Here is a 57,151-nt window from a genome sequence, read left to right as displayed (position 1 = left end):
CTTAAAACACCGAACTTCAGTCTGCAAATGGGAATTGCAGCAGCTTATCTTAGGACGGTTATGAGAGTCAAAAGATTTTGTTTGTACACAGCCTATGACACCGGCCAGTGTTTCTATCTCCGCTATTTGTGAGCCTTCTCTGGGTCCTCCTACACCCCAGGTCCTTAAACTCCCCTGATGGACTACCAAGCCCCGCCCCTCTCTCCTGCAAGGATGACGTCATCGACTGAGTTGTCGAGTGACGTCACCTCCGGGCTGGCTGGGCTTCATCGCTTCTCCGGAAACCTCCGACTCTCGGCACCTGGCCTCCAGCTTTCGGTTATTTTTTTTTTTCTCTCCGTAGCTTGAATTCCTTCCCTCCCATCCTCCCACCTAAAACTATCGGCTCTTCCCGCCTTCCTTCAAACTAGCAATTTTCGGTTCTTCCCTCTTGCTCTCGGGCGAATTCCTGAAAGTCGTTTATTCTCTTAATTAATCGCCGCTCCAGCCCCGCCCGTTCAGCTCATTCTCTTAATCGCATTACCCTGGCTGCTTTTCTTTCGGCTGTTTCCACCTCCTGCCACCCACCCAGACACCGCCTTCGGCTCTTTCCGGACCATCTCAATTTCTCCTCCTTCCCCGGTCCCAATCGGCTTAGGCTATTTCTGGCTCCCCTAGGTTTCTCTTGCTCTCACTAGCCCCACCCCATCACCAGCTTCGGCTCTTTTCGGCTCTCCCCCGTCGCCTCCTGTCTCCTGCTCAGCTCTTTTCGGCTATTTCCGCCTCCCCTCGGACTCACCCTTTGCCTTCGGTTCTTTCCGCCGGCCCTCAGGCAAGCGGTCTCTACCCCTCTCCCGCACGTGACGCGGCCTCCGCCTCCGCCTCTCAGTTCCCCCTCCCACCTCACCCTTCCTCCCGCCTCAGCCTCTAGGCTGGTCCGGGCCGAGCCGCCATTTTGTGTCAATTCCTGATTGCGGCGGGGGCCGGGCAGCCGGGAGACCAGTGGCGGGCAGACAAGGGAGACAGTCGGCCCGTCTCCGCGGCCCGTTCCCTCTCTCCCTTCAATCCTTTTTTTCTTTTTAACCCTTCCACCCCCTTCGCTGGCTCTCCTCTTCTCCCCTTACCCTTCGCTTGCTCCATCGCGCGCGGCCCGCGCTAATTACACCCAACCACCCACCAGTGTCCGAGTCTCCCGGGTCTCCCGCCCCCGGGCCCGCGGGGGTGCGTGTGGGGGGGGCTCTCGCCCCTATGAGGGCCCCGCGCCAGTAAGCGAGTGACCGCAGGGGTGGGCTGCGGAGAAAGCAGGCGGCGAGCGGCCCTCCGAGGCCTAGGCCGCGCGGCCTACGCGGAGGTCAGCGCAGAGGTGATTCCGAAACCGAAAAAATATATACCCCATTCCCATCAGGAGCCCTCCGAGCTTAAGTGTGCCCCTCCCGCCACGCCCAAGCAGTCCTTTTTCGTGCATTAACATCCCCTCCCCCCCAAAGGAACTATGGAGGCCGCGCCCGGGACCCCCCCGCCGCCGCCATCAGAGTCGCCGCCGTCGCCATCGCCGCCGCCGCCATCAACGCCTTCGCCTCCTCCGTGTTCCCCCGACGCCCGCCCGGCCACCCCGCACCTCCTCCACCACCGCCTCCCGCTCCCTGACGACAGGTCAGGCCCCCGGCCGGGCCGGGGCTGCGTCCCCGGGGGGAGGAAGAGGAGGAGGAGGAAGGGGGGCGGCCGCCATGTTGGGCCGGGCCGCGGAGGAGGAGGAGGAGGAGGAGGAGGAGGAGGAAGGGCGGGGTCGGTGGGTGTCTCTCGATCGCTTGCTCGCTCGCTCTTTCTCGCTTGCTTTCTCTCCTGGCCTCATGCGTTTCCCCCCCCTCGCGGCGTTCGCCCGCTCTCCCTCGCTCTCGCTCTGTCTTTTTTGGGCGCCATGCTGAGGGGAAGGTGAGGAGGCGCCCCTCGGACCCCCCGCGCCCGCCCGCCCGCCCTGGGGAGGGGGCGCCGGGGGGGGTGCTGCGGAGGCCCACGGGGGTCCTTGGCTGCCCCTACGCCCGGAGCTGGCAGCCACGGGCCCGCCTGCTCGTCGCCTGGCTTCGGGGAAGGGGATGGGGGAGGGGCTCCGGACCCTTTTTGGGGGGATCTCGAGCAACAGCCCCGCTCTTAGGGGTTTGGGGTTGGGGGTCTCCCAGCCCCCGGCAGTATCCTTTCTCCTGGGGGAGGCACACCCTACCCTACTTGGATGATAGGTACCTTAGCTTAGGAGGCAGAAAGTGGGGGTTCATTCAAGTCCCTTCTCCATCCTTGTAATGGGGGGTCATTTGGGTGGGTGCTTTACAGCACTTTTATTTTTTGGCGGGAGGTGTTTTGTAGCTATTCCCTAGAAGGCCGAATTGGGGAGTGGGGGAGATGCCTCTCCAGCCCTTTTGATGAAAACCCCTGCCTATTTATTTAGAGAAGATTCTTACCCGTGTTTTTGTTAAAGGGCAGGGGTTCTCTCGCTTTTCGTAGGTAGGTGACGTGAGGGAGGACTAGCAGCCTTGTTTTGTGGGGGTAAGGTTTGGTTTCCCTGCCTTGTAGGGAGAGGAAGTTGGTCCCGCGCTTTCTCGTGGGGTTCCCCCCTCTGTCGGGGTAAAATGGGGCACCGTCTCTTCCGGGAGAGAGAAAAGGAGATTTCCTTGTGCTTTGGCAGGGCGTTAAAGGAAGCGCCCCCTTCCCTTTATTAAGTGCGAAACGCGGCGCCCCCCCCCCACGCCCTTCTCTGGCTGGCGGGTGATAATGGGGTCAGCCCGGCGCGTTTCAGGGCGAGGTTGGGGCCCCGTTTCCTTCCCCTGCTCGAGCAGAAGGAGTTGGGGTGCAGGGTTCGCCCACTGTTTCCTGGTGGGGCAGAAGAGGCGGCTGGAGAGTAGATTTGGACACGGACGGTGGGTTTCAGCCGGCAGGAAAGCGAGTCTTGGAGTGGGGGTGGAGAGGGGAAAAGAACGCGCTGGACAGATGGCTACCCCGCCGCAGCCCTGGCTGGGGAGCCGCTGAGGACCCTCTCTTGGCCTGGGGTCTCAGCCAGGGCTTCCCCTGCTAGGGTCTACGGCCCCTTCTCCCTACTCCCACCTCCCCTTTCCCCTTTCTCCTTCACAGACCATACTTTGCCTTTTAAAAGAAATGCCACCCACATTCAGAGACACAAGTGCAGCAGTTTGGTGAGCTTTTTACAACATTTGTTTTTTTCTGTTTTGTTCTAATTAAATGTATCGTCCTGGGAATCGCAGCCCATCGCAGCCCGACTCCAAGGAAATAAACAGATTAGCAAAGGTCTGTTCGCAAAGCCCTCGTTGGGCTTCCGGGCCCCTCTCCGGGGGCAGGTGCATTACTCAAAGGTGCTTACACGCTTTATTCGACCTCTAAGGAGTTCTCTTATGTCAGAAGTGTATGTCTTACAATGGGTTGGGATGGTAAGTAGCCTCTTTTATTGAGTAATTCAATGATCTCCCTCTTTTTCTCCCTTTCCTGCCTGCCTTCCTCCTCGCCTTTAGACCAAAGTGATGCTTGAGAGAGTGAGTTGATATGTTCGAATCAGGATTCTAACCCTGTTGAGCCCTTTTAGACTTGCACATCCTTTCAATGTTTAATTTTTAAAATTTTACGTACACAGTTTTCTCCAAAAAAAAAAAAAAAAAAGAAGTGTGTTACTGTAACATGACAAAAATCGATATAAAAGGCCCGTATGTTTTCGGACTCTTGGCATCCCTCTTTCCATTTCAATCCATTGCTTTGTCTCCAGCCTTCATCTCTGAAAAGAGTGGATACTTCAAGTCCATTTGTAGGAGACAAGCTTACTGAATTTGATTTATGATACATGTATTCAAGTTAATGGTTTCCCTCCCTCCCTGCCCCCCAGAAAAGATTGGTTCAAGTAGCTCCAATTTTCTCATTTTACTCCAATGTCTCTTGTGGTGATGGACGTTAAAATTGAGCAAGTCATTTGTAAAGTACTGTTGAAGCACAAAATCTGTAAACTGTGTCAAGCCCCCATCTCTGCCCGTCTCCACTGCTCCTTTGTTCGAAAGCACATGTCTGACTGTGAAAAGTTGATGCAAACGTGTTACACGCCCAGTCATGTTGGAGGGAACACCTCCTCCAGCCCCCAGTCCCCCCGGCCTACACGTAACAAGGAAAAAACAGAAACAGAAATGACTTGCAGAACCAAACACCGTACTTCTGATGTGTTTTACAAGCATAAGTTCCGTTAAAAGACAAAACACGTTGAAGTTGCATTTTCCCTCTTTCCCACTTTTGATCCCTGACATACTTTGAGAGAGAACCCTGGCCTTCTCCAAAAGAACCGTTTCCTTTTTTTCCTTCTTAAAAGGAAAAAAGGTCACGCACATGTAGATGAGGAAACTGCAATTCAGTAGGCCACTTGTTTTCTTCCTCTTAATATGTTCACAACTGCCATGGAGTGGTGATCCTTAGTATGTAAAATCAGTTATGGGAGGAAGAAATCTCCAAACTCTACAGTATCCTGCAAAAAATGTCTGAAGCACAAACCGAACAAACACATTATCCAGGGCACTGGGTCAGCCCGAAATGAATTGCATTTATTTGAAGTTTCCCATCCTTTATAAAATTCCTTCTCCAGGAGCTGAGAACAGAAATTGGATGACTGATGACCCAAGTTCCAAAGGCTACTAAGTTGCTTATTTAAATTGACTTTTAAAAAGAAACGTTAAGGAAATGAGATTTTTTTTGTAAGTGAAATTTTTAGCAATCATTCAGTGAATTTGAAACTATTTCCCCAAGCATTTAAAAAACTCACAGGCATATCAACACAAGGGTTTATTGTTTTCTGTTCTCAAAGGAATCTCATCCCGAGAAGCCCCAGTAATTAAGTCAAAAACTATTTGGTTAATCTTTGTTTTTGAAATGTCACAGTACTGCCCTTTTTTCCCCCCAAACTGATGTACCAGTATTAGTTAAAAATCAAATTAATGGATGTTGCAAAAAAAAAAGAAAGAAAAGGGTGTCACTCAGAATCCCTGATTTAACAACCAATCTTATTATACACTTATAACCTTTTACATTTTTATTTTCTCTGGGTGAGAGATTTAACTTAAAAGCAAATCAAAGTCTCCTAGTAGAAAAAAGTCGATTTTGACCATGGAAATATGGATGTTCTGGTCATAAAGCCCCTTTATTTTTTTAATTCCTCTCAAATTTGCTCTTTAAAAGAAAAAAAATAATGTGATTCCCCAAAAGGAGTAATTCACAGCCTGTCCTCTCCCCCCGGTACAATTTTGTTGTGCTCTGAAGGTTTAAATTTTTGATTTCTTTTTAAGCCATAGTTTTCTCTAAGTAGAGCCAGCTATTTTAGCCACTACTGTGGTTTTTCCACAGCCAGGAAGGCTGATCCCAAGGGAAAATTGTTTTGTACCTGTGGACCTGGCTGTTCAACTGCCTGGCAAATTTAAGATGAACGGTTTTGACTCTTGTGTTTCTATATAGTTGAATGTAGAGCTATTGCATGTTGGACTTGCTTAGTAATTTATTTAACGGTGCTTCCACCTCTGCTTCTTGCTCTTAGATCTTTTACCTTCTTCCATGATGGGAGAGAAATGGCTGTCTGAGGATCCACTTCCTTTTGTTACATTTTTATGGCTTATGACTATCAGGCCTCTAGAAACATCTCTCCATAGAGGTCAGATCCAGTTACAGTAAATATTCTGTGGTGAAAATTGCTAATGGAACTATTTCCAAGTCTCCGTGGATAGCTATCAAGTCAAACCAGATTCTAGAGAACCTAATTTTGGTCCCCACAAATAGTAATTCTAGTGCCAGAGCAACTGGGTCCGATTCACGCCAGGAGGTTGAGTGACAGAGCGAATAGCAAGCAAAGTAGCTGAATTGAGCGAGGCGCTTAACCTGTATTTTGGCAGCACAGCTGAGAAAAAAGGATGACTCCTGAGATTTCTGGCAATTGGTATTTATTCAGCAGATCAGGGACTGTAGGAGCAGCCTCATTGGTGGAGGGACTCCTTTCCGAATACATGGTTTGAAGCCAGTTTCATAATTAAAACCTAATAGGATGGAAAAGCTGCCAGTTTGTCTGGGTTGCATGTCAAGTTCATGGGGATAAGTTAAGGTAAAAATCGTTTAGGGGGAGCCAAACTTCATGGGTTTGACTTTCCCAGTTTCTTGGCCTAGTCTTTGCTGCGTGGACACTTTTGATTTTAGGAGTTAATGCAGATGCAGTTTTGAAGACATTGTGTGTGGTTTCGCTGGTGATGTAATGAGGTGAGATGGACAGTTTTTAAATAGATTTCTGGCACATCACCCGTTGGGTTGACTCTTAGTAGTTGTTGACAAAAATGAAGATATGGTCTCTTGGTTGGTGCTAGATTTAGTTGTGTCCTGTCACTTTTTCTGTTGTTTTTCTTAACAGAACACAGGATTATTTGCTGAGAGCATAGTTTGCTGCTTCTGACCAAACTGGTCTGTATAAAGAATCTTTCTCATGTGTATTTTTTTGCCATTTCGCATCTGTGTGAATAGGTGACTCAGTGCCCTGTTTGTCAGGCAAGTGGTGACATCTTTTTGAATGTCGGAGGTGGCAACAGGATGTGGAGGAAGACTGTGGACTTTGGAGCCAGATAAAACTGTTCAGGCCTGGCTCCTCCCCGGCAGTGTGCAGTAGGCATCAAGGATAAAATGCCCACTTCTCAGGGTCTTTGTGGTCAAATGGGTGCATTTGGGGACACCCACACAATGCCAGCATTTAGTGAATCTTTCTGCTTTCCCTACTAGAGAAGAATTTGAAACAGAACTGTTACAGTCAGTGTGTAAACAGAAGTAAGGGCATCTGTTTTTGAAGGAAGTGCATTTATCTTTCACCTCTTAGGGTTCTGGTCAGCTTGTTTAATCACAGGGAGCCGATTGGGGTTGACACTAAGTGGAAGCCATCTTAAGACATTGCTTGCTTGCTCAGTGTCTTTTTATAGATGCTCAAATGGTCATACTGTCTGGAGCTTATGCTGACTGTACCTCCTGTGTTCATCTTTTTGCAATTAGAATCCGAGTTAGTGCTGCAGTCTTGGTAGGGCTTCTGAGAACTGGGAAGCCAGGGATCTAGAATCTCACACCACTGCAAACTAGTCAGTTTCCCCACGCAAGTCCTTTACTTTCTCCAGAGAGGAATGAGCAAGGTCTCATCTAGCTCCAGGATGTTTCACTCCTTTGGGATCTGGCTGAGTCAGATAAAGTTTTGTTCATTCAGTAACTAAGCTCCTCCCTGGCTTTTCTTGGAGCAGAAAAGTTTTCTGAGTGTGCAAAGAACCCTTCTATCCTGAAGACTTTATTTAAAGTCAGGCTAGGGTTGTTACTGCCTTTACCAGACCTCGTATTCCCTTCCCGTGTGTCTGGCCTACCTTCTACAGCTTCTGACCACAATAAAGGGTTGCTGCTGCTGCTGCAGCTCACTAATACCCACTTGCAAAGCAGATGCCTTAACAATTAATTTGCAGGTTAGGCTCAGTGGCTAGATCACAGGCAGGCCCATCAGGTTCCCGGTCATGCCTGTCAGTCATCCCAGAAAGGATAGAGTGAAGTCCAGAGCCAAAAGCTTTGTTTTTTCACTTTTATTGAGACAGGGTTTTGCTGTTACCCAGGCTGAAATGAAATGCAGTGGCACCTCATAGTATTAATAGCTCACTGCAGCCTGGAACTCTTAGCTTCAATGATCCTTCCACCTCAGCCACCCAGAGTGCTGGGATTACAGGTATAAGCCACCATGTCTGCCTGGGTGCTGCTGTGTTCTCTCCACATGGGATTGGCCCTCTGCTGACAGTGATGGGTGATGGACAGCTATGGTTGGGGAAGTCAGGCAAACTGGATGTGATTCTTGAGTTCATCTCCTAAGTCAGTGTCTTTGTCTTTCCAAAGGGGTGACAGTACCATTTGTGCGCAATTGACCTGAAGGTCAAAGATTACCTGCCAAGGCCCTTCTGAGGGTTTCTCATGCGTTAGCTCATTTAACCTTTACCCCTGCCCTTTGAGGAGAAACTGAAACAGAGAGGCGAAGTCAGTTGTCCCAGGTCACGAAGCAAGTGCGTGCTGCAGGCAGAGTTAGAACCCTGGGCGGCTGGTACTCAGACCCCATCTCTATACTATACATACCATTATACTGTGGTGGATCTGGTGTGGTATTTTTCAGACTGCAGGGTATAGCCACTAGTGGGGTATGAAGTCCAATTATTGATTTTTTTCTCCTGTGTTGGAAAAGCAAGGAAATGGAAGAGGAAAGGAAAAGCATAATGCATTTAAGTGTGGCTTCTGGACACTTTTGTTTGGGAGAAATGCAAAGAAGCAGATGTGGTTCAGTGTCAAAAAGTGTGAAAGCCGTTGCATCCAGGCTAGGTATGATTCTTGGGCCAAAGCAAGCCCACCCAGCCTGTTTTTGTAGGTAAAGTTTTTTTTGTTTGTTTGTTTGTTTGTGTTGTTTTGAGACAAGAGTCTTGCTTTGTCACCCAGGCTGGAGTGCGGTGGCACAATCTCAGCTCACTGCAACCTTTGCCTCCTGGTTCAAGGGATTCTCCTGCTTCAGCCTCCTGAGCCTGGGATTACAGGTGCGCACCACCATGCCTGGCTAATTTTTGTGTTTTTAGGAGAGACGGGGTTTCACCATGTTGGGCAGGCTGGTCTTGAACTCGTCACCTCAAGTGATCCACCCTCCTTGACCTCCCAAAGTTCTGGGATTACAGGTGTGAGCCACCACGCCTGGCCAGTAGGTAAAGTTTATAGGCACACAGCCATACTCATTCATTTATATCATCAGTGGCTGCTTCTACGCTACAGCAGCAGAGTTGAGTAGAAAGTTGCTGCCCACCACGTGGTATGGTATGCACTGTCTGGTATGCCAACACGGCAGGCATTGTCATTATTTTTGTGGTGGGAGGGAACGAGGAGGGAATATAGATATTCCATTAAAGTTGGCCCTCGAGAGGGTGGGGGTGTTACTCCTTCCTCAGTCTACTGTGGCTCCATCTTCCCTACGTTCCACTCCTTCCAGTGAATGTAGAGGCCCAAGCCTAGGCTTTTAAACCCTCTTAAATGGAAGGGATTTTCATTCATTAGAAGTAACTGGAGACTTCTTGAGTCCCCATGTGGAAGTGGATCACGGCCATCACATCCCTGCTATGGCCTAACTGAGGGAGCTGGGCCCAGACACTAGTGTCGCTTGGCCAAAAGTCTGTTGCAGGTGGCTTGGATTGTTGCCCTCCTCATTTTCCTAACAGACACCAGGGCTTAGGTTTCCTTGGGATTCCAGGCAGGCCCTGCCACTCCGCAGGGAACGAGAGCAATCACAGTAACTGAAGCCTGTGTGCCACACAAGGCGGGCTGCATCCAAGGCAGGCCTGTCTCCTCTGTTCTGTCTGTGCATCCATCACTTTCAAGCTTATTTGGAAACCCTTGATAAACACTCAAATGAGTTTGTGTCAAAGTTTTAAGTGATACAGGTTGCTGAAAAGGTTCCTTGGAAATTTGTTACTGTTTCTATTGATGAAATTGACCAAAAGGGTATGAAAGCTGAGATTGATACATCATGTAGAATATGCACTGAGCATGTACCCAATCTGTACCTGGCCCTATGCCGGGCCCTTGGAAACATGGGGTTACTGTGAACCTCATTCTTGTCTGCCCTTAAGGAACCCACAGGTGACTAGAAATTAACAAATAGGTTGTATGTATATAATTGTAGTTAAGAAATTATTATTTTTTTAGATAGAGTCTTACTCCGTCACCCAGGTGGAGTGCAATGGCATGATCTCAGCTCACTGCAACCTCCGCCTCTGGGTTCAAGCGATTCTCCTGCCTCAGCCTCCTGAGTAGGTGGGATAACAGGTGTGCGCCACCACCCCCAGCTAATTTTTGTATTTTTAGTAGAGATGGGATTTTACCATGTTGGCCAGGCTGGTCTTGAACTCCTGACCTCAGGTGATCCACCCGTCTCAGCCTCCCAAAGTGCTAGGATTATAGGCGTGAGCCACTGCACCAAGCCAAGAAACTCTTTTTTTTTTTCTTTTTTTTTTTTTTTTTTTTTTGAGACGGAGTCTCGCTCTGCCGCCCAGGCTGGAGTGCAGTGGCCGGATCTCAGCTCACTGCAAGCTCCGCCTCCCGGGTTTACGCCATTCTCCTGCCTCAGCCTCCCGAGTAGCTGGGACTACAGGTGCCCGCCACCTCGCCCGGCTAGTTTTTTGTATTTTTTTTTTTTTTAGTAGAGACGGGGTTTCACCATATTAGCCAGGATGGTCTCGATCTCCCGACCTCGTGATCCGCCCGTCTCGGCCTCCCAAAGTGCTGGGATTACAGGCTTGAGCCACCGTGCCCGGCCAAGAAACTCTTTAGGTGATGCATGAACAAATCTGAAGAGTCTTAGGCCCAGATCTCTTATTTGTTTGTTTATTTTTATTTTTATGTATTTTTTAAGACGAAATCTTGCTCTGATGCCCAGGCTGGAGTGCAGTGGCACAGTCTTGGCCCACTGCAGCCTCCGCCTCCTGGGTTCAAGTGATTCTCGTACCTCAGCCTCCTGAGTAGCTGGGACCACAGGCGCATGCCATCACACCGGGCTAATTTTTGTATTTTTAGTGGAGATGGTGTTTTTACCATTTTGGCCAGGATGGTCTTGAACTCCTGATCTCAAGTGATCTGCCTGCCTTGTCCTCCTGAAGTGCTGAGATTATAGGCATGAGCCACTGTGCCTGGCATGAAACCCCATCTCTACAAAAATTAGCTGGGCATGGTGGCGCATGCTTGTAGTCCCATCTACTTGGGAGGCTGAGGTGGGGAGGATTGCTTGAGCTCAGGAGGTCAAGGCTGCATTGAGCCATGATCACGCCACTGCACTCCAGCCTGAGTGACAGAGCAAGACCCTGTGTAAAAGTAAATAAATAAAAAATTATAAACAAGGAGAACTCTTAGTTCATAAGTTAAATTGTTAGACTTTCTCCTCTGGAGTAATAGAAATCGGTCCTCCGATGAAAACCATGATCTTTGTAGCTTTAAACCATCTGAAGCTTCGTTGGCATAAGAAGGTGGTTAGAAAACTCTTCATTGCTGAGAAGCAAATTCCAGAGGTTCCGCCAAGAGTAACTTGGTTCTGAGGGATAGATACCTTTGCTCAAGAATGCAAATTTTCAGAGTTTGTGGGAGTGGAAGAATAGATACTGAGGCAAAGAAAATGGCATCTTTTTCTCTACAAGTTTCCTCTAGCAGGCTGGGTTTTTTCGTGGTCAGCCTGTTTGGAGCTTTGCAGAACTGTTCTGAGAGGTTTGCCTGCTTGTACAAACCCCAGAGTGGATGCTGCACACTTGGGGGCGAAGGCATTCCTTTCATGTTAGGGGACTTTGGAATTTCACTCCCTGGGATTTATATTGTTTTCTCTTAGTGTTGGGATGAGTCCCCTTTTTTTTTTTTTTTTTTTTTTTTTTTTTGCCAGAATTCCTTCAGTCTTTCCATGAGCCCTTATTCTCTATCTAGATGTCTTTGGTTAGGTTTTTGAAATGCTACCATTTCCTTCATTTGATATTGGAAGGACTGTGTCGACCTTGTGTCTTTGCGTTTGGGTCGATTTTACTCCTGTTTATTCTGAGGGAGGTTCCTGCTAAGTGCTTGCGTTACATGGCCTCATGGGATTCTCGCATGACACCATCCTGGGGACTCCATGGTTGCCTGTGCTGCACAGTTAAGCAGACTGGGGTACAGAGTGTTTAAGGAATTTGCCCAAAGTCTTGGTGCCTCATTCTGGCATTTCTTGGAATACTGATTCATGAAGTCTGTTTTATGTATGTATATCTTATTTTTCCCCACTCGATTATACATTTCAGGATGGGCATTGTTTTGTCAGTTGACGTGTTTAGCAAAGTACTCTTTTTGACGTAATTTGTAGTTGTCAGATAATTTGTAGAAGTTAAGAGCTGGTCTTTGCATCCGATGGTACTGGACTTAGTTTCTAGTTCTGCTTCTTCCTGCTGTGACCCCACGGGCAAATTCCTTCCTGTCTCTGAGCCTCAGTTTAGGCCTTGGTGAGGAGTGTGGAGGCCCCCAAGCCTAGATTCCAGCTCTCTGCTGGGAAATTATTAAATAACTGCTTGGGGACCTTGCAGCCTCTCCTCACGTTGCTGAGTTGTCCCACTTGGAAATTCTTTTTTGTTTTCTTTTCCTTTTTTTTTTTTTTTGAGATGAAGTCTCACTCTGTCACCTAGGCTGGAGTGTAATGGTGCAGTCTCAGCTCACTGCAACCTTGACCTCCCGGGTTCAAGTGATTCTCCTGCCTCAGTCTCCCAAATAGCTGGGACTACAGGTGTGTGCCACCATGCCTGGCTAATTTTTTTTTTTTTTTTGGAGACGGAGTCTCGCTCTGTTGCCTGGGCTGGGGTGCAGTGGTGCGATCTCGGCTCATTGCAACCTCTGCCTCCCCGGGATCAAGTGATTCTCCTGCTTCAGCCTCCCTAGTAGCTGGAACTACAGGCACGTGTCACCATGCCCAGCTAATTTTTGTATTTTTAGTAAAGATGGAGTTTCACCATGTTGGTCAGGCTGGTCTCGAACTCCTGACCTCAGGTGATCCGCCCGCCTTGGCTTCCCAAAGTGCTGGGATTACATGCATGAGCCACTGCGCCTGGCTGGAACTTCTTTTTTATTTCTTAACCTTTTATTATGGAAATTTTTTTTTTTTTTTTTTTTTTTTTTTGAGACGGAGTCTCGCTCTGTCACCCAGGCTGGAGTGCAGTGGCCGGATCTCAGCTCACTGCAAGCTCCGCCTCCCGGGTTTACGCCATTCTCCTGCCTCAGCCTCCCGAGTAGCTGGGACTACAGGCGCCTGCCACTTCGCCCGGCTAAGTTTTTGTATTTTTAGTAGAGATGGGGTTTCGCTGTGTTAGCCAGGATGGTCTCGATCTCCTGACCTCGTGATCCACCCGTCTCGGCCTCCCAAAGTGCTGGGATTACAGGCTTGAGCCACCTCGCCCAGCCCTTTTTTTTTTTTTTTTTTTTGAGGCAGAGTCTTCACTCTGTCGCACAGGCTGGAGTGCAGTGGCGCGATCTCAGCTCACTGCAAGCTCCACCTCCCGGGTTCACGCCATTCTCCTGCCTCAGCCTCCCGAGTAGCTGGGACTACAGGCGCCCGCCACCACGCCTGGCTAATTTTTTGTATTTTAGTAGAGACGGGGTTTCACCGTGTTAACCAGGAAGGTCTCGATCTCCTGGCCTCGTGATCCGCCCGCCTCGGCCTCCTAAAGTGCAGGGATTACAGGCGTGAGCCACCGCGCCCGGCCAAGAAAAAAAAATTTTTAATAATTATTCATAGAGGCTAGGTGCAGTGGCTTACGCCTCTAATCCCAGAACTTTGGGAGGCCAAAGCAGGAGAAGGCCAAGGCAGGCTTTAGTCCAAGAGTTCAAAACCAGCCTGGGCAACATAGAGAGACCCTGTCTTTAAATTATTTGTAGTGACGGAGTCTCACTATGTTGCTCAGGCTGGTCTCTAACTCCTGGGCTCAAGCAGTCTGACAGGGTCTCACTCTGTTGCCCAGGCTGGAGTGCAGTGGTGCAGTCTTAGCTCCCTGCAGCCTCGACCTCCTGGCTCAGTCGATCCTCTTGCCTTAGCCTCCTGAGTAGTCGGGACTACAAGCGCATGCTGCCAGGCTAATTTTTGTATTTTTTTGTAGAGATGGGGTTTCCTCATGTTGCCCAGGCTGGTCTCAAATTCCTGGGCTCAAGTGATCTGCCTGCGTTGGCCTCCCAAAATGCTGGGATTACAGGCATGAACCACTGTGCTTGGCCTATACCTGTAGATTCTTCAGTATGAATCTCTAACTTTATGATCATTTAAAAACATAACTACAGGCTGGGCATGTTGGCTCACACTTGTAATCCTAGCACTTTGGGAGTCTGAGACAGGCAGATCACCTGAGGTCAGGAGTTCGAGACTAGCCTGGCCAACATGGCAAAACCTGGCTTCTACTAAAAATACACAAATTAGCTGGGCGCGGTGGCAGGTCCTGTAATCCCAGCTACTCGGGGGGCTGAGGAACAAGAATCACTGGAAGCCAGGAGGCCGAGGTTGCAGTGGGCCAAAATCGTGCCAGTGCAGTCCAGCCTGAGTGACAGAATAAGACTGTCTCAAAAGAAAATAAAATTAAACAAAACAAAAAACCCTACTACAAAACTCATTGCTAACAAAATTAACAATATCTCAAATACCGGAGCTGGGTTCACACGGCTCCAGTTTCTCCTACGGTCACATCCGCAAGTAGGTGTCTTCGTATCTAGATGCCAGCAGTGGATAGGTAGATTGTCTTATGTTGAAGTGAGAGTGTGGGGTGCAGGGTACAGATGCTGATGGCTGGACTTCTCTTCGCCAGTTTTGTGCCTCACTTGGGTGGTTGCTGTGGCATGGGCACATTACCATGGAAATGGAATGATGTCACAGAGCATGCTATGATGACACCTGAGAATGCTGAGGAAAAGGAGACACAGAGCACATTTGTTCTTGGTTTCTGGTTGATGAACCTAGGTAGTAAGGACACTGAAAAGCATGTGCAAGACCCAGAGGTTTATTTCAAGAATTTCCTGGCTCTGAAAATCCCTCAGTGAGGTTTCCTCTGTGGCTGCTTCATTACATCCTAACTCAAGGGAAGGTCTCTGGGGCCTTTCTTAGGCATGAGCCCTGAGCTGAATTTCTAAAGCAGAGGCCCTGCGCCTTCACTCCTAGTAAACGACTGTGCCGCAGAATTGGACTTGGGGATCCTGGACTTCTGCGTTTAGGCTGGTTGTTAAACATTTGAAGAGGCGGCACCTTGTAATTTTTGTAATTTTGTCCCTAGTTAATGGGTCATTCAGAGCCTACCCAGGCAATTTGTTGAGAGTCTGGGCAGTTAATGATCATAACCCTGACCTTCACATTAACCTAGCCGCCTCTTATCAAGGGCTTTCATGATCTTAAGGTAACAGCCGCTGTTCCATGAGTTTCCATCTTTTGTGTTGTTCTTTGCCTTTTTTTTTTTATTTTTTATTTTTTACTCTTGTAAACCAGGTTGATCCACAAACCCTGGGCCCCTTTCAGCTTTCGTCCAGCCCTCTTGTCTAGAGAGCTGCCATGTTGCCAAGCTTCATTTCTGTAAGAAGCCTTTGTTCCTTCCCGGGGCTCAGCTCTCCCTACGTCTTTTTGTCTTGATTAGACACTTGGTGGCTTCTGGTACTGCCTAGATTAGAGCTGAGGAAGGGGAGACGTTGCTTTTGTCAGTTTTGTCAGCAGGATGAGTTGGGAGAACAGTGTATGCGTGGTTATGACCAAGTAAAAAGAACTTGTTGACCAGCAGTCAGCAGTGTCCATCAGGGAGAGCTGGCTGTAGCTTTCTTTTTTTCTTTTTTTTTTGAGATGGAGTTTCGTTCTTGTCCCCCAGGCTGGAGTGCAGTGGCGTGATCTTGGCTCACTACAACCTCCGCCTCCCCAGGTTCAAGCGATTCTCCTGCCTCAGCCTCCTGAGTAGCTGGGGTTACAGGTGTCTGCTACAATGCCCAGCTAATTTTGTATTTTGAGTAGAGATGGGGTTTCTCCATGTTGGTCAGGCTGGTCTCGAACTCCCGACCTCAGGTGATCCGTCCACCACGGCCTCCCAAAGTGCTGGGATTACAGGCGTGAACCACCGTGCCCGGCCCTAGTTGTAGCTTTCTTATAGAGAACATGCTTCGCAGTCAGCATTCCAGCCAGTTAGGGCTTTCCGTGGAGAGGTGCCCTCATGCTAGCTGGTTCTTACAACCAACAGCTGCTCCTTCCTTTGTGCCTGTCCCTCATGTCAATTGCTTTATGCCTATTATCTCATTTAACCTTCACAACCCTTAAGATAGGTGCTACTGTTATTCCATTCAGTAGATCAGAAAAGCAAGGCTCAGGTTATGGACTAAGAGCATACTCTAGAGAAGAGGTGGAGCTGGTTGAGTTACTTGGTCTGCAGAAAGGAGCATGAGGCCCAAATCTGTAGGCTGCTGGATAAGGCAGTATGAAATATCTCCTTTGAAATATCATGTCTACTTTGGACATGAAATATCTTTTGTTTTGTTTCTTGAAACCGAGTCTCTAGGTCTGTCACCTAGGCTGGAGTGCAGTGGCATGATCTTGGCTCACTGCAACCTCCGCCTCCTAGGTTCAAGCGATTCTCCTGCCTCAGCCTCCTGAGTAGCTGGAACTATAGGCATCCGCCACCTCGCTGGTGGCATTCTTAGTAGAGCTGGAGTTTCACAATGTTGGCAAGGCTAGTCTTGAACTCCTGACCTCAGGTGATCCGCCTGCCTTGGCCTCCCAAAGTGCTGGGATTACAGTTTTGGTTTGTTTTTTTTTTTTTTTGGAGACACAGTTTCACTCTGTCTCCCAAGCTGGAGTGCAATGGCACGATCTCGGCTTACTGCTGTCTCCGCCTCCCATGGTCAAGTTTTTGTGCCTCAGCCTCCCGAGTAGATGGGATTACAGGCGCCCACCATCACACCCAGCTAATTTTTGTATTACTGGTAGAGACAGGGTTTTGCTGTGTTGGCCAGGCTGGTCTCGAACTCCTGACCTCAAGTGATCCGCCTGCTTTGGCCTCCCGAAGTGCTAAGATTACAGGCATGAGCCACCACACGCGGTCTGGACATGAAGTATCTTTACCAAGCACTGTTTTTGCCAAGTCCGTGGTGTGTGCTGAACCCAGCATGCTTGTGGACCCTGTGGAGTCGGCCTGTTCCTTGGAGTGGGCATCCAGATCTGTTCTTTGGCCCAGGGAGAGGAGCAGCCAGCTCTGAAAATGGAAACTGAAATGCCCGGGAGCTTTGTCCAGGAGGTATGGGGCAGGACTGGCTCAAGGCAAGGCGTTGGCCTCTTCCCATTTCCTCGTGGGGGCCAGTTCCAAGTTGGTCTCCCAGGGTGGTTGCTTTCCTGTCCCCGAGAGCTCTAGCAGCGGACTGAGTGCAGCCATGTCAGGCGTTGCCAATACAGGCTCTGGGAATAGAGTGCTCCCTGCACAGGCCACCGTGGCAGGCTTTTCTTCTGCTTGCTTGTCTCAAGAGAGTTTGGCAGGTCTAGATTGAAATGATTAGCGCGGTGGGGCTTCCCCCACTTTTCTTGGGGGATTATGTCGAGGTCTATTAAGCATGTTCCCTCGGTATTTAATCCCACTCTGACACAGATTTTGCCGGCAGTCTGTTAAGTGGCATCGCTGAAACCTGGTTGCTGTTTTGTGGAGACCGCCTTTGTGCTGTTGCGCCAGTGGCACACGGGATTCCCAGTTGGCTTGACTTCCTTTCCTTTTGCTTTCTGTTGAACAGAGTCTGAAAAATACAGTCAAGACCTCATATTCACGCAGGACATTTAGCTGAGAGGCGGGTGTTGGGAGGGGGGACCCCCTGAGGTGACTGTGGGCAGAGGTTAGCCCAGGGCTCGGAGGGGCTTTGAGGGCATGACATGGCAGGATGGCCCTGAGAATGCAGCGATCTGTTTATTGTCGCTGTCTCAGTGCCCCTTCATCAACCAGCAGCAATTTAACAAAAAATCCTGTGTATTTCTCTGCCTCTCTCAACTCTAGGGAAACAGAGTTTCAAGTAGCCACTGCCTGTTTTGTGAAAAGTTGTATGGTTGATTCTCTTTGAGCCCAGGTGTGCCGGGAGCTGTTGATATCAGTAGTGTGCAGAATCCCTCTTTGGGTCAGGTCTTTGCAGGATGGATTTGAATGCTGTGCTTCTCTACCTTGGTGTTCCTTTCTAGAATCATTCTGGACAATGGTTAAGGCTCTTGGAGTTCCTTGGATGGTCTTTTGTCCTCTGCCCTCAGGTGTTAGATGTAGAGTAGCCTGTACTTTCGTCCGAGCCAGCAGGTGGCATCGAGACAGGGAAGGAGGCCTCAGCTGACCATGGGCAAGACTGTCACCTGCTGTGTGGCAGTGTTGGACATAAGGGAGGGCGTGCTGAGGCTGCCACTCACTCTGGCTCAGCTGACCCTGCCCTGATGATGATCATGCACCTGCCTTGTGGACCAAGTATATTGTCATTTGTATCTTTTTTCCTACAAGGACAGTGCAGAAAAGGAGGTAGTCAAGCAACCTGGCACAGATTTGGCATTTAAAATATTAGTGACCTGGCCGGGCGTGGTGGCTCAAGCCTGTAATCCCAGCACTTTGGGAGGCCGAGACGGGCGGATCACGAGGTCAAGAGATCGAGACCATCCTGGCTAACCCGGTGAAACCCCGTGTCTACAAAAAAAAAAAAACCAAAAAACTAGCCAGGTGAGGTGGTGGGCGCCTGTAGTCCCAGCTACTCAGGAGGCTGAGGCAGGAGAATGGCGTGAACCTGGGAGGCAGAGCTTGCAGTGAGCTGAGATCCGGCCACTGCACTCCAGTGGGGGCGACAGAGCGAGACTCTGTCTCAAAAAAAAAAAAAAAAAATTAGTGACCTGGATGGTGATCATGTGCCTCTCAACTTTATGCCTTCTAGACTTAAGTGTCGAGAGTAATGTTGTTCTTAGCTTTTATTCGTGAAACCCCAGCATGTATACCTCCTGTCTGTCCCAGGCCTTCTCGCACTCAGTCTCTCTCTCCCCCTGAGTTTCTCTTGAGGTGTGGCCCTGGCCCGCCCCCAATATTCCCATCAGGGTGCCACTTCACAGTGTCTGCATAGCTCCCGGCGGCGGGAAGTTTGCCATGTCACTGAGTAACAGCTTCTCCCTTGGGACAAAACCAGTTTTCCCAGTCATGTGGCCCTTTCAGTGTGGGTGAGGCGTCCAGTGAGGGCTTTGCTCCACGCCTGGTTTCTGTGGGCCGCACCCCAGCGGGAAGGCACCTCCCTTGTCAGGACTGCAGCCTGCGCCCCTGCCCCGTCCCATCCCAAGTTTGCTAGTCAGGGAAGCAACACGTGGGTGACGTCACCTGTGTTGTTGCCTTTGAAGCAGCAGAAAGAGTTTTGTGTCCTGCATTCTGTTTCGAGAACTGCCCTTGACCTCTACCCGGGAGTATCTGTGGTGCTGGGCCACTTGGGTTTGAAATAGAATCCATCCCCTTTGAACTGGGAATGAGGGTTCATAGAAAAAGCCCCTCTTGAGGAGCTCCTTGATGTTTAGGTAGCAGTCCTGAGGCAGACAAAGGGAGGGACACAAGTGAAAGGACAGTGGAGGGTCCTGGGAGGAGTCTGCCGCATGTGCTGGAAACTTCAGGCAAGCACGCCTAATGCACTGGCTCCCGCCTGGGCGCGTGACGTTTCCTCCTTACATCCCTTCTCTTTGTGTCCTAGTTAATTGAGACGGAAGGAGTTGGAGGCTCTCACACAAGCCTTTTTGTGGTCATTCGTGGGGAACTTTGGGAGCTTTTTAAAATTATTCAAAAAAATTGTTTTTTTCCTTTACCAACTCCTGTACTTGTGAACACTGTGTCTGTGGGTTTGGCTCAAAAACTGGATTCTTTTTCCAGCTGCCCCTCCTGAACCCAATTTCTTCCCTTACTCCTACCCCACCCCGTAGATATTTACATATACAGAATGTCCACTGGGCAGTGTCATGTTTGGAGAGCACTTTTAAAGTCCTGGGGATTGGGATGACATGGGGGAATTGGAAGAGTATAGGATGGGGAGCCAGAAGGGGTTCCCAGTACCTGCAGGTGAGTCAGAGGAGGGAGAGAAAGCAGGGCCGGTACCATGTGAGGTCCTCAGGAGGGGCCTGGGATCCGTCCCCCTCCTGCAGCTGCTCAGTGTTTGCTTGCCTCCAGCCCAGAGATGTGGGACTGACGAGGGTGGGTCAGACCTGGTGACCTGGGACTCTGAGCCTGTTTCCAGCAGTTCTCATGGGGCTTTTGTAATAAAGTACTTTGAAGGGTTCTCAGGCCACAGCCCAGGCCTGCCTGTGAGTGGGTCCCAGGTAGCTTGGGGCCACCCCTGGTTCAGAACCAAGGCCCTCTCCACGGTGTACAGCCACCACCCTCAGCCTCAGGTGGCACTGATGCCCAGCTCCCTGGGGCCCGGGGCCCAGCAGGCGATCCTGGGCCTGGGAGGGAGGGGATGCGGGTCTGTGCTCTCTGGGAGAGGCACTTCTGTGGTCGAGCGAGGTTTAGAAGTGCCCTAAGTAAAGGCCGGGCGCGGTGGCTCAAGCCTGTAATCCCAGCACTTTGGGAGGCCGAGACGGGCGGATCACGAGGTCAGGAGATCGAGACCATCCTGGCTAACACAATGAAACCCCGTCTCCACTAAAAATACAAAAAAAATTAGCCGGGCGTGGTGGCGGCGCCTGTAGTCCCAGCTACTCGGGAGGCTGAGGCAGGAGAATGGCGGTAACCCGGGAGGCGGAGCTTGCAGTGAGCCGAGATCGCGCCACTGCACTCCAGCCTGGGCGACAGAGCGAGACTCCGCCTCAAAAAAAAAAAAAAAAAAAAAAAAAAAAGAAGTGCCCTAAGTGCTTCACAGCAGAGCTGTGTGGGTTTCTAGACTGTGGGGCTTCCTGGAAGTTCTGCAGTGTTAAGCATTGTGAATACCCAAGATGGGGCTCTTCCCACTTACGTGACCACAGCATCTTGTCGGTTTCTTCTTCTGAGGACACTAGTCCTGTTGGGAAATCTGACGTAGATGTGTCCCGGTGTTAGTGGTAATGCCCTTAAACTCCTACCCCTCCCCCAGCCAGGTTAGACTGGAGCAAGCACAGTTCTTTCAGGGGGAGGATAAGGGATAGAACAAGAGGCCATGGCCCCCGTGTCCTCCCAGGGTCTCACCTCGCTCACAGCAGTCAGGCCCTTGGTTCTTGTCAGCCTTGGCCAGCCCAGAGCCCTAGGAGGCCTCCTTTCAAACCTTGTGTTCATGGTGGCTTTGGGGTTCATTTGTAGGGAAGATGGAGAGTTGGAAGAAGGCGAATTGGAAGATGATGGGGCAGAGGAGACCCAGGATACCTCCGGAGGGCCTGAGAGAAGCCGGAAAGAAAAGGGGGAGAAGCATCACAGTGATTCGGACGAGGAGAAGTCCCACAGGAGACTGAAGCGGAAACGGAAGAAAGAGCGGGAGAAAGAGAAAAGGAGGTCGAAGAAGAGGAGGAAATCCAAGCACAAAGTAGGTCCAGGATTCACTGGGACTGCCACTGCCTGGCATCGGGCCTGGCTGAGAGCCCCAGGGGCTGAGCTTTTGCTGTCCGCCCCAGAGGGCACTCTTAATGCCTTTGCTTATCTGAAATTGGATAAAGACCTTTTTTAAGAGTTGGTAGCTTATGCTCCGTTGCCACTAAGTGCCCCAGGTGAGGTGTTTCCGGTGAAGCACAGAGCCCTGCGGCACATGCCGGCATAGCTTGTCCTGAGGCTGACTGCGCCTAAGTGGCCCGCCTGCAGCAGGGTTGCTGAATCTTCTTCCCCTGTCATTACAGCGCCACGCTTCTTCTAGCGATGACTTCTCTGACTTCTCAGATGACTCGGATTTCAGCCCCAGTGAGAAAGGGCACCGCAAGTACAGAGAGTACAGCCCCCCATATGCGCCGGTGAGTGACTGGCGTGCCCTGCTGAGCTCTGGGGCCGGGAGGAGTTCAACTGCTTGTGTTTCTTGAGCACTTGCTGTGTTCTGGGCATTTTATGTGGGTTTCAGTCCTGGGTCATCAGGTATTAGTTTAATCCCCGTTTTATGACTTAGGAAACTGAGACTTAGACAATTTCAACAGGGCAGCCTAGATAACAAAGTGAGACCCCATCTCCACAAAAAATAAAAAAATTAACCAGGCATGCCTGTAGTTGCAGCTACTCAGGAGGCAGAGGTGAGAAGATCCCTTGAGCCCAAAAGTTCAAGGTTGCAGTGAGCTGTGATCAGCCACTGCACTCTAGCCTGGGTGACAGAGCAAGACCCTGTCTCAAAAGGAAAAGAAAGTTTCAACAAAGTTGCCCAGTTCTGAAGTAGAGGAGCTGGGTTTGAACCCAGGCCCTAGCTGACCTCCGTGAGGTATGCTCTCGAGCCTCCTCTGTGCGGCCTTAGCAAGGCCCTGTGTGTCTCAGAGAAAGATGCTGACTGGTCCACGTCATGGCTGACTGGCTTCCACTCTTCACAAATGACCTTTTTGGGAAATTGGCAAGAGAATGAAATGTTCTCAAGTGGCCTGTAGGCAGGCAGTACTAGGCCACTGTCGCTTTCATTTCAAGCAGCAATTTAAATTATTTGTTCATTTTGTATACCATTTCTTCCCCAGAAAATTCCATAAGAGAAAAGCAAATCTTTTTTTTTTAATTTTTTTGAGGCGGAGTCCCGCTCTGTCACCCAGGCTGGAGTGCAGTGGCACAATCTCAGCTCACTGCAAACTCCGCCTCCTGGGTTCACGCCATTCTTCTGCCTCAGCGTTCTGAGTAGCTGGGACCACAGGCACCCGTCACCACACCCGGATAATTTTACGTATTTTTAGTAGAGACAGGGTTTCACCGCGTTAGGCAGGATGGTCTCGATCTTCAGACCTTATTATTTTATTTTTATTTTTATTTTTATTTTTTGAGACGGAGTCTCGCTCTGTTGACCAGGCTGGAGTGCAGTGGCCGGATCTCAGCTCACTGCAAGCTCCGCCTCCCGGGTTTACGCCATTCTCCTGCCTCAGCCTCCCGAGTAGCTGGGACTACAGACGCCCGCCACCTCGCCCGGCTAGTTTTTTGTATTTTTTTTAGTAGAGACGGGGTTTCACTGTGTTAGCCAGGATGGTCTCGATCTCCTGACCTCGTGATCTGCCCGTCTCGGCCTCCCAAAGTGCTGGGATTACAGGCTTGAGCCACTGTGCCCGGCCCAGACCTTATTATTTATTGAGACGGAGTCTTGCTCTGTTGCCTAGGCTGGAGTGCAGTGGGGCAATCTCGGCTCATTTCAACTTCCACCTCCCAGGTTCAAGTGATTCTCCTGTCTCAGTCTCCCGAGTAGCTGGGATTACAGACATGCGACACCATGCCTGACTGATTTTTGTATTTTTAGTAGAGACAGGGTGTCGCGATGTTGGCCAGGCTGGCCTCGAACTCCTGACCTCAGGTGATTCGCCCACCTCAGCCTCCCAAAGTGCTAGGATTACAGGCATGAGCCACTGCACCCGGCCGGTTGAGAAATGTTTTAAAGTTAGTAGGTCTTTAAAGCTGTCCCAGGTATCCCGTGACCCAGCATCATCCATCACAACAAATGATTCATTGTCCAATACCATAGTTGAGATTGATCTACTGGTGTAGGTTCGGCCTTCAGACCTGAGAGAGGCAGGAAATGGAACATTGCATGCTTTTCATGAACTAGAGCTGGAGGTATTTTAAAGATCTGCTCAAGTACTTGTATGTGTGTCTGTGTATCTAGCTGTGTTTTGCATTGTCCTGTTTTTCTGTAATATGGACTTTTAAGAATTAGTAGGCTTTTTGTTTGTTTGTTTATTTATTTATTGAGATGGGATCTCATTCTGTTGCCCAGGCTGGAGGGCAGTGGTGTGATCTCACCTCACTGCAGCCTCGAGCTGCCTGGGCTCAGGTGATCTTCCTGTGTTAGCCTCCTAAGTAGCTGGAACCATGGGCTGGCATACCAAGGCTAATTTTTGTACTTTTGGTAGAGATGGGGTTTCAAAATGTTGCCCAGGCTGTCTCAAATTCCTGGGGTCAAATGATCTGCCCACCCTGGCCTCCCAAAGTGCTGGGATTAGAGACATGAGCCACCATGCGCAGCCGACTTTTTTATTTATTCATTTATTTAGAGATGGAGTCTCGCTCTGTTTCCCAGGCTGGAGTACAATGGCACGATCTCGGCTCACTGCAACCTCTGCCTCCCAGGTTCAAGTGATTCGCCTGCCTCAGCCTCTCAAGTAGCTGGGATTACAGGCGCCCCCCACCACACCTGGCTAATTTTTTTTTTTTTTTTTTTTTTTTGTATTTTTAGTAGAGACGGGTTTCACTATGTTGCCCAGGCTAGTCTCGAACTCCTGACCTTGTGATCTTCCTGCCTTGGCCTCCCAAAGTGCTGGGATTACAAGCCTGAGCCACCATGCTTGTTGTTGTTTAATTGTTTTTTGAGACGGAGTCTCGCTCTGTCACCCAGGCTGGAGTGCAGCGGCATGATCTTGGCTCACCACATCCTCTGCCTCCTGGGTTCAAGTGATTCTCACGCCTCAGTCTCCCGAATATCTGGGATTAGAGGTGCCCTTCACCACGCCCGGCTAATTCATTTTGTATTTTTAGTAGAGACTGGGTTTCACCATGTTGACCAGGCTGGTCTCGAACTCCTGAACTCAAGAGATCTGCCCGCCTGGGCCTCCCAAAGTGCTGGGATTACAGGTGTGAGCCATCGTGCTCGGCCTTTATTTTTTTTGAGATGTCGTTTTGCAGTGTCACCCAGGCTGGAGCGCAGTGGTGCAATCTCGGCTCACTGCAACCTCTGCCTCTCCCGGGTTCAGGCAATTCTGCCTCAGCCTCTCAAGTAGCTGGGATTACAGGTGCCCACCCCATACTTGGCTTTTTTTTTTGTTTTTTTGCATTTTTGAATTTTTAGTAGAGATCTCATTTCATGATGTTGGCCAGGCTGGTCTCCATCTCCTGACCTCGTGATCTGCCCGCCTTGGCCTCCCAAAGTGCTGGGACTACAGGCGTGAGCCACTGCACCCGGGCCCCTGGTCCCCTGGCCCCCTGACTTTATTTTTTAGAGCTGTTTTAGGTTTATAGAAAATTGAGCAGGTAGTAGTAGAGTTCCCTTCTCCCCTCCGCCTGCCGCCAGTTTCCCATTACCAATGTCTTGCATTGTTGTGGTAACTTTGTTACAATTGATGAGCCAGTATTGATACATTGTTATTACTTAGTGTTGTGTAGTTCTTTGGGTTTTGCCCAGTGCACCCTTTATTGTTACATATTCACTATTATTCCATTGTCTGGATATACCAGTTTGTTTTCCATTTACCTGTTGGAGGATGTCTTGGTTACTTCTGTTTTTATGAGTATCTTTAACTTCTTCTAGTACCACTTGGCACTACCACACTTTGGAAAGCATCATTTGAGACGGCTTTCTAGCCCGGCTGCCAAGCAGGCCATTTATTGAATTCCAGGGCCCTAGCAAAATTGTGACTGAGCAGCCCCCTCCTGCTTCCCAGGCCCCTCCCTGTGTGCTTGCTCTACATCCCTGGGAAATGCTCCCTTCTCCTCCCCTTCATTCATCAGGGATTAGGGGTCTGTGGTTCTGTTTTCTTTCTAGCTCTGGTCCTTTATGAGGAACAGAAACACTTGGGCCCTCTGCTACCCCCACTTCCTGGTATGAGAACCTGTCCTCAGAGGGTCTGGGGACCAGCAGTGCAACCCTGGGACAGTAGCAGCACCCAGACAGACATGTTCATTTAGGGAACACTGGGGATCTTGGTAGTTTGCACCCGCAGCTGTGGGATCCGGCTCACCTCTTCTCCCCATCTCTGGGACACAGTCCCACCAGCAGTACCCCCCATCGCATGCCACGCCCCTGCCCAAGAAGGCTTACTCCAAGATGGACAGCAAGAGCTATGGCATGTACGAGGACTACGAGAACGAGCAGTATGGGGAATACGAGGGTGACGAGGAGGAGGACATGGGCAAGGAGGACTACGACGACTTCACCAAAGAGCTGAACCAGTACCGGCGTGCCAAGGAGGGCAGCAGCCGTGGCCGAGGTGAGCCCCGCCTTGGCAATTTCTCCTCCGGGGCATCGGAGCCACCTGGGTGGCCTGGCCTCACAGAGCCTCAAGTTTGGTCACTTAGGGTTGGGATAAGTGTACAAAGAAGGGCCGGGATCTGCACATGCGTGGCACAGGGGACCAGAGAGATCACCCGCTGGTCTGTGGTTGGGGTGGTGCCAGGCTGGTGTGAGGCAGGGAGAAGGCCAGCGTGCCTGAAGGGTCACTTCCTGGTCGGCTCTCGGGGGTGAAGGGCATAGCTTCTCTCTCACCTGGGCTAGGGTCACTGACAGCTGGCTGCCCCACCCCGCAGCAGTGCTCCCTCATTCTCCCAGCCCCATCACCTGACAAGGTGTGACTGCAGTCCTTGCCTCTGCCCCACCTCTGAACCTTGGACCTGTGTCCTTTGGGAGGAAGGTGGAGGAAGCTTGAGCACCAGAGACACAGTAGCCCTGACTGGCCTCTTAGAACCATCTCTGCCGGCACAGTGGCTCATGCCTGTAATCCCAGCAATTTGGGAGGCCGAGGCAGGCGGATCACCTATGGTCAGGAGTTCGAGACCAGCCTGTCCAACAACAGCAACAAAAAAGAACCATCGAACTGTCTCCTGCCAGAAAGACTGCCCAGCCTGAGAGTGGCTTCTGGAATCTTCCAGCACAGGGGTTCTCAGATTGTGAGCCCTGCCTGAGGCCCAGCTTGTTGAGTAGCTGTTCATTCATTCTCTCTTTTTTTTTTTTTTTTTTTTTTGAGACTGAGTCTCGCTCTGTCACCAGGCTGGAGTGCAGTGGTGCGATCTTGGCTCCCTGCAACCTCCACTTGCCGGGTTCAAGCAGTTCTCCTGCCTCAGCCTCCTGAGTAGCTGGGATTACAGGCGCATGCCACTACGCCCAGCTAATTTTTGTATTTTTAGTAGAGACGGAGTTTCACCATGTTGGTCAGGCTGTTCTCAATCTCCTGACCTTGTAATCCGCCCGCCTCGGCCTCCCAAAGTGCTGGGATTACAAGCATGAGCCACCTCACCCGGCTCATTCGTTCTTCTAGCAGTCTTTCTTGGACACCTCCCTGGGGCAGCCCCTATGCTTTTCGGAGGTCCTAGACCGGTGCTGTCCAGTAGAATTAGATTGGAAGCCACCATATCACTTACATTTTCTGGTAGCCACATTTAAAAAGTGAAAAGGACACTGGATAGTCCCAGCTACTTGAGAGGTGGAGGCGGGAGAATCACTTGAGCCCTGGAGTTGGAGGCCAGCCTGGGCAACACAATGAGACCCCATCACTCTTTTTTGTTTATTGGGAGACAGAGTCTTGCTCTGTCACCCATTCTGGAGTGCAGTGGCACGATTTAGGCTTACTGCAACCTCTACCCTCTGCCTTCCAGGTTCAAGCAATTTTTGTGCCTCACTCCTGCAAGTAGCTGGGATTACAGGCATGTACAACCACACCCATCTTATTTATTTATTTTATTTTATTTTATTTTTTTGAGATGGAGTCTTGCTCTGTCGCCCAGGCTGGAGTACAGTGGCACGATCTCGACTCACCGCAAGCTCTGCCTCCCGGGTTCATGCCATTCTCCTGCCTTAGCCTCCCAAGTAGCTAGGACTACAGGCGCCTGCCACCATGCCCAGCTAATTTTTTGTATTTTTAGTAGAGACAGGGTTTCACCATGTTAGCCAGAATGGTCTTGATCTTCTGACCTGGTGATCTGCCCACCTCTGCCTCACAAAGTGCTGGGATTACAGGCATGAGCCACTGTGCCCGGCCTATCTATTTATTTTTGAGACAGAGTCTCACTCTGTCACTCATGCTGGAGTACAGTGGCACCATGTTGGCTTGCTGCAACCTCCGCCTCCCAGGTTCAAGCAATTCTCGTGCCTCAGCCTCCCTAGTAGCTGGGATTACAGGCCCGTATCACCATGCCTGGCTTTTTTATTTTTAGTAGAGATGGGGTTTCACTATGTTGCCCAATCTGGTCTTGAACTCCTGAGCTCAGGCAATCCGCCCGCCTTGGCCTCCCAAAGTACTGGGATTACAGTTGTGAGCTACTGTGACTGGACTTAAGTTTTTATATTTTTAGTGGAGATGGGGTTTCGCTGTGTTGGTCAAGCTTGTCTTGAACTCCTGTTCTCAAGTGATCTGCCCAACTGGGCCTCCCAAAGTGCTGAGATTATAGGATTGAGCCACTGCACCTGGCCATTCTTTTCTTTTTTTCTTTTAAGTGAAGGAAAAAGTGAAACCAATTAAATTAATTTTGATATTCTATTTTCAACCTAATATGTTTAAAATCTTATTTCAACATGTAATCAAATGAGACAAATGCGATATTTTATATTCTTTCTCATTTGTGTGTGTGTGTGTGTGAGAGAGAGAGAGAGATGTGATCTCATTCTGTTGCTCAAACTGGAGTGCAGTGGCACAGTCTCAGCTCACTGCAGCCTTTGCCTCCTGGATTCAAGCAATTCTCCCACCTCAGCCTCCCGAGTAACTGGGACTACAGGTGCGCGCCGCCACACCTGGCTAATTTTTCTATTTTTAGTAGAAACAAGGTTTCACCATGCTGGCCAGGCTGGTCTCAAACTCCTGACTTCAGGTGATCTGCCCACCTCAGCCTCCCAAAGTGTTGGGATTACAGGCGTTAGCCACCACACCCAGCCTTTTTTTTTTTTTAGCTAAGTCTTTGAAGTCCAGAGTGTGTTTTGGACTCTTGTCTAAATCACAAGTTCAAACTACAGGGCTAGCTAGTCTTGTCAGACTTCAAGGCTAGCATCTTATAGTTTGGGGCAGACGTGTTAGTTGCTCATTAGCCTGTGGGCTGGTGTTTGCCATATTGGACAGTGCAGCTCTAAGTGGACAAGTCCCTGTGAGGAAGGGGAGTGAGTACTGCAGTAGCTGTGTGTCCAGTGTGCTGAGGGACCCCCACTGAGAGAACCAGAGGGTCCACTAGCCTACCTGGGGCATCTAGGAAGGCTTCTTGGAGGAGGAGGAGGAGGCTGAAGTGATTGACTTCAGGAGCAGAAAGTGGGTTGTCTTCTTTCTTGCCGGTGGCATCTGCTCCCGCTGAAGGCTCACTGTCTGAATCTCCATGCAGGCAGCCGAGGCCGGGGCCGGGGCTACAGGGGCCGAGGAGGCCGTGGAGGATCGCGAGGCCGTGGCATGGGCAGGGGCAGCCGAGGCAGGGGCAGAGGCTCTATGGGAGGAGACCACCCGGAGGATGAAGAGGATTTCTACGAGGAAGAGATGGACGTAAGGTTTCCTCTGGCCCTGGGGACGTCGGGGTGAGGCTGGTGGGCTTTCCGGGGCGTGAGCACTGCTCATAGAGGCTGTGAGGCTAAGGTAGGAAGACATATGACCCTTCTGAAGGAAAGGAAGCCTCACAGGGCAGATGTATGTGTTTAAAAATGTTCATTTATCATTTTGGAATAGATAAAACCTTCATGTGGTTTAAAGTAGAAAAGGTATCAGCCAGGCGTGGTGGCTCACGCCTGTAATCCCAGTGCTTTGGGAGGCTGAGGTGGATGGATCATGAAGTCAGGAGATGGAGACTATCCTGGCGGACACAGTGAAACCCTGTCTCTGCTGAAAATATAAAAAATTAGCCAGGTGTGTTAGCACGTGCCTGTAGTTCCAGCTATTCATTCAGGAGGCTGAGGCAGGAGAATCACTTAAACCCAGGAGGCGGGGTTGCAGTGAGCCAAGATCGCGCCACTGCACTCCATCCTGGACGACAGAGCGAGACTCTGTCTCAAAAAAAAAAAAAAGAAGAGGTATCACAGGATGTGCTGTGAAAAACATCCTGTCACTAGAGAGAAGTTTCCTGAAAGTCCTCTAGAGACATTTCCAGCCAGGCACGTGGTCCTTCATCCCTGCCCCCACCCGGGAGAAGGAGCGGCAGGCGCACTGCACCTGCTATCCTGGTCGTACCCACAGACCTTCCACGCCAGTCCACGGCCCGCTGCCCACTTGCCCTTTTGGAGCCCCACAGCGATGTGTATGTAGGGAGGCGCCATGCTGGGTTTGCCTATTGGGTTGGGTTTTCAGAGTGAAGACTGCAGTGGGAAAGATTGGGACCACCTGTCTGTCGTCAGGCTCTGTGGAGACGGGTTATGGTATGAGTCCCCTGGATGGTCACCATCCTTCAGAAAGGGGCAGTGTGTAGGTGGGGACAGTGTTCATTGTTCCCTACCTGACGTTCTCCTGCTCTCTCCTCTGCGGATTCCAGTATGGAGAGAGTGAGGAGCCAATGGGAGACGACGACTATGACGAGTACTCCAAGGAGCTGAACCAGTACCGCCGGTCCAAGGACGGCCGAGGCCGAGGTAGGCAGGGCCTGGAGGGGACACGCTGGGTGGGGCAGGGATTCCAGCAGCTGCTGGAATCTAGTCCCAGGGGTGGGGAGGGGGTGGTCGGCAGGTTTTAACACTGTCTCCCCTCCGCAGGGCTAAGTCGAGGCCGTGGCAGGGGCTCCCGAGGCCGAGGGAAAGGGATGGGCCGGGGCCGAGGCCGAGGTGGCAGCCGAGGAGGGATGAACAAGGGCGGAATGAACGATGACGAAGACTTCTATGATGAGGACATGGGCGTGAGTTGACTCCACTCTGATCTGATGTTTGGGCCAAGATCCCTTCTTAGCCTTTTTTCCCTTTAATGAGTCGTTCTGTAAGCTGATCCTGTCCCCTTTGCTGTCATCAGCCACCCCCCAGAGGGGTGGCCAGCGTTGACCAGCATAACCAGCGATATCCTGAGGAGATAGATGTACTGCTGCTGAGACCCCGTGTTTAAAACCATGTCATTAGCAGCACCTGCAGCCATACCTAACACGTCTCTGAGGTTCAGAAGGTTCTAGGTGAACTATCCAGTTAGTCTTGGAAGGTTTTGCAGGGAGGCCCATGCCACTGCCTCTAGGTGTGGTGGATGTGTTCCTCCACAGGTGTGTGGAACTTCAGGTGTAAGTGACTAACAACTCCAAGGGCTAGAGCTTTTCCTCACCAGGCACCAGCAGCACCCTGCACCATGGGGCTTAAATGTGCACGCAGTCTCAGAGTTAGGTGCAGCCTGCCCTTTGGTGCTCTTGTGAGCTCTTAAGGGAGTCCTCATCCCCTTCTCCCGTGCTGCTTATTAACCCCAATCCCATCTCCACCCTTCTCTTTCATCCCCCTTTACATCCACACCCTGTCTATTGCAGGACGGTGGTGGTGGAAGCTACCGGAGTCGTGACCACGACAAGCCCCACCAGCAGTCGGACAAGAAAGGCAAAGTCATCTGCAAGTACTTCGTGGAAGGGCGCTGCACCTGGGTAAGGAGCACTGAAAACTCCCAGGCACCTCTAGGAGGCCAGCAGCCCCCAGAGGACACACGGCTTCCAGAATGTTCTGGAGCTGTGGTCACGCTGGGTGGGAGTGACTGTGTGGTCTTTGTCCTTGTGGACACTTGCCGGTACTGAGAGCTGCCTGGGGGGCCTGAAAGACTCAGGTTGACTTTCAGAGTGAGGAGGACCCACAACAAGATGAGGATTTTGGGTTTTAGGGGAATTTTTTGGCCAAAATTTTCAACCGGTCCATAAAGCCTGAATTGTAATTATGAAGGTTGATGTGAATGCAGAGAAGCACCATATCCTGGTGAAGTTACTGAGCTTCAGGGTTGCATGGGGAATGATTAAAGCATCCAGATAGAAGAGGAGGGGAGGATGAGGTTAACCGTGGACTTCATAGCAAAGGTCAATGTCAGAAGATGGACCAATGACCACAGAGTTCTTTCCACCGAAGGAAACAAGTGTAATAACCCAGCGTTAGTTCAGCCGGCAACTTCTTACCCCAGTATCCCAGGCAGCAACAGACACTAGCAGATGTGTGCTCAGGGCATACTGCACCCCTGCATCTGTCTTGGGAAGAAACAGATGCTTTAAACAAATAATGTTATGTATAAAATAGTTTGTTTTTCCTTTGAGACCAAGTCTCACTGTCAACCAGGCTGGAGTGCAGTGGCACAATCTCGGCTCACTGCAACCTCTGCCTCCTGGGATCAAGCAATTCTCATGCCTCAGCCTCCCGAGTAGCTGGGACTATAGGCGCACGCCACCACACCTGGTTAATTTTCATATTTTTAGTAGAGATGGGGTTTCGCCATGTTGGCCAGGCTGGTCCCAAACTCCTGATTCTAGCCTCCCAAAGTGCTGGGATTACAAGTGTGAGCTACTGCGCCTCGCCAGTATTTCTTAGTTACAGCTTATATTCTGTTAAGAAACTTGAAATACATATAAGCAAAAACAAATGATACACTCTGGGCAACATAGACCCCATCTCGTAAGCAAAAAAAAAAAAAAAAAAAATTAAAACCCATTGCGATGGCGTCTGCCTATAGTCCCAGCCTCTAAGGAGGCTGAGGTGGGAGGATCACTTGAGCCTGGGAGATCAAGGCTGCAATAACCTGGGGTTGCACTGCTGCACTCTAGCCTGGGTGGCAGAGTGAGACCCTGTATCAAAAAAAAAAAAAAAGGGCAGGTGTGGTGACTCACACCTGTAATCCCTGCCCTTTGGGAAGCCAAGGCATGTGGATCACCTGAGGTCAGCAGTTTGAGACCAGCCTGACCAACGTGGTGAAACCCCATCTCTACTAAAAATGCAAAAATTCGCCGGGCATGGTGGCTCACGCCTGTAATCCCAGCACTTTGGGAGGCCAAGGCGGGCGGATCACGAGGTCATGAATTTGAGTCCATCCTGGCCAACACAGTGAAACCCCTACTCTACTAAAAATACAAAGATTAGCTGGGCTTTGTGGTGGGCGCCTATTACAGGCTATTCCCAGCTACTTGGGAGGCTGAGGCAGGAGAATCGCTTGAACCCGGGTGGTGGAGGTTGCAGTGAGCCGAGATCGTGCCACTGCATTCATTCCAGCCTGAGTGATAGAGCTAGACTCTGTCTCAAAAAGTAAAAATAGGCCGGGCGCGGTGGCTCAAGCCTGTAATCCCAGCACTTTGGGAGGCCGAGGCGGGTGGATCACGAGGTCAGGAGATCAAGACCATCCTGGCTAACATGGTGAAACCCCGTCTCCACTAAAAATACAAAAAACTAGCCGGGCGTGGTGGCGGGCGCCTGTAGTCCCAGCTACTCGGAGGCTGAGGCAGGAGAATGGCGTGAACCTGGGAGGCGGAGCTTGCAGTGAGCCGAGATCGCGCCACTGCACTCCAGCCTGGGTGACACAGCGCGAGACTCCGTCTCAAAAAAAAAAAAAAAAAAAGTAAAAATAAAAAATAAAAAGATGAGACAAATAGGCATTCCTAAGAGTTAGGGGGACAGATCAGCTTCTGTCTTCAGTTCAGTTATGGTGAGTGATTCCTGAGGACTAAATGATGCGGAATGGAGAACACAATTCTGGATTTCACCTAGATACTGTGTTGTTGAGATTGTGTTCAACTGGAAATAAAGGAAAACTAAACTCCATTGGCTTCAACACATAGACATTTGTCTCTCAGAACCAGGAGTCTGGAGCTGGGTAAGCAATACCTGGCAGCGCAGTGGTCGGGGTCACCCTGGGGGACCTATGCTCATTCCTGCTTACTATTCTGCCATCTTTAAACATGTGGCTTTTTTGGCCGGGTGTGGTGGCTCACGCCTGTAATCCCAGCACTTTGGGAGGCCAAGGCAGGCAGATCATGAGGTCAGGAGATTGAGACCATCCAGGCTAACACGGTGAAACACCGTCTCTACTAAAAATCCAAAAAATTAGCCAGGCATAGTGGCGGGCGCCTATAGTCCCAGCTACTCGGGAAGCTGAGGCAGGAGAATGGCGTGAACCCGGGAGGTGGGGAGCTTACAGTGAGCCAAGATCGTACCACTGCACACCAGCATGGGCGACAGAGCGAGACTCCGTCTCACAAAAAAAAACAAAAAACATGGCTTTTGTCCTCATGGTTACACAATACCTGAGGCAATGCCTGCTGTGCCTCCTGGCATCACATCCAAGGGCTGGGAGGAAAAAAAACGGAAAACGGACAAAAGGCTTTACTTCTGTTTTTTTGTTTTTGAGACGGAAGGAGTTTCACTCTGTCACCCAGACTGGAGTGCAGTGGCACAATCTCGGCTCACGGCAAGCTCTGCCTCTTGGGTTCATGCCATTCTCCTGCCTCAGCCTCTCGAGTAGCTGGGACTACAGGCGCCCACCACCAACCCCAGCTAATTTTTTGTATTTTTTTTTTTTTTTTGGACTAATTTTTTGTTTGGACTAATTTTTTTTTTTGGACTAATTTTTTGGGCTAATTTTTTGTTAAATTTTTTGGACTAATTTTTTGTATTTTTAGTAGAGACGGGGTCTCACCGTGTTATCCAGGATGGTCTCGATCTCCTGACCTCGTGATCTGCCCGCCTCGGCCTCCCAAAGTGCTGGGATTACAGGCGTGAGCCACTGCGCCTGGCCGGCTTTTCTTTAAATTCAGGAAGTACCCAGGCTTGGTGGCTGATGGCTATATATCCCAGCACTTTGGGAGGCCAAAGTGGGAGGATCACTTGAACCCAGGAGTGTGAGACTAGCCTGGGCAACATAGTGAGACCCTGTCTCTACAAAAAAATACAAAAAAATTAGCCGAGCTTGGTGGTGTGGGCCTGTAGTCCTGGCTGTGAGAGAATCACCTGAGCCCACATGTCGAGGCTGCAGTGAGCCATGATTGTGCCACTGAATTCCAGCCTGGGCAACAGAGTGTGACCCTGTCTCCAAGTAAGAAAGGTTGGGCAACAGTCTTTGGGATCTGCCCTTCCTAGACCTGTCATCCTTTCCTAAGGGGGATTCGTTTCTGTCATTGGCCCCTCCATGCACCAGCAGTGACAGAGTATTTCTTCCCTTTGCAGAGAGAAGTAAGCAAGAGCTTCCCACACAATTACCTTACGTTTTCATTGCTTCTCTTCTAGGGAGACCACTGTAATTTTAGCCATGACATCGAACTCCCAAAGAAGCGAGAATTGTGCAAGTTTTACATCACTGGATTTTGCGCCAGAGCCGAGAACTGCCCCTATATGCATGATATCCTTTAGTGCCAGCATCTTGTCTGAATGAGGGTGCAGAACTTCTCTGCTCCTTGACATTAGTAACAGCTGACCTTCCTTCACTGTGCTTTCTCTTTCTGTGCCAAGAGCTTTCTGTGAATCTCTGTCTCATTTAACCCTCAGTCCACACTCAGAGGGGTCTGCCTTTCCCATCCTTCCAGGGAGTAAACTTTGAGATGCACATGGTGTATGTTCTGTTTATATAGGCTCTCAAGACTGGCCCATACCATTGGCTGAGATTCTTCCAGGTCGTTTTATACCTTGGACGAGTCGTTTAACTTCCCTAGTCTGGTTGATCATCTGAGGAAGCAGCCCCCAGCCAGTGTGGTGGGGCGGGAAGTGCCCTGCAGTCTGGAGTGCCGGGGTCTCTCCATGGATCTCCTGCCAACCCACGGAGCAGCCCTGAGCACGTCGCCTCACCTCTCTGGGCAGATTTCTCATCTCCAAAGCAAAGGGAGTTGGATTCTGCCTTGGGTCTGGGTGGGGGTGTGTTCTGTGAGATGAAGCATTTACCTTAATTTGCCATGAACGTGATTTCCCGTGTAAGCTGTACCACACCACTGGGAACTGCATCAATGGTGACGACTGCATGTTTTCCCACGACCCTCTGACGGAAGAGACGAGGGAGCTTTTGGATAAGGTAATGTCCAGGGGCTGACGGGGTGCACGGCTCACAGGAACTGGGACATGTGCAGTCCATTGTCTCAGTGCTATAGCCTGCCTGTCCAGCCTCTGCAGTGCCCAGTTGGGTTGATTTGGAGTTGGGCCATTCTAAGGAGGACATGGGCACTGTGTCCTCTTCTGCAGGGAGTTGAGGTGGTCACAAGTATCTTGTCTTAAGCCAGGACAGGTTTTTGCTGTTTCCTGGGGGCATGGCCAAATGAAGGGAATACTGCCTGATGTGCCTCCAAGCATGAATCCTAATCTCTAGGTGTCAATTAGAGACAGCCCACGATACACAGGGATACACGAATTACCTGTAACCCCAGCACTTTGGGAGGCTGAGGTGGGAGGATTACTTGAGCTCAGGAGTTTGAGACCAGCCTAGGCATGTAGTGAGATGTTGTTTCTACTTAAAAAAAGAAAAAAAAAATTGGTTGGGCTGGGTGCAGTGGCTCGTGCCTGTAACCCCAGCACTTTGGGAGGCCAAGGCAGGCAGATAGATCACTTGAGCTAAGGGCAACATGGCAAAACCCCGTCTCTAAAAAAAAAAAAAAAAAAAAAAAAGGATGAAAAACTTAACTGGGTGTGGTGGCTCACGCTTGTTATCCCAGCACTTTGGGAGGCTGAGGCGGGCAGATCACCTGAGGCCAGGTTCTCAAGACCAACCTGGCCAACATGGCAAACCCCATCACTACTAAAAATATAGAAATTAGCCAGGTGTAGTGGCACATGCTTGTAGTCCTAGGTACTCAGGAGGCAGAGGTTGCAGTGAGCCGAGATCACACCCCTGCATTCCATCCAGCCTGTGCAACAGAGTGAGACTGTGTCTCCAAAAAAAAAATAAAAAAAATTAGCCAGGTGTTGTGGCACATGCCTGTGGTCCCAGCTACTCGAGAGGCTGAGGCAGGAAGATCTGTTGAATCCAGGAGATTGAGGCTGCAGTGAGCCACTGCACTCCAGAGCAAGACTCCACCTCAAAGAAAACCCACAAAAAACCAAAGATATACAGAGAAGAGACAAAGATTGTATTTTGGTGGAAAAGTTAAACGTTTTCTTGCAACTCTCAGGGTCCCCATTATGCATTAGAGAAAGTAGAGGGAATTTGGGGGTCTCTAAAGGGGAAGACTCCCTTGGGGGAGGTGTCATGGCTTCTCCACTTAGCCAGGTGACATTTGAAACTCATCCTGGCATCAGTTGTCCTCTCTGAGGAGCTAGGCTGAGGATTTTGGGTTAGGGTTAAATGCCCAAATATCAGTCCTGAGTTTCATCTGGGGAGTGAGTGGCTACGGGAACGGGTATCCTTTCAAGTGAAGCTTTCCTGCCCTCTAGTTCACAGGAGGTTCTAGGAGATTAGGTATTTTTTTGAGAATGGAAAGGATCAAGGCATCAGCACATCTGCCAGCTTCCAGAGTCCGTGTGTCAGTGACTGTCTTGTTAACTGGTGGCAGGGGTACCCATGTGAGGGGTGCAGGGGAAGCCCCATGCAAGCAGACGTAGGAGAACATCCATTCCTCATTGGCAGGGCACCTGTAGGAAAAGGTCAGTCCCTCTGGGGAGCCTGCTGCCCTAGGGTTTTTTTGTTTTGTTTTGAGACGGAGTCTCTGTCGCCCAGGCTGGAGTGCAGTGGCACAATCTCAGCTCACTGCAAGCTCCGCCTCCCGAGTAGCTGGGACTACAGGCGCACGCCACTGCACCAAGCTATTTTCAGTAGAGACAGCGTTTCACCATGTTGGCCAGGCTGGTCTCGAACTACTGACCTTGTGATATGCCCGCTTTGGCTTCCCAAAGCGATGGCATTGCAAGTGTGGGCCACGGCGCCCAGCCTGCCCCAGGGTTTTGTAATCTGTACATTCCTGGAGTCTGAGCTGTTTGATGACGGGAAACTGGCCATTCAGGGAGGCCTCATGTCTCCTTGGGAGGACTTACCCTTCTCTGACTGAGGACTGCCCCCTGCTGGAGGCTCCAAGTTTGTGCTCTAGGCCAGTGCTACCCATAGGAGCACCACAGAACCACTTCGTTCATTTAAAATTTTCCAGTAAAAGTAAAAGTAAAAAGAAACAGGTGAAATTAATTTTTTTTTTTGAACTGGAGTCTCGGCCAGGTGCTGTGGCTCACTCCTGTAACCCTGCCCCCGCCGGGAGGCCGAGACGGGCGGATCACCTGAGGTTGGGAATTCAAGACCAGCCTGACCAACATGGAGAAACCTTGTCTCTACTAAAAATACAAAATTAGCCAGGCAAAGTGGTGCATGCCTGTAATCCCAGCTACTAGAGAAGCTGAGGCAAGATAATCACTTGAACCTGGGAGGCGGAGGTTACGGTGAGCCAAGATTGCGCCATTGCACTCCAGCCTGGGCAACAAGAGCGAGACTCCGTCTCAGAAAAAAAAAAAAAAGAAGAAATGAAATGGCGTCTCGCTCTGTTGCCCAGGGTAGATTGCAGTGGCGCGATCTTGGCTCACCGCAACCTCCACCTCCCGGGTTCAAGCGATTCTCCTGCCTCAGCTTCCGCAGTAGCTGAGATTACAGGCACCCGCCACCACGCCCGGCTAATTTTTGTTTGTTTATTTTTGAGACGGAGTTTCACTCTTTTGCCCAGGCTGAAGTGCAGTGGCACCATCTCGGCTCACTGCAACCTCTGCCTCCCAGGTTCAAGTGATTTCTTGTCTTAGCCTCCTGAGTAGCTGGGATTACAGGCACCTGCCACCATGCCCAGCTGAATTTTGTATTTTTAGTAGAGACAGGGTTTTACCATGTTGGCCAGGCTGGTCTTGAACTCCTGATCCACCTGCCTTGACAAGTGATCCACCTGCCTTGGCCTCCCAAAGTGCTGGGATTACAGATGTGCCCCACAACACCTGGCTAATTTTTGTATTTTTAGTAGAGATGGGGTTTCACCATGTTGGCCAGGATGGTTTCAAACTCCTGACCTCAAATAATCCACCCACCTCACAAAATTATTTAACACTGTGTCTCATTTAGCTCCAAACATACTTTTAGGAAATAATAATAAATAATGGAAAAAATAGAGATACTTTATAGGAGCTTTTTGTGTGTAGTTTCAATGGCTGGAAAAAAATATTTTTTAATTGGCATTGGGATTATATTTGATCTCCCTTGGTTTCATGGAAGGCACCTATGAAGCCAGCAGAGAGAAAATATAATGGTACTTGAATCTGTTAAAAGTAAATTCTGTAGAGAGCCATGTTTTCTGAAAGCAAAACTTGATGTTTGCAAAGCTTAGAGGGTTGTAGGTTTCTGCTTGGGAGTATGCACACAGACCCCTTCCTGAAAATCCATGCCTTCTTTTTTTTTTTTTTTTTTTTTTTTAATTTATTTATTATTATTATACTTTAAGTTGTAGGGTACATGTGTATAACGTGCAGGTTTGTTACATATGTATACTTGTGCCATGTTGGTGTGCTGCACCCATCAACTCGTCATTTACATCAGGTATAACTCCCAATGTAATCCCTCCCCCCTCCCTTTTTTTTTTTTTTTTGAGATGGAGTTTTGTTCTTGTTGCCCGGGCTGGAGGAGTGGTGCGATCTTGGCTCACCACAACCTCTGCCTCCCAGGTTCAAGCTATTCTCCTGCGTCAGCCTCCCGAGTAGCTGGGATTACAGGCATGTGCCACTGCTCCTGGCTCATTTTTTGTGTTTTTAGTAGGGATGGGGTTTCTCCATGTTTGTCAGGCTGGTCTTGAACCCCCGACCTCAGGTGATCCCCCCGCCTTGGCCTCCCACAGTGCTGGGATTATAGATGTGAACCACCATGCCTAGCTGAAAATCCATACCTTCTAAATTTATCTGAGTGCTTTAACCAGCTCTTAGCATTATATGTTTTTGTATGTCATCTTTGGTACCAATTTTTTTTTTTTTTTTTGAGATGGAGTTTCACTCTTGTTGCCCAGGCTGGAGTGCAATGGTGTGATCTCGGCTCACTGCAGCCTCCGCCTACTGGGTTCAAGTGATTCTCCTGTCTCAACCTCCTGAGTAGCTGAGATTACAGGTGCCTGCCTCCACTCCCAGCTAATTTTTGTATTTTTAGTAGAGACGGGGTTTCACCATGTTAGCCATATGGTCTCAAACTCCTGACCTCAGGTGATCCACCCACCTAGGCCTCCCAAAGTGCTGGGATTACAGGCATGAACCACTGCGCCTGATACATAGTTCTGTGAGTTTTTTTTTTTTTCAAAGACGGAATCTCGCTCTGTCGTCCAGGCTGGAGTGCAGTGGTGCAATGTTGGCTCACTCCAGCCTCCGCCTCCTAGGTTCAAGCAATTCTCTGCCTCTTGAATAGCTGGGATTACAGAGGCCCGCCACCATGTCCAGCTATTTATTTATTTATTTATTTATTTATTTATTTATTTGTTTGTTTTTTGAGATGGAGTCTCACTCTGTTACCCAAGCTGGAGTGCAGTGGCGCAATCTTGGCTCACTGCAAACTCTGCCTCCCAGGTTCAAGCGATTCTCCTGCCTCGGCCTCCTGAGTAACTGGGATTACAGGCGTGTACCACCACTCCCGGCTCATTTTTGTATTTTTAGTAGAGACGGGGTTTCACCATGTTGGTCAGATTGGTCTTGAACTCCTGACCTCGTGATCCGCCCAGCTTGGCCTCCCAAAGTGCTGAGATTACAGGCTTGAACCACTGCGCCCGGCCAGCTGATTTTTTTTTTTTTTTTTTTTGTATTTTTGGTAGAGACGGGGTTTCACCATCTTGGTCAGGCTGGTCTTGAACTCCTGACCTCGTAATCCACCTATCTCAGCCGGGCGCGGTGGCTCAAGCCTGTAATCCCAGCACTTTGGGAGGCCGAGACGGGCGGATCACGAGGTCAGGAGATCGAGACCATCTTGGCTAACACGGTGAAACCCCGTCTCTACTAAAAAATACAAAAAACTAGCCGGGCGAGGTGGCGGGCGCCTGTAGTCCCAGCTACTCGGGAGGCTGAGGCAGGAGAATGGCGTAAACCTGGGAGGCAGAGCTTGCAGTGAGCTGAGATCCGGCCACTGCACTCCAGCCTGGGCGACAGAGCGAGACTCTGTCTCAAAAAAAAAAAAAAAAAAAAAAAATCCACCCATCTCTGTCTCCCAGAGTGCTGGGATTACAGGCGTAAGCCACCGCGCCCGGCCTAGTTCTATGAATTTTGACAAACACACTGAGTCATGTCACCACCCCACAAGATGGATCTAGGAAACCCATTCTGTCACCCCAGAAACTCCGCTGTGTCTTTTATAGTAAATGCCACCCCACATCTCCAGTGCCTGGCAACCGTGGGTCAGGGTCTGTCTTTGGTTTTACTTTTTCAAGCAAATCATATAAATAGAATTGTGGGGTAAACAAGCTTTAAGAGTGTGAGTGTACACAGTGCACATGCGTGCATTTGTTGAGTCTGGCTTCTTGCACTTGGCATGAAGCCTTTGAGATTCACCCGTTGTTGCAAGTAGCAGTTCATTACCGTTTGTTGCTGCGTAGTGCCCCACCAAGTGGATGATCTATGTTTGTTTATCCAGTCATCCGTTGAAAGACATTTGCGTTGTTTCCATTTCCTGGTGCTTATTCACATGGACTGATGGGCTCAGCCCACATGCCTCTGCACCTCTACAGTGTTACTTCTTGCTTGCAGAAGGTGACTGACTTTTGGAAACTCCTCTGATCACTGAGAGTCTGTCCTGGCTAGAGAGGCTTTGGCACCTAGTGGGGTGCTAGTTGTCTCAGCTGGTGTCTTTGCTGGTGGAGGGGCCAGGAACAGAGGGGCCACAGGGTCTGTGCTGGCAGGACCGATGAGCAGTTTGGGTTGACTCTGCAGTTGACTCCATGTTGGAGTCAACCAGTCAGGCAGGGCCTGAGCTCCTTTCTTCTCTGCGCTGGACCCAGCCTCTGGATTCCAGGGAATGAATGGCAGAGTGCATTGGTTTGTGTTCCTTGCTTAGTCGTTCACTCGATAAATCTCTGTGCCTTGTTTGTGGCAGGCAGTGGGGGTGGTGAGGAGGCAGGGTTAGGTCCTTGGGCAGATGCTGATGACACATGGGGAGTGTGAGTGTGTGTGCGTATGTGTGTGCGTGCGCGCACACACACACACAGGGATCAGGCCGTGAAGAACAAGTGTGGGAGCCCAGGACTCCAGCTGGGCTCTATTCACGAGGCAGACGTTCAGGAGGCTCTGTGAGGAGGTGCCAGTGGTGGCCCCAGGATGTGCGGCAGTTAGGACTGAAGAGGAGGAGGGAAATGCAGGGTGGCAGATGCAGCGCAACCCATGGCCGCACACACAATTGAGGAAGGGCCCTTGGGCCAGGAGGAAGTGAGCCCATAGCAGTGCTGAAAGCAGCAGTACTGGGAGCTGACGCAAGGCTCTGGGCCCTCCCAGCAAGGCTCATCTCAGGTGGCGCTGCCCACACTCCAAGGGCAGAATGTGAATTCTGCCTCCACAGGTACCCCTGCTCTGCTGGTTCACACGCTGACCACACCTGGAGTAGCAGGGCTCAGAAGGACAGAGGGGTTCCACCATGTCGTTTTCCACCCCTCCTCCATGAAGCCACATTCTTGTTGGATCTTGGGGTTCCAGGGTTCAGGTACCACTGCTAATGGCTAGGAGAAGGGAAAACTGCGAACGCACAACCCCCACCAGGGGGTCCTATTTCTGTCATCCCTGCTGTTCCTGGGCAGAGGGGCAGGACTAGTTCATCCTGACCCCGTGTTAGGACCCACTAAGGGATCTGTGCTGGGGTCCCCAAGATGACCCAGAGCAACTTGCTGGGGAACTCACAGCCAAGATGTTACTGCAGTGAAGCGACACAGGCAAACTCAGCCCCGGGAACGAGTACATGAGGGCACCTGGAGGAAGCAGGCACATCCTCTCCCCGTGGACTCGCAGGGGCCATGCTGCCCTCCTCCAGTTGTGACAGCACGAGGGGCATTCTGTTTGTGAGAAGACTTGCTCAACGCCCAGGGTTTTCACTAGGGCCGTTCACCTAGGCAGCTTCTGCCTGGCATGGACCAAAATTCCAGATCTGGGGGGCAAAGCAGGCATTCAGCACAAACTGCATTGGTTGTAGAAACAGTTTATTCGGCTGGGCGCGGTGGCTCACGCCTGTAATCCCAGCACTTTGGGAGGCCGAGACGGGCGGATCACGAGGTCAGGAGATCGAGACCATCCTGGCTAACACGGTGAAACCCCGTCTCTACTAAAAAATACAAAAAACTAGCCGGGCGAGGTGGCGGGCGCCTGTAGTCCCAGCTACTCGGGAGGCTGAGGCAGGAGAATGGCGTGAACCCGGGAGGCGGAGCTTGCAGTGAGCTGAGATCCGGCCACCGCACTCCAGCCTGGGTGACAGAGCGAGACTCCGTCTCAAAAAAAAAAAAAAAAAAAAAAAAAAAGAGTTTAGATGCAGTGAGCCCCTCTTACTAGACAGTGAATGCTGGGAGCCCTCCCAAAATCCAGCTTGCCAGACACCAGCCAAGGCCTAGCCTTGCAAGCAGGGCTTCCAAGGAGAGCAGCCAGGCCTCCTGTGTTCACTTTTCTGCATGCGATTCTAACTGAAGAAACATTCTAGTCCAATTGAGATTTTGACATTTCTCATTCACTCATTGGGCATCTGCCCTGTATCAGGTCTTGTGGGGGCCCTGGGGATAAAGCAGGGAAGAAACAGTCCTGCCCTCATGGAGTTGACAGGGAGGTGAGCCAGGATCAACACGGGAATGACTGAATAATTTAACAAGGCATAGGCAGTGTTGGCAGAGAACTCCTGGTACCCCAGTAGTGAGTATAGGAGACTGGACAGACACTATGAATTGACATCTAATGAGGGACCTCAACAGTTGGGTGACGTTGAGCCACATGGGAATAACGGGGAAAAATAAAAGCCTGGGGGCAGCTTGGTCCTGGCCCTGTAGGGGAGAGCTTGACTGCTCATTGCACTGAAGTGAGGCTGGGTGGTTGGGCTGGAGGAGTTGGGATCGTGGGAGGAAATGAAGCTGCCAGGAAGCTTCCTAGTCCTCCCCAGATAGCCACACACCCACCCCTGCTCTTAGACCCTGAGGGTTATGTTCAGGAGTTTGGGTCTTATTACAGATGAGATCAGAGGCCCTTAACATCCAAACAGGACAGTGGAATATGATTCAGCCATAAAAAACTGAGTGACATACTACTGATAGATGTAGCAGTGTAGATGCCCTTTGCTAAGTGAAAGGACCCCTCACACTCAGCGCATGAGTCTGTTCGCAGGAGCTGTCCAGCAGGGGCAGGTCTGCAGAGACAGGAAGCAGAGTGGCTGCCGGGGGCTGGGGGCAGAGGATGGGGAGTGATTGCTTAGTGTGTACAGGGTCTCTTTTGGGGGTGATGAAAATGTCCTAGAACTAGATAGAGGTGGTGGTTGCATAGCATTGTTAATGTGCCAAATGGCACTGAATCATTCAGTTTGTTTTTATTTTTGTATTTTGAAATGGAATCTGGCTCTCCCGCTCAGGCTGGAATGCAGTGGTGTTATCTCGGCTCACTGGAACCTCTGCGTCCCGGGTTCAAGCGATTCTTCTGCCTCAGCCTCCCAAGTAGCTGGAATTACAGGTGGCCACCACCATGTCTGGCTAATTTTTTTGTATTTTTAGTACCACCATGTCCAGCTAATTTTTTTGTATTTTTAGTAGAGACGGGGTTTCACCATGTTGGCCAGGCTGACCTTGAACTCCTGACCTTAGGTGATCTGCCCACCCTGGCCTCCCAAAGTGCTGGGATTACAGGCATGAGCCACCACACCTGGCCTTGTGTATTTATTTTTGAGACAGAGTCTCATCTGTTGTCCATGCTGGAGTGCAATTACGCAGTCTTGGCTCATTGCAGCCTCTGCCTCCCAGGTTCGAGTGATTCTCCTGCCTCAGTCCCCCGAGTGGCTGAGACTATAGGCATGCGCTACCACACCTAGCTAATTTTTGTATTTTTAGTAGAGACGGGGTTTTTCCATGTTGGCCAGACTGGTCTTGAACTCCTGGCCTCAAGTGATCCACCCACCTCGTCCTCCCAGAGTGCTGGGATGACAGATGTGAGCCCCTGCGCCCGGCCGAATCGTTCACTTTTAATGGTTGAACAGTACACTTTCTCTTGTATTTTGCCATAGAGCAAGAACAGGCGCCCCCCTGCCCCCCACCAGCTGGTCCCGGAGAGTGGAGCAGAGAGGTGGCTGATGATTTTTGTTACGGAGCCATTGTGGTCATTAGCTTTATGTCTTTAGACCTCAAGGTCCTTGTATTGTGGAACTTCTCCTCATAAACTTCAGCTCTGAGACCTGGAGAGGTCCGTTTCCATCCTGACCCTGTCCACACCTTCTTTTGTTCTTTCTCACCCGCAGATGTTGGCTGATGATGCAGAAGCAGGTGCCGAGGACGAGAAGGAGGTGGAGGAACTGAAGAAGCAGGGCATCAATCCCCTGCCTAAACCGCCCCCTGGTGTGGGCCTCCTGCCCACTCCTCCTCGGCCCCCTGGCCCGCAGGCTCCAACCTCTCCCAATGGCAGGCCCATGCAGGGTGGCCCCCCACCCCCGCCCCCGCCCCCTCCCCCACCGCCCGGACCCCCTCAGATGCCCATGCCAGTGCATGAGCCACTGTCCCCACAGCAGCTGCAGCAGCAGGACATGTACAACAAGAAGATCCCCTCCTTGTTTGAGATTGTGGTACGGCCCACGGGACAGCTGGCTGAGAAGCTGGGTGTCAGGTGAGTGCCCTGGGCCCCCGTGGTAGGCAGGGAACGCTATCCTGGGCCCAGCCAGGTTCCTCTTGTCAGGGTAAGCCTGGCTGGGGCAGGGTCCTGCCTCTCTTCCCAGCTGTGGGAGTCCTGGTCTGCAGCTTCCCTCACAGGTGCCTTTTCCTTCTTCTAGGTTCCCTGGACCCGGTGGACCCCCAGGGCCAATGGGCCCTGGGCCCAACATGGGACCCCCAGGGCCAATGGGCGGTCCAATGCATCCTGACATGCACCCTGACATGCACCCAGACATGCACCCCGACATGCACCCGGACATGCACCCCGACATGCAGATGGGCCCTGGCATGAATCCTGGCCCACCCATGGGCCCTGGTGGCCCTCCAATGATGCCCTACGGCCCTGGAGACTCCCCACATTCTGGAATGATGCCCCCTATCCCGCCAGCCCAGAACTTCTATGAAAACTTCTACCAGCAGCAGGAGGGCATGGAGATGGAGTCCGGACTCCTGGGGGATGCAGGTATGCGGGCTCCAGGTGTGACTGCCTGGGGTTGCGGGCTTTACACAGTGGAGTAGTCAGGGAGATGTGATTTTTCTTCCTTCGTCTGAGTCTCTTCGAAAGCATGACTCCATCTCTGTCCCATTTAATGGTTGAATGTTTTCAGTAACATAGGATTTATTATTCTGTTGAGGAAGAAAGGAATATTCTGTTTATTATCATTATAGGTTATTTCTTTTTAATTTTGCAAGCTGTGCCTGGAATCAGAAGCATGGGAAGTTAGAGGGACAAGTGTGCAAGGGTGTGAGGCTGAGAGGCTGATGGGCTCATCAGGGCTCAGTTAGTGGCCTGGCCAAAACTATCTCTTTCCAGGCAGTTCTCGGCTTGGAGCAACCAGTGTCTACCCCAGGACTCTGCGGGTTCTGTGCCCTTTACCGGCCGTTTTCCTCTCTTTTTTTCCTTTTGCATTGGTAACATGTGTCCAGTGAGCAGAGGGGTTTAGATGACGCTGCTGCAGCTGTAGGAGATGCGATGTGCAGCCCTCTGGAGGAGGAGGGCCAGGCACAGTAGGCCCCCACTGTCCTTGCCCAGTTGCATCTTGGTGGAATGAAGCAGGTGGCAAGCGTGTAGATAGAGGAGTTGGCTCCTTTCAGCACTGGCCATTGTTAGAAGAAAAGGTAGGGTACCGTGGTGGTGGGCCAGAAGGCTCAGTGCCTCAATGGGGATGGTCACAAAAGTCTCTCTGAGAAGTGAAGCAGCACTTGCAACGTGAGGAACGATGGGACCTCTGGGCGGGGGCGACGCTGTGTTGAGCTGGGGATGCTGCTGTGGCAGCTGCTGGGGGCTGTCCCTGGGCAGAGGCAGCAGGGCAGCCACTGGAGTGCAAGGCAGGGCTTCGAGGTTTAGATGCGGCGCCGTAGGGCAGTGTGAGTCCTGTGTGTGTTTTGCAAGGCAGGTAGGAGCGGCATTGAGGATAGGGCGCTGGACGTGGGGCATAGTCACTCCAGGGTGCCTGCCCCTCTGATGGCCATGTGGAAATTTTGAGGGGTAGTTTCAGGGGCATCAGGGAGAGGCCCAGGCTAGAGATCAAAATGTAGACATGGGCTTTGACTTTAGGTGGTGCATGGAGCCAGGAGAGCAGGTACTCGAGTGAGAGTGGGTGCTTTAGAAAGATGAGAAAAACAGGCTGCCACAATGAGGTGCTGGGGTTCCCTTTAACAAAAGCATCTCAAAGGTGCATGGGAGAAGCTTTGCTGGCGGGAAACCAGAAGTCGGTCACATTGGTAGCAGTAGGTGTCTCTAGGGTAATCCTGTTTCATAAAATCCTCCCTCTAACATGTGTGGTCTGTGGTTTCTGGTGTGTGCACAGACTGTGTGAAGGGGGACCCTTGGCTGTCTGGTTCGTCGAGTGGGTCCCAGCTCTGCGCTGGGATGTGTCACAGAGCAGGCTGGCCCATCAGGTTCACTTGACGAAGTTGAAATTAATGTAAGCTAAGTTACAAGTGCACTTTTTTAGACACCATGTTTTAAATGCTCAGCTGCCCCAGGAGGATTTAGGTGGCCACATGTTGCCCTGCAGATCTAGAACATTTCCATCACTGCATAGCGTTCTGTGGGGAAGCACTGACTCTAGACATCCCCCCATCTCGGTGACTCGCTGTCTCCCATGCTCACATGTCACGCACACACACAACATGCAGGAGGTGTCGCCGAGCCTGCCCTCCCCTTTACTCCTGCTGCGTCCCCACGTCAGCCTGTGCCGCTGCCCACAGCTCTTGGCTCAGGCACTGGGGGAGTGCATGGGGTGAGGTGGTTGGTGCCAGTGCCCACACCGCAGGAGGTGGAGGCCCGGTGCTTCCTGAGAGACCCCCTAATGCTGTGGAGCAGGAGGGAAGGCACTCTGGAGCCTCTGTTGGCCAGAGCAGCACTTTGGCTCATTTCATTCTCTTTTCCTGGCTTTTAATGTTGAACATGGTTGAGTTCACTATGAGATGTACAGTGTTTTCTTATTAATTGTTAGAAAGAAACCATGAAACTCCTGTCCATCCAAAATAATTAAACAAGTACAGGAAAGAGTGCAGGATCCATCCCTGGCCTGTCTAGAATCTGCGTCCCAGAGGGACTGTTTCTGTCTTTTCAAAGCCTTCTCCTTGCGTCTTACAAATGTACATCCGATGTTCCATCCTGTTTCCACCTCATAAGCGTTTGCCCCATCACTCAACCCTCTCTGAACCTCATTCTTCACATAGGCGGGGCTACCCATGGGCGACTTCGTTCCCCTGAGACCTGGGGAGGGCAGGCAGGGGCAGGCTGTGCATCCTTCTCCATCACCATCTGGGTGGGTTTGCAGTGAGGGGCAGGGTGGGGCTGGAGTTGGCACCTGGAGGCCCTTCCCGACATGAACCCTCGGTTCTTCCCTGCCACAGAGGACTACGGGCACTACGAAGAGCTCCCAGGGGAGCCTGGGGAGCACCTCTTCCCTGAGCACCCTCTGGAGCCCGACAGCTTCTCTGAGGGAGGGCCCCCAGGCCGGCCGAAGCCAGGCGCCGGTGTCCCTGACTTCCTGCCCTCAGCCCAGAGGGCCCTGTACCTGAGGATCCAGCAGAAGCAGCAGGAGGAGGAGGAGAGAGCGAGGAGGCTGGCTGAGAGCAGCAAGCAGGACCGGGAGAATGAGGAAGGCACGTGTCCGCCCCAGGGGCCGGGGCACAGGCCCTGGGCCGCTGTGCAGGGGAGCGGAGGTGGTGGGGTGTTCCAGGTTGGGTTTCCTGTCGGGAAGGAGCCCATGGCTAGGGAGGACCCCTGTCCAGGGCCATGAAGCCGGGTTGGGGCTGCTGTATATCCCTGAGAAAACTGGCAGTCAGGGATGGCTTTCTGTGTTGGGTTCAGGAGAGACCCTGATCCCATAGAGTAGGGTGGAGGGCTGGTTTCTGGAAGAGAAAGCCGCCAACAGGATCAGCTGCCTGCGCCCTGCCAGAGGAGGCTTTAGGGAGACTCTCAAAGCCCCCGTTTTCCTACCATGTTCTCAAGGAGCCAACAGACAAGAGAGTCATTGAAATTAACCAGTAATAATCATAGTCATGAGCCACCAAGTCTCAGTTGCTGTGTGGTTGACTTAGTGGTGTCCGCCTTGGGGTAAAATGACAAGTGGTTTCTGGATCCTGAAACTAGAGGCCACAGGTGGCCCTGACAGTATCCCAGGAGCCAGTGGGACAGCAGGAAGAGGGGCAGCTCCCCTGATGGCCCAGGCTGTACTGGCCTAGGTTTTGCTTGAGCCCATGTCTGAGTCTGCCCAGCCGGCCCTGCCTCTTAGCCGGTGACTGGTTGGTCCAGCCGCCCCTCCCTGGGACATGGGGACATCGTGAGCCGGTTTGGGAGCAAGTGTTTGTGAGCCCTAGGCCCAGCCAGAACTGAGTCAATGGTATCTGCTACGAGGACCTCCAGAAGGAGGTGCCCACAGCTGCACTTGCCACAGTGGGGGCTGAACCAGCCCAGAGGTGGGCGGGAGGAGACGCCAGAGCTCTGGGTTAGGAGTCCCAGCCCAGTCCTGGCCCTGATGTCTAAGTAACGGCACCGTGCCTCTGTTTTCACATCTGTCAAATGGGCATGATAGTATCACTACCTCCTGGGGTGGTTAGTAGTTTGTTTTATTTTAAGTAACTCACTAGTGCAGTGCCGCCACTGAGGAGCGCTGGGGAGCATGGCATAAACGGTAGCGCCTTAGCTCCCTGGGTCTCCTCAGCCGCCTGCTGTGGGGAGGGAGCCTTAGAGAGGAGGACCTGAGGATCTGAGAGGCACGAGCAAAGGAGCTGCTCACGGTGGGCTGCTGTGGGGTCCAAGAGGACGGGTGGTGGATGCGCCCACTTACCCTTCCCTCCTCCTCTGTTCTTTCCCAGGTGACACTGGAAACTGGTACTCAAGTGATGAGGATGAGGGTGGAAGCAGTGTAACCTCCATCCTGAAGAGCTTGAGGCAGCAGACGTCCAGCCGACCCCCAGCTTCAGTTGGAGAGCTGAGCAGCAGTGGGCTGGGAGACCCCCGCCTCCAGAAGGGACACCCAACAGGAAGCCGGCTGGCAGACCCTCGCCTCAGCCGGGACCCCAGACTCACCCGCCACGCAGAGGCTTCTGGCGGGTCTGGCCCAGGGGATTCCGGACCCTCTGATCCTCGGCTGGCTCGCGCCCTGCCCACCTCCAAGCCTGAAGGCAGCCTTCATTCCAGCCCTGTGGGCCCCAGCAGTTCCAAGGGGTCTGGGCTGCCCCCTGCGGAGGAAGAGGAAGGGGAGCGGGCCCTGCGGGAGAAGGCCGTGAACATTCCCCTGGACCCACTCCCCGGGCACCCCCTGCGGGACCCACGGTCACAACTGCAGCAGTTCAGCCACATCAAGAAGGACGTGACCCTGAGCAAGCCCAGCTTCGCCCGCACCGTGCTCTGGAATCCCGAGGACCTGATCCCCCTACCCGTCCCCAAGCAGGATGCAGTGCCCCCCGTGCCCGCTGCCCTGCAGTCCATGCCCACCCTGGACCCCCGCCTGCACCGCGCCGCAACGGCAGGGCCCCCCAACGCCCGGCAGCGCCCAGGTGCCTCCACGGACTCCAGCACACAGGGCGCCAACCTCCCCGACTTTGAACTTCTCTCTCGCATCCTCAAGACGGTCAATGCCACCGGCTCCTCAACTACTCCTGGTTCCACTGACAAACCCAGTGACCCCCGGGTGCGGAAGGCCCCCACCGACCCTCGGCTGCAGAAACCCACAGACTCTACGGCCTCCTCCCGGGCTACCAAGCCCAGCCCCGCTGAGGCACCCTCTCCCACTGCCAGCCCGAGTGGGGATGCCTCCCCACCAGCCACCGCTCCCTATGACCCTCGCGTGCTGGCAGCCGGTGGGCTGGGCCAGGGTGGAGGGAGCGGGCAGAGCAGCGTGCTGAGCGGCATCAGCCTCTACGACCCGAGGACTCCCAACGCGGGGGGCAAAGCCACAGAGCCGGCCGCTGACACAGGTGCCCAGCCCAAGGGCGCTGAAGGTAATGGCAAGAGCTCGGCCTCCAAGGCGAAGGAGCCCCCGTTCGTCCGCAAGTCTGCCCTGGAACAGCCAGAGACAGGGAAGGCCGGTGCCGATGGGGGCGCCCCCACGGACAGATACAACAGCTACAACCGGCCCCGGCCCAAGGCTGCTACAGCCCCCACCGCCACCACCGCCACCCCACCCCCTGAGGGTGCCCCACCCCAGCCCGGGGTGCACAACCTGCCCGTTCCCACCCTCTTCGGGACGGTGAAGCAGGCACCCAAGACGGGCTCAGGAAGTCCATTTGCTGGGAACAGTCCGGCCCGCGAGGGCGAGCAGGATGCGGCGTCCCTAAAGGATGTTTTTAAAGGCTTCGACCCCACGGCCTCCCCCTTTTGCCAGTAGTGTCCAGCCAGAGCCGCGGCTCCAGCCGCCCTTCCTGGGGTGGCATTCAGGGCAGCACCCGGGGTGGGGAGCTTGTGGGGGAGGGGAGGCAGGCTGGGTGTTCCTTTTTTCTTTTCTCCCTTTTCTTTTGCTTTTCTTTCTTTTTTTTTTTTAAGTAGTACTTTCTTTGAGATTTATAAATTGTATATAACCATCTTAAGTTCTAGTCAGTGTGGCGGGCTCAGGAGCTCCTGCTGAGCAAACTGACTCGTGCCCGCAAACCTGTGAACTGTCGCCAGTGTCCAGACTCAGACCCCATGGACTCTGCCTGGCCGGGCCTCGCTGGAGGCCCAGTGGGTTTTTTGGGCAAAGCATGGCCCCTTTTCCCCAGGACAAAGGGAACAGTTGGTGTCTTGGAAGGCACTGAACGCTCCTCACCCTGTGCCCAAAGAGACCCAGAACCAAGACCATGGCAGGGCCTGTGTGGAAGCAGGTTCAGGCGTTTCTAGAATCCTGGGGTGCACCATCACTGTCTCTTCAGTGCAGGGCGTGACACCCCACTCAGGAGATGGTGACAGTGAAAAGGTATTAAGTAAAGAGCCCTCAGTGGCACTTGGGGCTCCCTGCACGTGCCTGCTCCTGTCCCTGCATTACTACGTGTGCCCTACCCGCCACCCTCCGTCCAGAGCAAGCCAATGCCCCCCAGCCTGCAGCAGAAGCCTCCAGTGTGAGAACAGGACCCAAAGGCAGTGGGGGCTGGTGTGGGGCGGAGTCCCGAAGAGCCACCTCCAGGAGGCAGCCCCTTGGAGCACATACCAGTTTTCTGTCAGTATTAACCCGACCTGTCCCATCAGGGCCACACCCTCCTTGCCCACACCAGGGTCTGTCCTGGTCCTCAAGCCACGCACCCGCTATGACCGCACTGCAGCTCGGCCCCGGACAGCTCCAGGATCCGTGAAGTGGCTGCGCCGCCAGGCCCCAACAGCAGGGGCCCTAGGGTGGCTCCTGGCCAAGTGTTTCTTCTGTTTTCCTCGCACCTCCTCACACTGTGACCTGCAGGGCGTCAGGTATTGATGTGTTCAGGTTTCCTCTCCCAACCCAGCAGATGCAGGGGTTCCAAGGTGTGTTGCTCTGTGAGATTTGTGTACACTTCAGAAAGGGGCTAAGGAGAGTGGGAAGCCTGCAGCCAGGGCAGGGGAGGGGAAGCCTCTGCTGCCCCCACACTCCCACTCTGGCTGAGGGCCCGCCTCCTCTGCAGAGCCCTGGAGGAGGCCCACCTATGGACACAGCCTGGGAGATGGGCACAAGGGGTGCTGGGGGAGGCCTGCTATCCTGCCTCTGGGCCACTTGAGGGGCCTCAGGAAGTGTGTGCTTGTAGCTCCATCTGCCTGTCTCCCTGGCCCGCTGTGTGGCTGCAGGCCAATCTCTTCATTGCTGACCAGGAGGAGACCTGGGCACCTGCCAAGGGATTCCCCTTCCCTCCTCCTCAGGGTGGGGTGAACAGGCTGCTATCCCACCCCACCCCAAAAAGAGAAAAATGAAAAACTCATAGTTTGGGGCCAGGAGGCAGTGTGTCCTACAGGGCTGCATAGCCCTGAGGGGTCAGTGCTGGGATCAGGTTGGTTGGTCTTTTTGTCTTTTTTTTTTTTTTTTTTTTTAACAATCATTAATGAGATTTGTCTTCAGCCACCAGTGTTGGCCTTGAAGCAGAGGGCGCAGCCCTTGGTGTTTGTAAAATAAGTATGAACACACAGTGTGGCAGTGTTTTGGTTTTTTTTTTGTTGTTTTTCCTCTCCTTTTGAGGATTTTCTTTTGTAAAAGAAAATTAAATATTTTTTAAACTGAAATTTGTGGATGAAATAGAAGCTGGAGCCCTCCTCTTGGAATATTCAGCCTAAGAACCTCATGGGACTATGAATTCACCTGAAATTCTCATTTGCCATCAGGCCGAGCTTTTAAAGAAAAATTGTTCTCTAACCAGGATTGTAACAAAAGTGTAAATACTGTTTCAGAGTTGAGAGTTGGTGGTGCAAATATGTATATAATGAACTGTATTTTTACAATGATCGCCGCATGACTATTTCACACCCTTTTTATACTCCATACCTGTCTTCCAGAAACGTCACCTGCCTTTCTCCTGTGGTCTCTTAATCCAATAATTGTATTACTGCCATTAAAGGATGCAGTTATTTTAAAAAGCTTGTGGGTCTGGTCTCTCCAGGCTGCCCCAGACCATCCCTTGCCCTGAGAATTAACGAGGGTAGAAGATGGCGGGGCGGGAGTGGGGGGTGTGTGAAACATGGACCTATTCTCTCAGCAGTTGGCCTCAGTAACATTCTTGAAGACAGGGACAATTTGTACCTCCAAACAGCGTCAGCTGTCCTCAGTGGACGGCAGTAGATCACCTACTGTCAACATCCTAAGGTCCCTGAGCTTCGTGCGGGCCACTCAGCATTTGAGATCCGGTGGTGATCTGCAGCAGCCTGGATCTGCCCTCGCAGTGCTCACAGGAAAAGACTGTTAACGCAAACGGGACAGCTGGACTGGCTTCTAGGGACGGGAAGAGCTTTAGTGGGCACCCTACCCGTGTGATAGCCAGGGGTATCCTCTGAGGAGGGGTCTGTTCTGATGTTGGAACTTATTTTGAAATGCATCAACAAATATGAAGGATGGTTGGGGCCGGGCGCGGTGGCTCACGCCTGTAATCCCAGCACTTTGGGAGGCCGAGGCGGGCGGATCACAAGGTCAGGAGATCGATACCACGGTGAAACCCCGTCTCTACTAAAAATACAAAAAATTAGCTGGGCGCGGTTGTGGGCGCCTGTAGTCCCAGGTACTCGGGAGGCTGAGGCAGGAGAATGGTGTGAACCCGGGAGGCAGAGCTTGCAGTGAGCCGAGATCGCGCCACTGCACTCCAGCCTGGGCGACAGAGCGAGACTCCGTCTCAAAAAAAAAAAAAAAAAAAGAAGGATGGTTGGATAGATGGCTGAATGTGTGATCAATACAGTTGGAGTGCAGTGGCTCACGCCTCTCATCCCAGCACTTTGGGAGGCTGAGGCAGGAGGATCGCTTGAACCCAGTAGTTCCAGGCTGCAGTGAGCTGCGCTCCAGCAGGCCAGGCAACAGAGTGAGACCCGTCTCTTTAAAAAAAAAAAAAAAAAAAAAAAGTTGAGACCCAAACCCAGCAAACGATACACATGGTTTTCTTGGTTTTCTTGGGGTTTACATACAGGGGAGAGTCCCTCAGCACCAAGATGGGCAGAAGAACTGCAACAGCTTTAAAAAGGCATGCTGTTGGCTGGGCACGGTGGCTCATGCCTGTATTCCCAGCACTCTGGAACGCTGAGGCGGGCTAATCACGAGGTCAGGAAATCGAGACCATCCTGGCCAACATGGTGAAACCCCCGTCTCTACTAAAAATGCAAAAATTAGCTGGGTGCGGTGGCGAGCGCCTGTAATCCCAGCTACTTGGGAGGCTAAGGCAGGAGAATCACTAGAACCCAGGAGGCAGAGATTGTGCCACTGCACTCCAGCCTGGGTGACACAGCAAGACTCCGTCTTGGAAAAAAAAAAAAAAAAACAGAGCTGCAAGAGTGGACCATGTCGCTCAGGAAATGCGTGGAGCCTGAGGAACATCTTCATTGGAGGACGGTATGGAGGCTGAGGGAGGGCAGAGATGGCCACCAGCACGAGGATGTGGTCAACCCCTCCACAGCCCAAGGTTGGACACTAGGACCAACAACTGGTGCCAGATGCTCTTTGGGTACCTGCTGTGATCCACTGCCCGGATTCTATAGGTGTTAACTGTTCCCTGTATTTTCTTGTTTTTTTGTTTTTCTTTTCTTTTTTTGTGGCAGGGTCTCACTCTGTCCCCCAGGCTGGAGTGCAGTGGTGCTATCTTGGCTCACTGCAACCTCTGCCTCCCCAGTTCAAGCGATGCTCCCGCCTCAGCCTCCCGAGTCACTGGCACGACAGATGTGACAGGTGTCTGTCACCACACCCAGCTAATTGTATTTTTAGCAGAGACAGAGTTTCGCCATGTTGGCCAGGCTGGTCTCAAACTTCCAACCTGAGGTGATCTGCCCGCCTCAGCCTCCCAAAGTGCTGGGATTACAGCTGTGAGCCACTGCGCCCGGCCAGCTGTTTGCGTTTTCTGAATTCCATTTTGGCATTCCATTGGTATTAGAGCCCCAGGGCTGCCTACATATCTCTACAAACTGGGTGGCTTAACATGACAAATTTGTTCTAGAGGCCAGAAGTGCACCATCAAGGTGTCTATGGGGTCAGGCTCCCTCTGAGGCTCTAGAGGAGAATCCTTCCTTTCCAGTCCTGTCTTCTGGTGGCCGTGGGCAATCCTGGGCTTGTGGTGACATCGCTTTAATCTCTGCCTCCAACTTTTCCCGGGACTTTCTCCTCTGTGTCTGTGTCTTCTGTCTCTTAGAAAGACTCTTGTCACTGGATTTAGAACCCAACCAGGTAATCAAGAGTAATCTCATCTTGAGATCTTTCATTAAATATCCTGTTTCCCAGCCAAGTGTGGTGGCTCACACCTGTAATCTCAGCAATTTGGGAGGCCAAGGCAGGAGGATTGCTTGATGCCAGGAGTTCAAGGCCAGCCTGGGCAACATAGGGAGACCCCCATCTCTACAAAATACAAGAAAAATTAGCTGGGTGTGGTGGTGCACACCTGTAGTCCCAGCTACTTGGGAGGCTGAGGGAGGATCCCTTGAGTCTGGGAGGTCAAGGCTGCTGTGAGCTGTGATCATACCACCACACTCTGGCCTGGACAACAGTGAGAGCCTGTATTTTTTTTTTTTTAAAGACTCTGTTTCCAAATATAGTTCATTAGTTCATTGACAGGTTCCAGGGCTTAGGATGTAGAAATATGTTTTAGGGGACAACAACCCTGTTACCCTGCTCTTTTTTTTTTTTTTTTTGAGACGGAGTCTCACTCTGTAGCCCAGGCTGGAACGCAGTGGCATGATCTCAGCTCACTGCAACCTCCAAGGCGGGCAGATCACCTAAGGTCAGGAGTTCAAGACCAGCCTGGCCAACATGGTGAAACCCCATCTCTACTAAAAATGCAAAAATTAGCCAGGCATGGTGGCAGGCGCCTGTAATCTCAGCTACTTGGGAGGCTGAGGGAGGAGAATTGCTTGAACCCAGGAGGCGGAGGAGGTTGCAGTGAGCTGAGATTGTGCCACTGCACTCCAGCCTGGGCGACAGAGCAAGACTCTGTCTCAAATAAATAAAGAAAATAAAATTATTAATCAGAACCATCATTCCATCTACTTTCTTTTCTTTCCTTTTATTGTTTTTTCTTCACCCTCCCTTCCCTACCCTTCTTCCTTTTACTTTCCTCTGTAGACTTCTCACGTCCTTGCAACTGTATTCATTGTTGGGTTTCTAACTGTATTCTCTGTTGCCACTGTAACAAATGACCAAAAACCTAGTGACTTAAAAAAACATAAATGTATTATATTTATTATTTATTTATTTATTTTTGAGACAGAGTCTTGCTCTGTCGCTCAGGCTGGAGTGCAGTGGCATGATCTCAGCTCACTGCAGCCTCCATCTCCTGGGTTCAAGCAATTCTCCTACCTCAGCCTCCCTAATAGCTGGGATTATAGGCACCCGCCACCATGCCCAGCTAATTTTTGCATTTTTAGTAGAGACAGGGTTTCACCACGTTGGCCAGGCTGATTTCTAACTCTTGACCTTGGGTGATCCACCCGCCTCGGCCTCCCAAAGTGCTGGGATTACAGGTGTGAGCCACCACGCCCAACCACAAATGTATTCTCTTACAGTTCTAAAGATCGGAAGTCTAAAACCAAGATGTAGCCAGGTGTTGTGGCTCACATCTGTAATCCTAGTACTTTGGGAGGACAAGGTGGGAGGAGCTCTTGAGTCCAGGAGTTGGAGACCAGTCTGGGCAACATGGCAAAATCCCATCTCTACCAAAAAATCCAAAAATAGGGCCGAGCACAGTGGCTCACACCTGTAATCCCAGCACTTTGGGAGGCTGAGGCAGGTGGATCACGAGGTCAAGAGATTGAGACCATCCCGGCCAATGTGGTGAAACCCCGTCTCTACTAAAATTACAAAAATTGGTCTGTACTCTCAGCTACTCCGGAGGCTGAGGCAGGAGAATTGCTTGAATCCAGGAGGCGGAGGTTGCAGTGAGCCAAGATCGTGCCACTGCACTCCAGCCTGGAGACAGAGCAAGACTCCGTCAGAAAAAAAAAAAAAAAAAAATTAGCAGGGTATGGT

General features: G+C 51.4%; 1 protein-coding gene across 7 annotated transcripts; it reads left to right on the top strand.

Annotated features, from left to right (window-relative positions):
• Nucleotides 1-260: 260 nt before the first annotated feature.
• On the top strand, nt 261-53,079 carry LOC105478597 (zinc finger CCCH-type containing 4). 7 transcript variants are annotated; one of them, XM_011736063.3, is made up of 15 exons: nt 261-318; nt 1,467-1,632; nt 20,841-21,060; nt 21,368-21,478; nt 25,393-25,615; nt 28,704-28,858; nt 29,835-29,931; nt 30,052-30,191; nt 30,795-30,905; nt 34,510-34,621; nt 35,175-35,284; nt 44,648-45,009; nt 45,173-45,516; nt 47,922-48,173; nt 49,389-53,079. In XM_011736063.3, the coding sequence occupies exons 2-15, from the start codon at nt 1,472-1,474 to the stop codon at nt 50,900-50,902; spliced, it is 3,912 nt and encodes a 1,303-aa protein (XP_011734365.2). In that variant the 5' UTR covers nt 261-318; nt 1,467-1,471; the 3' UTR covers nt 50,903-53,079. The 7 variants fall into 7 exon arrangements, with proteins under 7 accessions (XP_011734365.2, XP_070943343.1, XP_011734367.2 ...); XM_071087242.1 differs by lacking the exon at nt 261-318 and adding an exon at nt 932-1,342; XM_011736065.3 differs by lacking the exons at nt 261-318; nt 1,467-1,632 and adding exons at nt 1,646-1,911; nt 3,100-3,161.
• The last annotated feature ends 4,072 nt before the right edge of the window (nt 53,080-57,151 follow it).

The sequence above is a fragment of the Macaca nemestrina genome, chromosome 20 (genome assembly GCF_043159975.1).
Source record: "Macaca nemestrina isolate mMacNem1 chromosome 20, mMacNem.hap1, whole genome shotgun sequence".
Lineage (NCBI taxonomy): Eukaryota > Metazoa > Chordata > Mammalia > Primates > Cercopithecidae > Macaca > Macaca nemestrina.
This window is presented reverse-complemented; position numbering and strand designations above follow the sequence as displayed.

Bases quoted from the DNA above. Each gene is read 5' to 3' on its own strand.
- LOC105478597 (XM_011736063.3), top strand. From the start codon at position 1,472: ATGGAGGCCGCGCCCGGGACCCCCCCGCCGCCGCCATCAGAGTCGCCG. The intron at 45,517-47,921 runs GTATGCGGGCTC...TCCCTGCCACAG, and splicing joins CGGACTCCTGGGGGATGCAG to AGGACTACGGGCACTACGAA. The intron at 48,174-49,388 runs GCACGTGTCCGC...GTTCTTTCCCAG, and splicing joins GGACCGGGAGAATGAGGAAG to GTGACACTGGAAACTGGTAC.